Source organism: Suncus etruscus, chromosome 1 (genome assembly GCF_024139225.1).
Source record: "Suncus etruscus isolate mSunEtr1 chromosome 1, mSunEtr1.pri.cur, whole genome shotgun sequence".
NCBI classification, from domain to species: domain Eukaryota; kingdom Metazoa; phylum Chordata; class Mammalia; order Eulipotyphla; family Soricidae; genus Suncus; species Suncus etruscus.
The window spans coordinates 60,958,191-61,029,240 of NC_064848.1; the positions used below are offsets into that span (position 1 = coordinate 60,958,191).

Here is a 71,050-nt window from a genome sequence, read left to right on the forward strand (position 1 = left end):
CCTAGCACCTGAACAGACAGACAAAATACAGATCCGGAGCCAGTAATAAACCCTGAGCTCTTTTAGGTGTGGCCCAAAATTTAAATTAAAAAGTGATGAATAAAATTCAATGAAAATCAATGAGATACTAATGCATAGTTTTTATATTAGCTAGAAACAAAGCATATAAACTAACAGTACCCAGTACTGAAGAAGACTCCAAGCAATTAGGACACTCATACATTTGCTAATGCAAATAAAACATGATTCACTCATTTTGGAAAATCCTTCCAAAAGAAAACATCATGCCACCTAGCCATCAGACTCCTAGGCATGCATTCACATATATAAAATGAAAACTGAAGCTTCAAAAACACATATGGAAAGGCCTCTAGTGATTTATTCATGAGCACGCAAAACTAGTAACATCCCTAATGTCACGTAACTAACCTGTGGAAGCCTAAGGAAAAGGTAAGGAAGGTAGAGAAGCAGGGGCCACAGGAAACCACACAGCTAGGGAGAGTATAGCTGCAGCTTCTGTCACCCCCAGTGGCCAGCCTCAGTTTAAGAATGCTCTGGATGTGCTGATTCTTCCTTCCTTCCTTCCTTCCTTCCTTCCTTCCTTCCTTCCTTCCTTCCTTCCTTCCTTCCTTCCTTCCTTCTTCTTCCTTCCTTTCTTTCTTCCTTCCTTCCTTCTTTCTCTTTCTTTCTTTCTTTCTTTCTTTTTCTCTTTCTTTCTTTCTTTCTTTCTTTCTTTTTCTTTCTTTCTTTCTTTCTTTCCTTTTTTCTTTCTTTCTTTCTTTTTCTTTCTTTCTTTCCCTTTTTCTTTTCTTTCTTTCATTCTTTCTTTCTTTCTTTCTTTCTTTTTAAGATTGATAAACCTCTAGCAAGACTGACAAAGAAAAAGAGAGTCTTAATAAGCCATATCAAAAATGAAAGGGATAACATTACAACAGATACCACAGAAATCTAAAGGATCATCAGAGATCACTATGAAAATCTATATGCCATGAGATGAGAGAACCTGAAGAAATGTGTAAATTATTAGACTCCTATAGCTTCCTAAAGCTGAACCAAGAAGATATGGAGAACCAAAATAGACCTAATACAATTGAGTGGTAAAGTCTCCCCCAAAACTAAAGCCAGATGAATTCACTAGTGAGTTCTTTCAAACCTTTACAAAAGATTATTGCCAATCATTTTAAGGTTCTTTCAGAAAATCAAAGAAACAGAAACACTCCCAGTTTCTATGAAGCAAGCATTACCCTGATACTGAAAACAGAACATATGATCATATCAATTTTGGGGGATTGGGTTGGGTCACACCTGGCACTACTCAGGGGTTACTCCTGGCTCTGCTCTCAGAAATTGCCCCGGCAGGCTAAGGGGATCATATGGGATGCTGGGATTCGAACTACCGTTCACCCTGGACCAGCTGCATATAAGGCAAACACCCTACTACTGTGCTATCTCTCCAGTCCTGATCATTTGGTACAAAGAAAGCATTTGACAAGATCCAGCACCACTCACAATAAAAAAACAACTACATAAAGTGAAAATTTTAGGAACTTTCTTCAACATAGTCAAAACCATTTACCACAAGCCCACAGCAAACATTATAGTGAGTGAATGGGTAAAAACTAAAAGCCTTCCCCCTAAGATGAAGCACATGACAAGGCTGTGCACACTCACTAAATATATTTAATATAGTACTGGAAGTACTTGCCATAGCAATTAAGCAAGGAAAAGATATTAAGGGCACCCAGACAGAAAGAAAGAATTTAAGTTCTATTTGCAAATGACACGATATTATATTTAGAAAACCCTAAAGAGGGCCAGGGAATAGTACAGTGAATAAGGTATTCACCTTGCATATGGTCAACCCCAGGTTCAGGCAACCAGCATCACATATGGACTCCCTTACTACCAGGGTGTTTCCTAAGTACAATCCAAGAGTAATCCTGAGCACTAGTGGGCATATCCCTACCCCACCCCACCAAAAAAAAAACCACTAAATACTCTACAAAAAAAGTTCTTAGTAGAATAACAGGCTGCAAGGCCCAGAGAGATAGCACAGTGGCGTTTGCCTTGCAAGCAGCCGATCCAGGACCAAAGGTGGTTGGTTCGAATCCCGGTGTCCCATATGGTCCCCCGTGCCTGCCAGGAGCTATTTCTGAGCAGACAGCCAGGAGTAACCCCTAAGCACTGCCGTGTGTGGCCCAAAAAACAAAACAAAACAAAAAAAAAAAAGAATAACAGGCTGCAATATTAACACACGATTGTCCATGGATTTCTTAAGTACAAACAATGAAATAAAAGAGATTTTTAAAATCTCATTTACAATTGGGCCTCAGAAAATCAAATACCTAGGAATCAGTTTAACCAAAGAAGTGATAGACCTAAACAAAGAAAACTACAAAGCATCACTTGCAGGAATAAAAGAGGACACAAAGAAATGGAAACACATTCCCTGCTCATGGATTGGGAGTACTAACATCATCAAAATGACAATACTTCCCAAAGCATTATATGAGCTCAATGCAGTTTCTATAATATTTTTTCATATAAATAGATCGAACATTTCTGAAATTCATATGAAACAATAATCCCCCTTTCTCCTCCTAATGAAAGTCAAAGCAATCACTGGGAAAAAGAAGATGGAAGGCATCACTTTCTTCAGCTTCAAATTGTGCTACAAAGTGTTAGTAATTAAAATGTATAGCATTGGAATAAAGGCAGACTCAATTTTATAGAGATTATATAGATTTATTTATAACCATATATAGATCATTTTGATGACTATATGATCAGTTAATCTTTGATAAAGGAGCCATAAATATGAAGTAAAGTGAGAAAAGCCTTTTCAACTAATGGTGTTATGAAAACTGGTCAGTTACATACAAACATAAATTTAGACCTTTCCTGATGCCATACACAAAAGTCAAAACAAAATGGATTTAAGACTTAAATATAATATCTAAATAATAAAGTATTTAGAAGACAAACAGGAAGATCTCTCCATGACTTTATTATTTTTTTGTGTGTTTTTTTTGGGGGGGTCACACCCGGCAGTGCTCAGGGGTTATTTCTGGCTCCAGGCTCAGAAATTGCTCCTGGCAGGCACGGGGGACCATATGGGACGCCGGGATTCAAACCGATGACCTCCTGCATGAAAGGCAAACACCTTACCTCCATGCTATCTCTCCGGCCCCAAAACTTGGTTTTCAGTACTTTTTTTTTTTTTTTTTTTTGGTTTTTGGGCCACACCTGGCAGTGCTCAGGGGTTACTCCTGGCTGTCTGCTCAGAAATAGCTCCTGGCAGGCACGGGGGACCATATGGGACACCGGGATTCGAACCAACTACCTTTGGTTGGATCGGCTGCTTGCAAGGCAAATGCCGCTGTGCTATCTCTCCGGGACCTCTCCATGACTTTAAAACAAGAGGCATCTCAAAGAAAATGAAGACCAGAATACAGAGACATCCCATGCACAGACTAGGAGAAATTATTTTCTCATCACTCATTTGATAAAGAGTTAATATTCAAGGTATATAAAGTACTGGTAGCCTTTACAAGAGCCTTTCAATCCCATCAAATAGAGAAGAGATAAACAGAAACGTCTTCAAAAAATAAATGTTAAAATTTAAACATTAAATTTAAATTTTAAATTTTGTTATTAAATTATTAATTAAAATTAAAATTTTATTAAAATACTCTATATCACTAATCACCAGGGAAATGTAAGTCAAAATTATGAGATTACATTAAAGAGACTGGCACTATCACAAGGAACAAAATAACCAGTGTTGACATGTATGTATGGGGAAAAGGGACCCTCATTCACTGTTGGTGGGAATGTCAACTGGTTCAGCCTTTTCGTAAACAATATATATATATATATATTCCTCAAAAAAAAAACTAGAAATTTGGGGCCGGAGAGATAGTGTGGAGGTAAGGCATTTGCCTTTCATGCAGAAGGTCATCAGTTCGAATCCCGGCGTCCCATATGGTCCCCCGTGCCTGCCAAGAGTAATTTCTGAGCATGGAGCCAGGAGTATCCCCTGAGGACTGCTGGGTGTGACCCAAAAACCACAAAAAAAAAAAAACAAAAAAAAAACTAGAAATTGATGTCCATGTGACCCAAAAATTCTGCTCCCCAAAAATAAAACAGAAATTGAATGTTTATATAACCCAGAAATTCTGCTCCTATGAGTATACCAAACAGACTCAAAACATAATACAGAAAAGTCATCACTCCTATTTTATTGGAACACTATTCACAACAGCTAAAATCTGAAATAAATCAAGTGCCCAAGAACAGATGACTGGGTAAAGAAGCTATGGTATATCTATGCAATGGAATACTTTGCAGCTTTTAGGAAAAAATAAGACAATAAAATTTGCTGATAAGTGGATGGACATGGAGATTATCAAGCTGAGTGAAATAATTCAGAGAGAGAGAGACATAGAATGATCTTACTCATTTTTGAGATACAAAGAAACATTTTTATAAAAATAATAACCAAAGACAGTAGAAACAAAAGCCAAAAGAAATCATCCTTAGTTGAAAGCTTGCCATATGGGGTGAGGGCAGTTAGGATCATAAAAGGACCAGTGTGACAATAATAGTGGAACATGTTCACTCTGAACAAAAACTGGGTGCTAAAAAGAGGTAAAGTGATATATGTGATATTCTTTCAGTAACAGCATTGCAAACCACACAGTCTGAAAGGAAAATAGAAAAAAGAAAAGCTGTTTTAAAATTTCTTTTATTTAAAGAAAATACATCATATAGTTGACATAACTGAACATAATATATTTGTTTCAAGATAAGGGAAAGCAAAATTATTGAGAAAAATAGAAACAAAACATAAAAAATTAAAATGGAAGAGAAGAAAAAAGAAAGAGAAAGTTGAGTAGCAAGTATGTTTGTGGAAATTATTGCATCTCCAATGAAGTCATTAATACAATAGCAGAAGGTAGAAAAGCTTTTTTTTTTAATAGGGGCTTCTATCTTTTTCATAGAACTTTGGTACATGGATTACTTTGATTTATCTTATATTTCTGCATTTTTCTATAAAATTAAGAAGAAAGAATAAAAGAAAGGATGGGGGCCAAGGGCCAAGTGGTCTCAAGTGCATTGGTGGAGGAAAAACAAAAACAGAACTAAATATCCAAGCCAAAGTCAACAACAGTAGAATCAAGAGACCTAAATTTTAACTATCTAAACTTTAGGGGGCCAGTGAGGTGGCGCTAGAGGTAAGGTGTCTGCCTTGCAAGTGCTAGCCAAGGAAGGACCGCGGTTTGATCCCCTGGCGTCCCATATGGTCCCCCCAAGCCAGGGGCAATTTCTGAGCACTTAGCCAGGAGTAACTCCTGAGCATGAAATGGGTGTGGCCCGAAAAACCAAAAAAATAAAAAATAAAAAAGAGGTTAAACTTTAATGGGCCTGTTATACTGGCAGGCCAGGCAGCAAAGGGTGGTGGTATAGGATATACTCTGGGTTCATTGTTGGATGGAGGTTGACACTAGTGGTGGGAGTGGCCCTGATTCACTGTATATCTAAAATTCTCCTATGAAGGATTTTGTAGATAACAATGATTTCAATAAAATTAAAATTAAAAAAAGAAAAAAGAGGGGCCGGGCGGTGGCGCTGGAGGTAAGGTGCCTGCCTTGCCTGCGCTAGCCTTGGACGGACCGCGGTTCGATCCCCCGGTGTCCCATATGGTCCCCCAAGCCAGGAGCAACTTCTGAGCACATAGCCAGGAGTAACCCCTGAGCGTTACCGGGTGTGGCCCAAAAACCAAAAAAAAAAAAAAAAAAGAAAAAAGAAAAAAGAAAAGTGTTTGCCATAGAGGCAGGTGGGGAGGGGTATTAGTGCAGAAGGGAAACTGGGGACATTGATGGAGGGAAGCAGGCACTGGTGAAAAATGGATACTTAAATACTGTATGATTGAAATTGAATCATGAACAGCTTTCTAACTTTGTATCTCATGGTGATTCAATAAAAAACAATAAATTTAAAAAGAAAAGGAGAAGAATCAGAAAGAAAAAAGAAAGGAGAAAGAGGAGAGAAAGAAGAGAAGAGTAGGATAAGAGGAGAAGAAAAGAAGAAAGGAGAAGAGGAGGAAGTGAAGAAAGGAGGAAGAGGAGAGGAGAAGGAAGAGAGAAGAAGGGGAGAGGAGAAGAAGAAGAAGAAGAAGAAGAAGAAGAAGAAGAAGAAGAAGAAGAAGAAGAAGAAGAAGAAGAAGAAGAAGAAGAAGAAGAAGAAGAAGAAGAAGAAGAAGAAGAAGAAGAAGAAAGAAGAGAAGGAGGAGGAGGAGAAGTGGAAGAGGAAGAGGAGGAAGCAACAGCACTCTGTATTTTATTTTCCCCTTGTTCCTGTGCACTGGAGCTCCTCACAGCTCATTGGGGTCCAAGTGCTAGTTATTGCTCTATGGTGGCATTATAGGCATAAAACTTGACTGAGTCCCTTTCTCTGAAGGTCATTACCAGGATATGAAAAGTACTTGATTAAAAAAAAAAGTACTTGATTATGCTCATTGCCATTCTAATTCATTCCCTCCAAAATTCTAATAGTCCCACAAGTTTCTGTGTAAGATCCAAAAGAAATTACCTTCAGGAGCTGATGAGATAACACAGTGGTAGTGTTTGCCTAGAATGTAGCCAAGGCACCACTAGAAACAATAGCGAAGCGAAGAACCAGTCATAAACGCCACCAGGTGTGACCCAAAAACCAAAACCAAAAACTAGCAAATAAATAAATTACACTTTTTCTCCTGTTTACATTTTAAATTTTTGTTTAAACCACTGATGAAATATTATCTATATTCTCATTCATCCCTTCACGGGAAATACATTATTTTGAAATACTTGAGAATCAATCGCCCTATTCATCTCATCAAAAACTTGTAGGATGTTTCGGGGCCGGGCGGTGGCGCTGGAGGTAAGGTGCCTGCCTTACCTGCGCTAGCCTAGGAGACGGACCGCGGTTCGATCCCCCGGCGTCCCATATGGTCCCCCAAGCCAGGAGCGACTTCTGAGCGCATAGCCAGGAGTAACCCCTGAGCGTTACCGGGTGTGGCCAAAAACCAAAAAAAAAAAAAAAAAAAAAAAACTTGTAGGATGTTTCGTGGATGGCTTCCCTGGTTCAGGGGAGAATGGATTATGCCCTTTCTTCTGAGGTCTGTGCCAGGTCGTTATGTCAATGTTCAGGGTGTAAGGTCCCTCTGCACTACAAGATTTGTGTGTTCCAATCTCTATTAAATAGGATCTTATTTGTATGTATAGTATTTTCCCATTTTAATGTGCCTATGCAAATAAGAAGCAATGCCACGTGGTGTTATTGGCGCATATGGGGGCCATAAGAACAATTCCAATGATTCCCATGACATGGTTCAATCATAAAATCATTAAACTGGGGGACTCTTCCACCAAAATTCCTTGTTAAACAGCTCAAAAAGAGAAGATAAAAAGTGGTAAAAAGTGGTTAGAATCATCACTGTATAAGACAAAATTTAGTAAGAATTATAGCTGTCCGAAAAAAACCACAAAATATTCTAAAGAAATACGTGTCCATTTTATGTATCTTGAAAGAGTTTGGGGTTGTCACACACAATGCACAGCTTTGGACTGTGATTAGGATTGTACACTACTGAAGTTAAAAAGAGTAATGTAGGTTAGTGATGTTTGAGAGGGGGTTAGAGAGTTAAGGAGTAAAAAAGAGCTTTGTATGGGTGTGGGAAAGGGCAGAATACAAAATGAACATTCTGTATATGCAAAACATAACATAAGAATAAGGAATATTCTGAATACATGAAGTACATGAAGTACGCACAGGGGCATGAGCCCCCACGCGGTTCTGTAGTTTTTGGATGCCTAGGGAGGAATTTCTCACCCCCTCCCCCCAGGGCCCAATTAACCAGGCGTGGCCCTGAAGACCCACCAGGTTTGGGGGGACCTTGGTCCCCTGGACTAGGTGGTCAGCTCAGGGGGCCTGTGGCTAGCTGTCCTGCCCAGAGCCCCCAACATACCAGGCAAAGACACCCAGAAATCCTGGCATGCGGAGTGCTCTGAGCCCAGCCGAGCCTCTGTAGTTTTTGGAAGCCATTCACGAAACATCCAGGCTGGTCTATAACATCACCTGGAAGCAATCCTCTACCACGGAAGACCTACACTGCTCAGACTTTGACCTGCTCAAAAGAGACTTCCCTTAACACTGAGAAGACTTAACAACGACAACGACCTGCTTACAGGACAGGGCTCCCTGCATTGCCCTTTGATTGTGAGGTGAAAGGAGAGGATGCTCCACATCCTGACTTCAATGTAAGATATGCAGATTCCAGGATCTTTAATACAGAAACATGATACCAACAACAGAGACTGTGTGAAAAATAAAAGTGTGTTGGCACTACAGACAATGTATTGGATTGGACGATCTAGCTTGCCTGAAGCCTAGACTTGGTCTTGTGCCAGGAAACTTCAGGGGTCGGGTCTCTTTGTACTTAGGCCAAGGTTATTTCTTTCCATGTCCCTCATATTTTGGTGGGCCTATGCAAACAACAATTGCCACTCTAACACCATTTTTACTGTGCTCCTTTGACTCTAATCCTTAAAAAGAACTCACTTAAAATTTGAGGTTAATGTAAGCTAATATGCATGTATATGGAAATGTAAGAAAATACTATGCCTGTAATGTTTAAGGAGTTACGTAAGTTTTATGGCTTCAGATTGCTTTGTGTACTGTTAAGAAATATTATAATGTGTTACAATCTGGGGACTTGAGGGACAAAGTAATTGTACATGGATTCTGTCTTATTTATCTTAATGTTCTTTGGCTGAAATTTCAAAGTTAAGATATCAGCAAGGGGACTTCTGAGAATTATGTTATGGGTGATGGTCCTTCCACTGTAACTTTACCTTGTCCTCTTTCTTTGCACCCTTGTTCTCATAATTAAAAATAAAAAAAAAAGAAAATGCTAAAAAAAAAAAAAAAAACTTGTAGGAACACATTATCTACGCTATTACAACATCTTCGGCATTTAGAGTTTCACAATATAGTCTGCCCTTCCTATTTAACATGTGTTGAACAGATAACATTCTCTACTTTCTAGGCTCAAAAATGCATATGAAGGATCATATTTGCACATTTTCTTGACAAGAACTTTAGGTATTAAAGAATAAAATGTATAAATTCAGACATCTTCAGAATATTTCTGAAATAGGTTTGCCATAACTACTATTGGGGGAGGGGTTGTTCAAAACACAATATCGTACAAAGGTGATTCTAAGCAGTAAGGCTACTTTTGCAGCAATCTTTTCTGGTCAGAGTCCTACCTGCTCTTTGTTAATTCCTGCATTTTCCTTTACTATTTCTTGTGTCTTAAAAATTGGTTTGATTTGGTTTTGAGGACACACCTGGCACTGCTCAGGGCTTACTTTTGGCACTGTTGTCAGAGATCACTCTTGGTAGTACTATAGACAGTGCCAGGGATTGATCCTGGGTCAGCCTCAAGCACGGAAAGCACTTTACAAGCTATACTATCTCTCCAACCCTGACCTTGAAAATCTTGTCTGTGCCTTATTATTTGATTCTGTGTCCCCAACTTAAGAAGATAAAGAGAGTACTCTCAAAAAAAAAAAAACCTGTGTTTACTAACCTTTCAATATTTCTAACAATTATGTTAACACAGAGTAGGCCTGGCCCAGAAAAATAACATAATAATTTAGAACATCTGCCTTGCAAATGAATGGTCACAGGGTCCTAAGTCCAGTGTCCCATATGTACCGAGTGCTATTAGGGCAACTCTGATCCCAGTGCCCTCAAGTAATTTCCAGTTGCTCTAACAGCCAACAGTGTGTAAGCATTACAAAAAGGGGTTGTCATTATGGGGCTGGAGTGATAGTACAGCAAATAAAACACTTACCTTGCACAAGACAAACCATGGTTCAGTCCCTGGCACTCCATATGGTCCCTTAAGCACTGTCAGGAGTAATTCTTGAGTGCAGAGCCAGGAGTAACCCCCAAACATTGCTACAAAACAAACAAAATGGCAGGGTGCAACCATGTCAAATAATACTATTTAAAAATATATATGTACAAGTTCCATGACCAAGAAGGGTCATCATGGCAAGCATGTATGTAAGCATTGCAACAGCCTCCAGTGAACACCCTAGCCAAGCCTGTATGTAATCGTGTTCCCTGCCCCCACCTTTTACAACAATAGTATCGGCAACAACAATATAAAAGAAAGGGGGGGATTTTTTTTTTTAAGTTTGTCAGGGCCAGAGCAATATAGGCTGAGCATATGCTTTGTATGCAGGAGGCTAGGTTCAGGAGGCCCTCTGAGCAACTCCCAAGCACAGAGCCAGGAACAGCCCCTTAGTACTTCTGGTCACAATCTCCCAAATCAAAAAAGATGCGGTTTTTTTGAACACATAAAGAAGTTTGCATGGAATTAAAAAATATTTTGATCAACTTCATAGTAATTATACTGTACTATAAAAAGATAAATGCTAATTATGCCTAGTATTCCTTAACCCAATCTCCTTTATGAAATAATCTGTATCCTTAGAACTTCCATGACTTTTGTTCCTCTATTGAGCACCATTTGCTGTTTGTTTGTTTGTTTTGTTTTTTTTGTTTTGTTTTGGTTTGGTTTGGTTTTTGGGTTTTGGGCCACACCCGGCGGTGCTCAGGGGTTACTTCTGGCTGTCTGCTCAGAAATAGCTCCTGGCAGGCACGGGGGACCACATGGGACACCGGGATTCGAACCAACCACCTTTGGTCCTGAATCGGCTGCTTGCAAGGCAAACACCGCTGTGCTCTCTCCGGGCCCACCATTTGCTGTTGTTCAATGCTTAATTCCTCTCTGAGATTACAGCTCCTTGAGAGAAAGTATATTGAATCTTATTCTTAGTTGTCCTGGTTCCAGATCACGGAACAATGTTTGGTACAAAGAACTGCACAATACAAATTGTTTTGGGGGCCGGAGAAATAGCACAGCGGTAGCACATTTGCCTTGCAAGCGCTGACCCAGGACCAATGGTGGTTCGAATCCCGGCATCCCATATGGTCCCTGTGCCTGCCAGGAGTGATTTCTGAGCAGAGAGCCAGGAGTAACCCCTGAGCGTCGCTGGTGTGGCCCAAAAACCAAGAAAAACAAATTGTGTTGAAGAAAGGAATTAACCAACAGAGATTTCTATAGTAATAATATTACAACCTCCTCTGTGCAAGAGTCTAAAAATAACACTGAAAACAATTCAGAGCCCTAATTGTGAAGTTATTGGTGTGAATGAAACCCTAAAAGTTAACCCCCAGTTCTCCTAGACTAAATAGAAAGCTGTTTCTTTTAAATGTGTCTGAAGTAAGAATGGGATTATTACTGTTAGGCGCCAAGCAGGATAGAAGACAACAACAGACAGCAGGAGCCAGGAGTCCAGTAAACAGTTTCTCCAGCAATTCCTCAGCGACCATCCATCAGGAACAATCAGGCAGGAGGTAGTGGCAGAGTCTCCTAGACCCTAGCACTTTATCCCAGAGCTTCATATACCCCCTTCCTGGGCCAACTTCCATCCTGTGGCAGTTACAAGGAGTGGGCTTCTGGTAACTGAGGACTTCACCCTTAAAAGGGACAGTAACACTCTTATGGCTGAGTAGAGGGTCATAAGCTTCTCTGTTTCCTTATATGGGATAGTGGATCCAGCCTGAGAAACTGGGACTAAGTTGGGAACTGCCTCTGTTCAAGTTTAGCTTCTCCTATGGCAGTAGCAGTATAATAAGATGGTTAGGAATCCACGGTCAGAAGTCAGAATATCTAGATGTCAATTTCCATGAAATAGTGGTTATATAGTTCTTTCATCTGTGTGCGTAGTTTCATCACCACAGTCTCTCAAAGGGATAGTGCCAAAGTTAATATATTTAAGGTGTTTGGAACTGTAGCTTGGCCTTCATTTTATTTATTTTTGAGTTCGGAGGGATTACATCAGACGATGCTTAGAGTTTACTCCTTGTTCGGCACTCAGGAATCACTCCTGGGAGTGTTGGGGGTCATATGGGGTGCCAGGGATAGAACACCACTCAGCACTGTGTAAGTCAAATGCACTATTCTATTCCTATCCCTCCAGATTCTGGCACATGGTTTTTAAAACGTTAGCCAAATAAAAACCCTATTGTATCCTGTTTAGCCTAGTATAATTTACAAGTTGTTAAGGATAAAATGAGCTTTTGGTTTTTTTCAAGCCTAAGGGTCCCTCGCAGAGATTCTCTGGGAATCTGGTCAATGGTTCAATGTGAGCACAAACAGATGTGATAATAGCTGTACCTTGAGTGTGGGAGATTACCAGACCACCCTAGTGGTGCTAGGAAATTCCAGGACCACAGCCAGCAGTGCTCAGGGGACCATGCAGAGCTGGGGACCCAGCCTGGGTCTGCTGCATTCAAGAGAAATATCTTAACTCCTGTACTATCAACTCTGGTATTTTTAAAAATTACCTCCAGTTCCTAGCATTGTACAAAGCAAACAAACAAAAATCCCTAGACGCTCAAACATGATGCGAATGGCATTTGAGGTAACCGAAGTGGAATACACAAAATGAAGGTAGTTCAAAGTCTAAATGCAACTGCCTTAAATAAAAGGGTCTTGAAGACTTATTCTTTGCAAATCTTCCGGTGTTGTTTTTTTGTTGTTGTTGTTGTTTTTTGTTTTTTTTGTTTGTTTTTGTAGTGAGTTGCCAGGAGTTTTATAATTTCTTTTTTTTTTTTTTTCTCCTGCCCTCTTCTACTCATGTAGTTTGGTGTGATGCACCTTTTAGCCTTTAGAACCGCTGGCCTCTGGACAAGCGGCTGTGTGCATCGTCTGAGAGATGAGCTTGCTGCAGCAGAAAAAAAAAAAAGTGGGTGACATTACTGTATTGCTCTGCTCCAAGAGATGAATGGCCAATAATTGGAGAAAACAGCGCCCAAGGATGCTTGGGCCAGCCAAGCACTTTGTGAAGGACTCTTCTGGACATGCTCCAGCGGGTTACTCGCGAAGGTGAGTGGTGCTCAAACCCGGGGTGGGGCGCCCCAGGGACCCTATTTTAGGTGAGAGAGACCCCAGCCGGGGTCAGGCGGCTCGATGAGTCATTCTCACCTCCCGCAGGTGCGGCGGACCGCAGCATCCCTGCGGCGCCCCCTCCCGGGCCGCCGCCTCCGCGCGGGCTCTGACCTTGCTGCGGGCAAGCCAGACTGGCGCAGTCCCCGCGCCGCAGAGCCGGAGCCAGGCGCTGCCGGAGTGGCCTCCGTGACCACCGGGGCCCCCTGGGGCTCCAGCCGGCCGGCTGCGCGGAGACGCACCTGGGCGCGGGGCGGCCGCGGAGGCGCGAGGCGACGCGTGCGGGAGCGGCAAGCCCGGGGCGGGGCGTGCGGGGCGTGCGGGGCGCGCCCACCGGCCCGCGGAGGGCTGGCGCGGACGCACGCGCGGCGCGGGCCCGGGGGGCGGAGAGGGTGGGTGTGCTCGGGGCGCGCGCGCCGCCGCCTCTGCCCGCTGCTCCGCCCGCGCCGCCCGCTGCCGACGTCGGCCCCGGCACGCCACTTCCCCGGCGGCAGCATGGGTGGCGCGGAGTCCGCGCCGTAGCGGCCGCCAACCCCGGACCCGGGGTCCCGCGTCCTAACAGTCGGGTAAGCGGGGCGGGGGGTGGCGGGCATCCCAAGGGGCAGGTCCGCGGGCACCCCTTCCCCATCAGGTTTTTAGGTGCAGGTGGGCGCCGCCCCCCTCCCAGGAGGTCCCTGTGTCGGGGAGACTCCGGCCCCGGGGCGCGCGCGCTCTGCTTTGGCAACCCAGCGAGGTCTGGTGGAAGGGGGCACTGTCCCCTGAAAGCCCAGCGCTGTAACTCCTGGGGTGCAAGGGTGGTGAATGCAGTTGTCTGCAGAAGAGACCATTTGGGACGCAAGGAGCCCCTCGAGCTGGAGGTGGGGGTGGACCCCACTGAGGTCTCCGTATATAAGGGGGAGCTGTGACCGTATCTGGGATCTGCTATGGGGTCCAGCTAGGAACTTATCCTTTAGGATTCAGTGTGCCCTACTGTGTCTTTCCAGCGCTGTTGAGAGGTGAGGGCCCAGCCGGAGATAGTACCTTTGTGCATCCCCCCCTACACCCCATTAGGATCTTTATCCCCCCACCCATGCATCCATGGTTGCCCAGCTGACTGCAAGATGGATTTGTTGCTCGCAGGAACTTCAGGAAGCGCAGAGGGCTAAAGGAGGGGCCACCTAGGGGGCCTTTGAAGCAAAAGAAAAAGAAAAGATCTGAATCCCTGGGTTTGGCCATCAAGGAGAAAACTGTTTAAGACCAGGATGAAGGGTGTTTGGGGGGAAAGTATCCTGGGGAGGCAAAAACAAGAAAGTACGTTTTTGATTAAGTTGTATTTGGGTCACCAGCGATGGACTTTGCAGTAGTAGGTGCTCAGTAAACGTGATGATGAAAGAAGTGGGCGACGGCAGTTTCACTGGGAATGAGACTTTGCAGGAACTGGTTGCCACAGATGCTCTAGGTTTCAGGGTGTGGCTTCCTTTCCTGGCAGCCCCACTGTTGTGATGTCTTGGGGTAAAGAGCTTCTATCTAGGTTTATATGTGGGGTGGGGAGCTGGTGGAGAAAGGATGAGGACACAGTACTATAAGACCACCCTAGGACACACTATCCAGGGACCCTTTGACAGCTGCCACCAGCAGACTGGGGTTCCCCGATGGCCTGCCAGCATGCTTTTGCCCAACAGTACTGCGGGAGGAACAGATGCAGAGGTTTACTGGGGCTTAGGAGTGCTACACCTGCACTTTATCCTTAGTCTCTGGTGGCATTTTCACTTCACCTGAATCCCAAAGCAGAGAATTTCAGACCAACAAAAATCTCTGTTTTTTTTTAAAAGCCATGCTGGGGATCAAACCTAGGGTTCTTGCATACAAAGCATTCACTGAGCCAGACCATCTCCTTGACCCTCCATTCTGGTTTCTTATCCAAAATGGAATTATGGATGTTAATCTATGGAATTCACTACAGCCATTCTCGAGGAATTTTCCTGTTGCTCATTCTCACTTCTGCATAGTTGAAATGAAGGACATTCACCTTTAATAGTGTTTCTCCGGGCACTTGCAATTACATGTGGGAAGAGAAATCATATTTATGAGAGAGCAAAACAACCCAATTTTCCAGTGTTTGCTTCCCATCACCATCCTCAAATATCCAACCCAGGGCCTCACAAATGCATGGTAAATGCTCTTTCCTAAACCAGCCGCTGTTAGCTTTTATTTTAACTGATAGCTGTCTGTGTCTTGGGTGTGGCCCCAATCACTCAACTCCCAGCCTGTGAACTATTAAGTTTTATATTGGTTAAGCGTGTCCTTCTGAAAGAATTGTTTATAATTGCCATTTAGTACAAATTCCTGTCATTAAACACCCAAGCAGAAATGTTTGTATAGAAAAATCAGAGGGAACCAGCCTGCAAATAATGGTATTTACTATAATTCAGGAATTTGTCCTAAGGATGATTTTTGTCCTAAGGATGTCCTATTGGATGTTTTCCTAAACCTCTATTGGTGTCACACCCATTGTGACCCTGAAAAAATAGCTACCGGTAGTTCCCATTGCTGCTGAGATATCGGGTCTTTCTTGAATATCATCACCTTGATGTCTGTCAATGGGTAAACATTAAGATTACTCAATTTTTGTGCTGGAGATATGGCAAAGCAGTAGAGTGCTTGTCTTGCATGTGTGAGGCTCTGAGTTCGATTCTCTCATTACACACACACACACACACACACACACAAAATCCTAAGAATACTATCTAATCTTTTATAATCACAACATGAGTTTGCAAATTAAAGCATTTAAAATGAGCGTGAAGGATATTGCCATGTGGCTTTAATCTTTTTCTCTTTTAAATAAAATCTCCAGGGGAAAAATAAAGTGGCCCATTCTCAATTCACATACACAGACACAAATGTATCTGGATTTTTCTATCTTTGCCTTTCCATTTCTTCTGCAACTAAACTCTCATGGCTTCTACTTTCCCTCTTTGCCAAATCTGTTTGACAGGGATTTCTTGTCTTGGCCATGAATGGAAGGACCTTCCCAGACCCAATTCCTCCCTTCCTTGTATTTTTCTTCCAGCACACCTGGTCTGAAGTAGATACTATTTATGCAAATAGTTTGCTTTCTTTTTAGCCCAGAATCTATTCTCTTCTTGCCTCACCTGCTTTTCTTTAGCAGTACTCCATAGTTTTAGCTTTCTTCATTCCCAAATTGATTTATTCATTTCTAATGGGAATAGCATGATCTACTCCACCCTTCAATCTTAATGACCAAGTTCTGACAGGAAGTGCTTCCCAGCTTTGGACCAAGGCTTGGTTTAAGCCTTTCAATATTTCTCTAGAGACATGATCTTTTTTTTTTTTTTTCATTTTATATCCCTCTTATCCAGCAATTCCTCTCAGGGACCCACAGACATTTACTAGATGATACCACTTACCGGGCACTGTGAAAGATACCACAGTTCCTGACCCTTGAGGAACTTACATAGAGTCAGCCTCATTCCTCTAATAATTTACTATAAGCAGTAAGCGAGGGGTAAAGTACAGCTTTACAGAGTATCTGCAGGAATCAATAGAGTGTATGCCTTTTCTCAGGCATCATTGAAACACAACTTCTGTGTCTTCTCTGGCAGCTACATTCTTAGCCCCCCTTCCCTCTTCCTCCAGCAGCTATTGCTTTGCCAAAATTACTTTTCCCCCATATGCTTCGAGTGAGCCTGCAGACTCCCAACTTCATAGGAGAAGAATAACAGCATCTTATATATTGGGATAGCAGGTTCCAATTTACAGAATCTTTTACCTTCCTCATATCAGTTTGGTTTTGAGACATGTTTCAGCTGGGGTCTTTTTACTTAGCCAATAGGCTGGCTTGCTCTCTCTGCACCGCCCCCTGCAGCTTCTTTTGAGCCTCCTAATCAGACTTACAGGAACGCTCCAGTGATGCACTACAGTCATTATCAACAGAGAAGTTTACTGTTGGGTTCTCAGGCCAAACAATATACTCGCCAGTCAGCCCAGGGATTTATCAGCACTGTCCTTCTCCTTGGCCTCATGTTTCAAGTCTCTCTGTCTTTTTATCCTCCAAGTCCAGAGAACTCCTTTTCTTCTAAACCAACACCTTATGTATATGATCTCAAGCCAGTTTGGAGGAATGATTGTTAGAAGAAGGCAGATTTTCTTGCCTATTTCCATCTAGCACCCAGCTGGCTTTATACCATGTAAAAACCATGATGGAGTCCCCTTATAGCTCCATGTCTTGGCATGTGCTTTTACCTCTTCCTGGAATGCCTTATCTTCCCCCCTCCCTCCACTGGGGCAACTCCCACTCATATTTCAAAATTTAGCTCAAGCAACACCTTTTTTTTTTTTTTTTTAAATCCTACACTTATGCCCCCTACACACACACATACTCACTGCATCTTCACAGGCTGGGCAAGGCTCCATGTGTCCATTCTATCAACAGTTATTAAGTGCCTGATATGCACATAGTAGCTAGCCCTCAGTAAACATTTATAGAATCAACAAACAAGTGGTGAGGATGAAGGTGCATGAAGTGCCTTGCAGGCACTTAATCCTTGCTTCAGCACCCACCACCCCCGGCCCCCACCCCCAAGCAGGGAACAGGGAGTGCCTCTCTCCACTCTCCATCTTGCTGAAAAGCCCTGCTTGCTAAGTGCAGTCACACCAGCCAATCACCGATGGTCTAATGTTCCTTAACTGTTGCTCTGCTTCTGCGGGAAGTCAGCACTGGAGCTTTTCATGAAGATGCAGCAGCTCCCAAGAGCTCAGGATCTTGCCATCATTTTGTCCTTGTGTCTATTAGAGCTTGTGGGCTTTCAGCAAATATTAAGTAGCAGTGGGACCTCCCTCATGCCTCTTTCCCAGGAAGACAGTTTTACTCAGTTCTTATCCCTTCTGCTTAGAAAACCCAGGAGAACCCTTTGTACGTGGGGGTGATTACATCTTCTGGGCTGACTGAAGATAGTGTTGATGTTGTGGGTAAATGATAGGACAGGGATATGGGGAGCTACCTGGAAGAACCCTCAGGTTTTCTAGACATGAAAGCTAAAAGCAGTCTATAGACTGTTTCTACATGGTAGCATGGCTGACTAGAAAAATGCTCCAGTCTCCAGGAACCCAGTGAGGAAGTACAGGATTCCTAAAACACTGGAGTACAGGCAGACTCTTCAGGCTTCTATTTTCCCTAACCAGCATAAGGTAGGCGACTGACTATTTGATGATGGGTTTTAGGTTTATTTGGGGAGGAGGAATGTTGCTTGTTTGTTTTTGTTTTGGCTGGTGAAGGATTTGGGCTGCACCCAGTTATGATCGGGGCTTACTCCTGTCTCTGTGCTCAGGGATTACTCCTGGCAATACTTGGAAGATCAGATGGGGTGCCAGGGATTGAACCAGGGTCAACTGTATGCAAAACAGGGGCCTTAACCCCTGTGCTATCTCTCTGACCCCTTTAGTTAAAAATTCTGGGATTAATGTGGCAATGCACAGTGAATTTTTGATCCTGCTTCTGTTGCTCTTCCATCCCGTTATGTCCTCTTAACATTTCTGTGTTAAATGTATGGTTTTCCCTTATACTCTCAATCTTTCATGCCTGATAATATCCACAGAGACAAAGAACAAATGCAGGCAACCTTTGTGGTTGGGGAAAATAGCTAGATTCTAAAATTATGTACCTTTCCCTGTGTCAAAGAAATCACCTGTAAGTACTTGCTTTTCTTCTCATTCTGGTGATCCTGAATGAGAACCAGAGTCTATCTCTTATAAGCAATAAGCGAAGTAGATGTAATGAGACGAGCTAGTGATGGTGTATTTCTTGAAATGCGCTCTGAATATTTAGTCTGATTATTCTCTTGGACCAACTTTGAGGAGAAGAAAGCTTTCTGCCAACCATCCGCAGAATTTTTTTTTTGGTGGAATCAAACACAGAACCTCACACATGCAATGCATGAACTTTATGACTGATCCACATCCCTCGTAAATAAATGAATAAATAAATGAAAATGAAATAAAGTGGATTTTTGGTTTTTGGGTCACACCTGAAAGCATTCAGGGGTTACTCCTGGCTTTATGCTCAGAAATTGCTCCTGGCAGGCTCAGGGGACCATATATCATCGTCCTTCTGCATGCAAGGCAAATGCCCCACCTTCATGCATCTCTCTGGCCCTAAAGTTTCATTTTCTAGTCAGGTCAGCAACATTGATTCAAGTTATGGGTAAAACACACACATTGGTGAAAAGCAGTGAGAATTATCCGCATTTTTCTTTTTCTTTTCTTCTTTTTCTTTTCGGTAGTTGGGGTGAGGTGGGCAACACCTGGCAGTGTTCAATGTTTGCTTCTTGCTCTGCACTCAGAGATCATGCCTCATGGGGTTCAGGGAACAATATGTGGTACCAGGGATTGAAGCCAGGTCAGCCATGTGCAAGGCACTTACCCACTATACTCTATTGGCCTCCATCCACATTTTCTCCCTTTAATTTCAGTGAAATTTTCTAGGATTCTTCTTTTTACTGCTCCATTACTCTGGTTGTTTCCCAACTCCCACTCAGATCTTTTCTTTGCCACATTCCTGCCTTAAAACACACACACACACACACACACACACACACACACACACACACACACACACACACACACACACACACACACACACACACACTTCTAACCTCCAAGCAATCACTTTCAGTTGCTTCTGAGACTTTTGCAAACTGTTACCAGTCCCGTGTCAAGAAATATGTGGAAACACAGAACTGTTTTCCATTCAGATTTATCTTGCTGATCCTGGACACCTCTGCTTCTGCAGGCTGTTCCCAGGTGATCACTGCTGTAAATTTTCCTAAACTAACTGGGAGGAGAAGTTCCCTAGCTATCTTCGCCTTCTTTCTCTCTCCACCACTACTCCCTGCTGAGCAGCATCCCCTCCTCCTCCAACTCCCACTACTTTGCCCTTATAAATAATCCCACCATGTTGTAAGCATGTGCTCCACAGAGAATGGGTGTGTCTTTCGCACACAAATTCCAAGCTGCCCACATATGTCCTTCTGCCTGGCAAACACATCAAGACAGACTTTTTTTGATGGACAAAAGATTCTTCTTGTCATCTGTTTCCATTTCCCCCGGGTCATATGGTTAGGCAGGCCCTCTAATACCTTCTTGTCCCTCTGTTATGCATCATACCCTCTCATACCCCCTGAGGATTTTTCCATCTTCCCTGTATACTGCTAATGCAATGACAGTTGCTTCTTGGTGTTTTTTTTGGGGGGAGGGGGGTTTAGGGCGGGGCAGGGAAACCACACCTGGCAGGGCTCAGGCTCTAATCCTGGATCTGTACTCTCTGGATCACTTCTGGCAAGACACAGAGGCTGATATGGGGTGCCAGGGATCAAACACAGGTTAGTCAAGAGCAAGGCAAGTGCCCTATCTCTCCTGTCTCTCCATCTCCTAATAGTCACATTATTCTTGGCACAATTTTTTAAATCCCTCTTTCATCTTTGTTAGGGAAGCATAAAAACCCAATTCCAAGGGTTCAGAGAGATGCTACAGTATGGAAAAAGCTTGCCTTACTCCAATATGACCTCCAGCACCACATATAGTTCCCCAAGGAGTGATTCCTTGAGCGCCACCAAATGTTACCCCAAAACCAAAACTAAAACAAAAACCCCAATGAATTCCACCCACCATCCAAAGAAGTAATCATTAAATACAATCTCTGAGACTGTTTCAATTTTATTTCTCTTTTTTTTTTTTTTTTTTTTTTTTGGTTTTTGGGCCACACCTGTGGCTCAGGGGTTACTCCTGGCCATGCGCTCAGAGATCGCCCCTGGCTTGGGGGGACCATATGGGACGCCGGGGGATCGAACCGCGGTCCATCCTACGCTAGCGCTTGTAAGGTAGGCACCTTACCTCTAGCGCCACCTTCCCGGCCCCCTCAATTTTATTTCTTTTTAACTCCCTCTTATTCTTAAGGCTTCTTCCAGCTCAGGAGAGACCAGGTTCCTCTCATCAGGCCTTAGTTTTTACTGAGCACCAATCACTATCCCTTGTTTCTCTAGAAATTAGATTGCTTTTGTTAATTTTCCAAACAATCGAGGTGCATATTTTGTGTGTTTCAGCACACTTGCTTTCAATCAGGGTTTGCTTTATGTACAATTGGAGTCTCACCATTAAGCAATAAGGGTTTAACCTCACTCTTGAAATCTAATTCTGTTGTGTCCTCAGCTTACTCTCAAAATCAAAGCCATGTAGATTCAAAATGATTTGCAGTCTTGTTTTGGACTTTGGTAATTTCATTTGAATGGGTCTACTCTGTGCTTCTGCCCTTATGGACATAAAGTGGCCTAAGAAATCAACCCTCTACATAAAAAAGAATAGCACTAATACAAGAACTTGTGGTTACATCTGCAGGTGATTTTTTTTTATTCATTTGTATGCTTATTTTGCTCATGGATTTTATATCCTGTCTTCATTGAAATTTCCCTTAAGTATAAATTCCCATAATTATTTAATGGCACCATTAACAGCTGATCTTGTTACTCTGCACAGAATAATGGTTGTAGCAGGACTAGAGTGTGTCAGAAAATGCCTGTGGTGAGTTTGCTGATGCACTATTAATGAGTCAGTTTGCTCAGAAGAGACTTCCTAATTGCTGTCTTTTGTTCAGAACTCTTATTACATTATCTGAAAAAAGTCAATAAGCATTAAATACATACCACTACTTTCCTCCAATGAATCAATTTTGAAAATGTGAATTTCTGGGGCTAGAGAACTTGTACAGCAGGTAAGACTTGCCTTGTATGTGTCCTATCGAGGTCTGATTCCCAGCATCCCATATGGCCCCAATCCCTCCAAGAGTGATTTCAGAGTCCAGAGCCCAGGAGTAACTCCTAAAAATTTCTGGGTATAGCCCAAAATTAAATTTTTAAGGGCTAGAAAGATAAATATAATAGCTAAGGTGTTTGCCTTGTATATATACCTGACCAGGATTTGATCCTCAGCACCTTCTTTTGGCCCCAAGAGTGACCCCTGAGCACAGAGCCATAAATAAGTTCTGAGCACTGCTGACACTAGCTCCGAAACCAAAAAAAAATTATTTTCACAGACTTGTGTTAAAGATCAACCTCTCATAGAATATTCTTCAATTTGATCTACAGTAGTAGTTATCTATATTTCTTACACCTTTCGGTCATATAGACTCCTCTAACACAAGCTTGAGACTACTGTCTTTACCTCATTCCTGTCAAGCTGGAAATAGTTCCTTATACATTAGAATAACCACCTTAAAATCAAAAAGCTTAAAAAATAATACCTTTGTAATAAAAAGTAGTTTGGTTGGATTTTATTTTGTTGTTGTTGTTTTGGGGTTTTTTTTGTTTGTTGGTTGGTTTGGTTTTTGGTTTTTGGCTCACACTGAGCAGTGCTCAGAGATTACGTCTGTCTGCACTCAGAAATTGCTCCTGGCAGGCTCAGGGGATCATATGAGATGCCAGGAATCGAATCAGGGTCTGTCCTGTGTTGTCCGCATGCAAGGCAAATGCCTTGCCACTGTGCTATCACTCCAACTCCAAAAATACGTATCTTAAGGCTAGTTTTCAGATTACTGGTCCAGACATATTGAAAGGTCACAGGAGCTGTTAGAAGATCACTGCCTTGTAGGGACAAGTCAGAGAGGCTGGAAAATACCAGGAGCTTCATATACTTAAGTAGAATTGTTCCCCAAAACTTGAGATTCAGTTACAGATGTGTTAACTTGTGATTGTAACTGTGTATACAAGGTCAGAGTGGTAACTGCCTTTCTCACTAGAGCTCATGGTCAACATTTGAAGAGGCCAGACAGCTAGCTAGCTCATGGTAGAACGTATGTCTAATATATTTGAGGCCCTGAGCTTGAGTCATAGCAGTGCATTTCCCTCCCTGAGCACCTCTAAATGCAACCTCTATTAGAATATTTGGGGGCTTGGGTGAGGAGATAGGGGCTAAGGTTCTTGTACACAGCAGACTCAGATTTGACCTCAGGCCTTTCATTTAGTCCCCTGAGTACCTCCAAGAATGATCCCTGAGCACAGAGCCAGGAATAAATCCTGAACACCACCAGGCCCTAAAACCAAATAAATTCTGGGAAGAAATATTTTCATTATTTTTAATACTGTAACCTGTGCAATGATGATGATCATGATGCCGCACAGAGGTAGGTTGTATATCTGTTTCACATGCTCCCTCTTAGTGTGGTATGCCTGTGTCTCTCACTGTGCTAAGGATCTTGCTCTCCTGCCTACCCATGGAGTATAGCTGGGCTTATGCCGCATATGGGCAGTGTCTGGGACTATTGGTCCAGAGAACTAGAGTCCACAAGAGTAAGAGCTCTGACAGCACAGTTGCCTCTCAAACTGCTTGCCTCCATATTAAATAATTTCATCAGGGTTTCTGAAAGAATAGGAAAAGGCTGGCCAGAGAGATAGTACAGTGAATAAAGCATTTGCCTTGTATGGCTGACCCAGGTTTAATCTCTGGCATTCCATATGGTCCCTTTTGCCCACTAAGAGTGATTCCTGAGTGCAGAACCAGGAATAACCCCTGACCATCACCCGATGAGACCAAAATAACAACAACAACAACAACAACAACAACAACCAGGGTTCAGGGTTGGAGATAAAGTACATCAGATAAGGTACTTGCTCTACATACAGCCAACCTAGTTTGATCTCCAGCATCTTACATGGTTCTTTGAGTACCTCCAGGAATGATCTCTGGGCACAGAGCAAGCCATGAGCAACTCAAGGTATGCCCACTCCCTAAAAAAGATGAAGATTGCTCAGAGGGATAGAGCATATGTGAAGCTCCAAGTTCAATTCCTGCTACTACTGGATATAGACCTGGGAAGTTCAGCATCAATCACCCAAGCAGCATTACTTTGCCTTCACAAGCACTGAATCTTCAGGCCTGCACAGTTGCCCAAATATCACAAGGAGTGGCCTCAAGAACCCCTGAGCATTACTTGTGAAGTAATCTCAAAAACTAAATTAGGAAAAAGAGCACAAACATTCCCAGTGCTCAAGACTGTATACTCCAATAAGTTTAGTAACAGATAGAACTGATGTCCAAAGCATTAAAACAACGTGTACTAGGTCTCAGAACTAAAATAAGGCATAAGTTGTCCATCCTAAGGTTATCTTATTACATTACATAATTATTGTACAATGAAGGAAAAAAAGGAGATTGGTTCATAAAAAGATTAAAAATTACATATTCTTACAAAAAATAGATAAGGTACGCATTGCTGAAATTTTTTTTTTTTTGGTTTTTGGGCCACACCCTGTGACGCTCAGGGGTTACTCCTGGCTATGCGCTCAGAGGTTGCTCCTGGCTTCTTGGGGGACCATATGGGACGCCGGGGGATCGAACCGTGGTCCTAGGCTAGCGCAGGCAAGGCAGGCACCTTACCTCCAGTGCCACCGCCCGGCCCCACATTGCTGAAATTTTTTATTAGCATTGTTACTATATTTTGAACATCTTTCCAGAAGATATATACACTGATGTCTTTTTGTTATTCAGTCTTCCATTATAACATAATTTAACTGTCCCATTCTGTTCAATTATTTTTCAGTTGAGGAAAAGGGAATTTTTTATCCCAAATATTATCCACTGAGGCATGAACACCGTAAACAATTTCCTGAAAATGATCAACAAATCTTGCTTTAACAAATCGTCTGGCTACAGCCCTGTAATAAACACTACATAGTGAAAATTTATATTTCTTAGTAATATACCTTAATTTAGCAAGCAGGTTTTATAAAATATATTTTCCTTTTTAGTTTATAAATTTAAAACTAGGGGTTGGAGCAATAGTGTAGCAGGTAGGGCATTTACACTGCACACGGCGACCTGGGTTTGATCTCTGGTAGCACATAAGGTCTCCCAAATCCACCAAGAGGAATTCCTAAGTATAGAGTTAAGAGTAACCCCAGAGCACTACTGGGTGTGGCCTCCAAAAACTTTTAAATGATAATAAAAGTAATTCAAAACTAAGGGCTGGGAGCCCAGGGGATGTCACTTAGTGGTACAACCTCACATGTATGCCTGGAGTTTGATAATTGGTACCACCCCACATTAAGTATGATAGCAACACTGTTAACTGAGATCTCTAGTGCCACAAAAGTGGGATCCTCAGTGTACCACAACCAAGGGTTTGATCCCCAGACACAAGTGCCACTCTAAAACCACAGTAACTACAGCAAATATAAGTTTGTAAGAGTCAATGGCAAAATAAGTACCCAGGCTGGAAAGGAACTAACTCCACTTGTGTTATATGCAGGAAGTATTTTTGAAGAGAAAATGTGGCTGCTACATGTATTCAAGGTTTGTCAAAAATTAATCCAGAGTGGATGGAGTAATAGTACAGTAAGTAGGGTGCTTGCCTTGCTGACCCATATTTGATCCCCAGCACTCCATATGGTCCCCTGAGCCTGCCAGGAGTGATTTCTGGTATAAGCTAAAAGTACCACCTGGCAATGCTGGGTGTGATCCAAAAATAAATAAATAAATAAATCAAGGTTATTGAAGAGATAGTATAGGATTTAAGGCGCTTGCTTTACATGCAGCTGGCCCTGGTTTGATTCCCTGGCACCACATATGGTCCCCTGAGCACCAACTGGGAGGGATACCTAAGTACAGGGCCAGGAGTATGTCCTAAGCACAGCCATGCATGGTCCAAACCCTCCCACAAATAAAAAAGGCACAATTAGAATGTCTTATGTCTCTATTATCTACATATTACTAGCCAGCAGAGATAACTACTTAGGTAAAAAAAACATCTAATTTCATTGTTATCCAGTACAGATCAGATTATTGGCTCTATGAGTACATAGTGCAGAGCGAGGTTCTGTGAGCACTGTGACTGGACTGGGAGTCAGCAGTGACACCCAAGAGAAGCAGCGCTTAGGCTGAGTGCTGAACAATAGGCATTAAATAGGGGGAAGTTATGTTCAAAGCTTCCAAAATAGAAGGCAAGTAAAGACTGAAAGACCAGTGTGGCTGAAAAACACAAAGAAGGGAGGCCAGACTGACTAGGGCCTCACAGCACATAGGCAAGGAAGAGACTGATCTGAGGTATTTGATTGAGAAATTACAGAGGACAATATTGTACCTGAATGCCAGCAGCCTTTTTTGTTCGTTTTTAATTTAGGAAACATTCCCTAAGGCTACTCCTGGTTTGGTGTTAGGGGACCCTGAAGTGCCAGGAATTGAACCTGGGCCTCCTGTAGGTCAACACTTGGCTCAAGCCCTCTGATGTATCTCCCCGGCTCCCAGAGACTTTGTTTTTAAATATGCAAAATCCATTTTGTTGTCCCTTGTTCATATTTCTCATTTTGGTAAATGGTACAATATTCTAGCTAGTTTGTTTAAAACTACCTTCTAGGACCGCAGTATAGGGGTTAAGGCACTTGCTTGTGCATAACCTACACAGATCCAATCTCTCACCAGGAGTGACCCTAGCACAGCCAGGTGTGGATCTCGCCCCCCCCCCCCCACCCAAACAAGCAAAACTGCTTTGTTAGTATGTCATACAGAATGACTGAACAAATTTACCTGTATAATATAAGGTTTCACATATATGTGAGTCCAAGCAATGAAAATTCAGAGGAAATAAAGAGTGGATTGAGGCTTGCTGGGGGCTGTGAGGTAGGGGTGGGGTGAGGATCCATATGTAGCCCAGAGGGTACAAATGTTCACACCTAGGATGAGCTGGTTCTGGGGAGCTGCAGTGCTGCCTGGAGAGTGAAGTTAGCAAAACCAGTTTATGTCCTTGAAAGTTATTTTGATAAGAAAGAGTGTTAATGTTCTCACCTGAACAACAACAAAAGAATGATGATTATGTGAGGGAAGAGAGCCCTAGTTTACCTGATGATGGTAAGCATTTCACAAAGTTCACATTGATCAAGCTATCTCTATGTCTTGCAAATACTGCTCTGTATTTTATTTGTCAATTGGAGGCTATGGAAGCTCTGTGTTGAACAAGCCTTCTGTGCCATTTTTCACAACAGCATGGGTTCACTTTGTCTCTGGGTTACCTATTGATAAATTTCAAATATTTGAAATTTCAAGGTCTATTTATGTCTATTATGGAATCTGTGATAAATGAACCTTGATATTATTATAATTACTTGGAGTATCATGAGCTACAGTCTCTCCCTCTCCACGGGCTTTCTTACTTCTGGAGACACAGTATTGAAATTCTAACAGTGACAACCCACAGGCCTGAAGTGTTCCAATAAAAGGAAAAGTACTATTTCTCTCACTATAAGTCGAAAGTGAGGGGCTGGAGTGATATTACAATAGGAAAGGTGCTTACCTTGCTTTTGCCAACTTGCATCCCATATGGTAGGTTCCCTGAGCACCACCAGGAGTCATTTATGAGCACAGAGTCAGGAGCAACCCCTGAGCATTGCTGTGTGTGGCTCAGAAACAAGGGGGAAAAAAAGGCGAGAAATGATTAAGCTTCGTGAGGAAAGCATAATGAAAACTGGGATCGACTGAAAGCTATGTCTCAGCAAAAAGTTAGTCAAAACGTCAATGCAAAGGAAAAATTCTTGAAGGAAACTAGAAATGCCACTCCAGTGAACACAAGAAAGATAATAAAGTGAACAGCCTAATTGCTGATAGGGAGAAACTATAGTTTAAAATAGAAATTAAAGCCAGTCAAAATGTTCTCTTAGTCAAAGCCTGCTCCAGAACAGGGCACCAGCTTTCTACAGTGGTAGAGTCTATAGACCAAAAGGTGAAGCTGCAGAAAAGTAACTTGGAAGCTCCAGAGATTGGTTCATAAGATTTAAGGAAACTATCTATAGAACATCTGAATGCAAGTGAAGCAGCAAGTGGTGATAGAGAAGCTACTATAGGTTATACAGAAAATCTAGCTAAAGGTCAATGTAGAAGGCCACACCAAACAACAGAACCTATTGATATATTTCCTTCCTTCCTTCCTTTCTCTTAGTTGTTGTTTTGCTCTAGCTACTGGTCATACACAGACCTGAGTGGTACTCTGAAAGGCTACCTCCTTTAGTTGTCCTCCAAAGGGCTTGCATATGTGTTCCCTGGAAGTATCAGGCTTTCATTGTGCTATTTCTGAACATCCTGGTTCAGGACTTGCCTGGGGGCATGCAGCACCCACACATATGCTTGCGAGGGGTCACCATTCCTAGCCATGATACTCTCACATCTTTTTTATATACTCTATTAGTAGAACCACAAGAACACATGATTTTACTGTACATTTAAGGCCAGTGTTGAGATCTGGCTCAGGGGAGGATTATTTTTCTTAGAAAATATTACTGATCAGTGACAATGCACCTGTTTGCTTGAGGAACTCTGATGGAGATGTTCAAGAAGACGAGTATTGTGAATATTCTTTCCATGCCTGCTGATATGACATCCATTCACAGTCTGATGATCAAGGAAGAACTTTTCTTTCAAATCTTAGTAGTTAAGAAATATTCTTCCTAAGGCAATAGCTGCTGTCAGCAGTGATTCCTCTGACGGGTCTAGGTAGAGTCCCCTTGCGTACATGCAGTGGCACTCTAAAGACCATTAATAACATTGATGAGGGGTTGGAGGAGACAAAAAAAATAACATTCATTACTCATGGGAGGAGGTAAAAAGAAAACATTAGCAGTACCGGGAATTTGTAAATAGCTGATATACAAATGCTCTGGGATGTCTTTGACAGATTTGAGACTTCAGTGGAGATAATTGCAGGCATGGGGATAGCAAGAGAACTAGAATTAGAATAAAGTTAAGGGGCCAGAGAAATAGTACAGAAGGTGAGCAGCCTGCCTGGTTTGTATCTTTTTTTGGGGGGGGGGTTGGGGATCTCAGTGCAAGGACTAGAAATATGGTGCCACTCATGCTTTACAGTGCCAACACACCCCTACAGTGCTCAGTGACCTCCAAGGTTGCACCCAGGAATACACAGGGGATTATGAGGGGCCAAGGATTGAATCCAAGTCACATGTCCATTAGGCATGGGCCCTAACTCAGATGTCCATTAGGCCTGGGCCCTAACCACTGTACTATCTCCCCATCCTGGGAAGGTTTTTTTTTTTAAGCCACAACGCTATTATATACTTCCAGTCTTCTATATAGTATAGATATAACACATACAGTTACTGAAAAACCTGAAAGCTGAAAAATTATATGTGACTCACTTTTCTGGGATATTTGCCTCATGGTCTTGCTCTAGAACTGAGCCCATTGTATCTCTGAGGTGCCTAAAGACCTTACATTTACATAATGTCATATGTCATCTACAGTAAAATAAAGTTGGAAGCAAATAGTATAAAACTGCCCTCTTGGGGCCAGAGAGATAGCATAGAGAGAAAGAGAAAGGTGGTTCGAATCCTGGCATTCCATATGGTCCCCCAAGCCTGCCAGTAGTGATTTCTGAGCGGAGAGCCAGGAGTAACTTCTGAGAACTGCCGGGTGTGACCCAAAAACCAAAACCAAAACAAAACAAAAAAAAAAAAAAAAAAAAAACTGCCCTCTTTATCCTTGCTCCAATCACCTGTTTACTCTGAAATGTCTGTTCTACCCTGGTGTCAGAGAGAGACTACCATGTCTGCTGCCTCTTTTAACTTCCCTTGACCTGTTTTCTGTCACTATGCCCCTGAAAAATAAAAACTGGTAATAGAGCTGAAGAGATAGTGCAGTGGGTAGGATGCTTGCCTTGTATGCTGCTGACCCAGATTTGTTCTTCAGCCATCCCTATAGTGCCTTGAGTCCCACCAGAATTGACCCTGAGTATAGCTATGTGAAGCCCAAAACTCAAAGTACTAAAAACAAACAAAACAAACTGGGACTAACTTGTTACCTACTCTTCAAGGTCACTTTGACTCCAGAAATGTGATCTTGCCTTATTTCAGCTCTTTCTTGTCTTCCTCTTCTTTGAATTATTATATTAAGAAGCATGAGTGGTGAGACTCTTTTCACTTCTACTTCCTGTGATGAGCAGTTGGGGCCTTAGGGCCTCGTACACAATGCTGTTCAATAAGCCTTGATTATAATGGATTGAGAGCTAAAATGGACTCTGTTCCACTTTACTCCAAGCAAGCATCTCAGCTAATTCCACTAAGACCTTTTGGGCACAGAAGAATGGGCCTGCTCTGCATTATGCTGTATCATGCCCTCCCTTCCCAGGGCTGCACCCTCATACCATAGAGGAAGCAAAGGATTAATGTGGTGTTTTAACCCAAACAGGATCTAAATCTTTTAGAGCAGTTCAGGATAGCAAAACAGAGGATGTGGCCATGGCATCCATAAAGCTTTACAGATGCAAAACTTGCCTTAGAGTTTGCAACAGGCTAGCTTCTGTGACAAACACCCAGAAAGCATCATAGATATGAATGAAGCAAAGGGTGCCAATGGCTGTCACCTTGGCCTCATGGAGAGCAGGTAGTTCCTGGCTCCCAAATTCAGGAGGCTTCTAAGAACAGCGCATTCACTTGGGTGCAAAATGTATGTATTTGTTATGGATTATTCCTGGACAGACTATGCATAGTGCTTAATGGAGAACTGAAGTGTGTTACTGAAGGCTTGCTTCAAAACTTGGGTCATTCTATGGGACAGAGAAACTTGGGCTGTGCTCCATAGTGTCTGTCAGTCTCTGCCGGGACCCATGGCCTGCAGGTCAGGAAGATGATGCATTCATTTGCATGGCTGATTAACAACTGAGGAGCCAATGAGCACTCTCATAGATTAGGAAACCAAAGGCCAAGGGCTTTTGTGGAATTAATGGTGTTACAATGTTCTTGTCTTCCCGCTGGGAAGCTGGAGACAACACAAAGTAGCCAAATTCAGAAGAACTCTTATATAAGAGAAGAGAAAGATGGGAAACAGGGCAGGAAACCGTTTTTGGTTTTTTTTGTTTTGTTTTGTTTTGTTTTTGGGTCACACCCGGCAATGCTCAGGGTTACTCCTGGCTCCACACTCAGAAATCGCTCCTGGCAGGCTCCAGGGACCATAAGGGATGCCGGGATTCGAACCAATGACCTTCTCAAATGCCTTACCTCCATGCTATCTCTCCAGCCGGGGCAGGAAACCTTTTGTGTCATGGGGGGGGGGGGAGGGGCGTGTTCTCCTTAGCAGGACTCTGGAGAAAGGCAAAGACATTCTCCTTCTATACCTCAACTCAGAAAGTGAGTGAGCACTTTTTATTGAATTTAGAGTGTGCAAGATGGGAAGCAGAGAGATCGTCCTAGGGTTAAGGCTTACATCTTAATCCTGATTCTTTTTGATCCCCAGAACCTTCTTGTCACCTATACCCACCAGGAGTAAGCCCTGAGTACTTGGATATAGCATCAAATCCCCTTCTACCCCAAAATAAAATAAAGAGTTAATTAAGGATGGGTAAGACAAGGGCAGAGGAGAGCAGGATGATAATATGCCCTGCATCATTGAGATAATTATTAAGCCATCCTGGCCCTGCCTCAGTTTCCTCTACCCCTATCACATCCACCACTTAGCCAGAGACCATCCACCTCTGTGGGGCTTGCCACACTAGAATCAACATCCAACATCTGCTTTCTCATCCGCAGCTTGGACTGCATGTCAGAAGAGCCAGAGGGCCAGAGCGATTTCACAGCAGGTAGGGTGTTTGCCTTGTCTGGGACTGACCCAGGTTTGGTCCTCCGCATCCCATATGATCCTGGGGCCTGCCAGGACTAACTTCTGAGTGCCACAGAGTGTGGCCCCTCTCCCCACCCCAAATGTCCAGAAGAGCCAGATAGATGCATTTTAGCAGCTCTGGCTGCCTACATGGACCCTGGTGCTCGCTGGCCTGCTTTGCTGTGCCCCTGGCTTAGTCCACTCTCTCTCCACAGAGTCATGGGGGTGCTGATGTCCAAGCGGCAGACGGTGGAACAAGTCCAGAAAGTGAGCCTGGCTGTGTCTGCCTTCAAGGAAGGGCTGCGGGACAGACCTTCCATCCGACGCTCAGGCGAGCTCGCAGAGCCCCGACGAGGCACTGTTGAGGGTTCTGTGCAAGAGGTACAGGAAGATAAAGAAGCAGAGGCCAGAGCCCCAGTACTCCAAGATGAGAGCAACATCCGGCGGGGGGCCTGGGAGCGACTCCGAGATGGGCGTGGGGTAGAGCCCGAGGACTTGGACAGAATTAGCCGCTGCTTCACGCAGCCCGCCTTCATCCGGCCTACCCGCCAACTGGACGATGATAAGCCCCCTGACATCTGCTTAGAGCTCAGAGAGTCGGTGAGTGTCCTGGGGAAGGCATGACTGACCCCGAGTCTTAGATCATGTGAGGGTGAAGAGGGGCTTCATACGATGGGGAGACCTGTGGGGGACCAACGTGAAAGTCAAAAGCCTAAAAGGGAGGATGGAGTCTAGAAGCACTTTGGAGTCTCTTCCCATAGAAGATCAATGTTAGTCCCATCTCAGGGACAGACCCAAGGCAATGGGTGAGAGGAAGCTTGAGCTTCTGGAGGAAGCAGGTGGAGTTTTGAGAGGGGAGAGATCCAGAAGGTGTCAGTAACGAGAAGTTGCTGCTAGCATCTGTCCAGGCGATTCAGAGATGGTTAATATTCTGCCATTTTGCTCCACCTAAGAATTTTCTCCAAAATGTTCAGTGCAGGACCAGAGCAATATTATAGTGGTACGGCATTTGCCTTGCATGTGACCAACCTAGGTTCAATCTTTAGAATCCCACATGGGGGGCCGGAGAGATAGCATGGAGGTAAGGCATTTGCCTTGCATGTAGAGGTCAGTGGTTCAAATCCCAGCATCCCATATGGTCCCCCGAGCCTGCCAGGAGCGATTTCTGAGCATAGAGCCAGAAGTAACCCCTGAGCGCTGCTGGGTGTGACCCAAAAACAAAAACAAAATGCTGGAGCCAAATAAAGTAGATAAATTAGTCAGTACAGCAGATAAAGTACATGACTGACCCAGGTCTGAGCCCCAGCATCCCTTATGCTCCCTGAAGCACCACCAAGATTAATTCCATAGTGAAGAGCCAGGAGTAACCCCTGAGAAACATCTGTGGCTCAAAAACAAACCCACCCAAAGGGAATAAATGCTCGTAGCACTCTGTTCTTGAATTCTGGTTATAGAAGCCTGAACAGTTAGAAGGTCCTACTGGCCCATATCTTCCAGAGAGAAAATTTCATGACCCGAAAGCTGGTTTCAGGGAGCATCTCTGGGCCAAGGCTGCTGAAACTTTCCACTTGCAACCCTTTTGCCAACAAATATTTCTGAGATTCCAGAATATATGAAAGTATACAAACTAAACATTTACTGATAATAAATCAAAGTTTATTGCAAATTTTTTTTAATTTTTATTTTTTTGTGACCTCTACATTCAGTTTTTTGTCCCCAGTTTGAGAAAATAGACTAGTTTGGGAGCCAGAAAGAGAGAGGGCAACAGGAAAGGTGCTGGCATTGCACATAGCTGTCCAATCTCCAACACCCCATATGGTAACCTGATTCCTGAGCAGTGCTAGGTATATCCCAAAAACCAAAAACAAAAGGGAAAAGGAACTCTGTTCTAGGCTTCTCAGGAAGTTCCAGTCTTACTCTGCTGGGTCTGGCACACCCCAGTTCACTCCTGATCTCTTTCCTCAGATTGTCAATGATGAGATGTGTGACATCTGTGAAGTATGGACAGCCGAGAGCCTCTTCCCATGCAGGATCTGCTCCAGGGTTTTCCATGATGGCTGCCTGCGCCGCATGGGCTACATTCAACCAGACAGCAGTGCAGAAGTGACTGAAACGGCCCACACGGACACAGGCTGGAGTTGCCACTACTGTGTGAGCCTGGATGGGGGAATTTGAGTGACTGTACCCCAGGAACTTGGCACTTTCTTAGAGGCCTTGTCTCAGATCTCTGGGATCCAACAAGGATAAAGGTTTTCCCCACAGTAGACATTGGGTCCTGATTTCAGAACGAGAGAGACAAACATACACATACACACACACAGAGAATAGAGAAAAATATATGCTATTAATGTGTCTGGGAGAGCAAAGTCATCCACCCTATTGAGAATCATTTAGTTAGAGGATTTACCCAATAATCTAAGGTTTGACTTGACTACACAAATGTAACTCTGCTATGAGCAGTGCTTTCACTGAATTTGTAGTTGTCATCTATTGTATTCATCTGAAAACCCAACTGAGGTCCCAACCAGCTTGCTGCCAGTGGTGATAGATCCTCTAACAAGAATCATCTTTGGGGGCCGGAGAGATAGCATGGAGGTAAGGCATTTGCCTTTCATGCAGAAGGTCATCAGTTCAAATCCCGGCGTCCCATATGGTCCCCTGTGCCTGTCAGGAGCAATTTCTGAGCATGGAGCCAGGAATAACCCCTGAGCACTGCCGGGTGTGACCCAAAAACCATAAAAAAAAAAAAAGAATCATCTTTGGTTTGGAGTAATAGCACAGTGGGTAGAGTGTTTGCCTTGCACGTGGCTGACATAGGTTCAATCCCTGGCATCCCATTATGGTCCTCCAAACCTGGCAGGAATAATTTTTGAACATAGAGCCAGGAGCCAGGAGTAACTAATCTCTGAGTGTTGGGTGTGGTTTAAAAACCAAAAAGAAAAAAAAGAAGCCTCTTTGTTTGCAGGCCCTCATTCGCCCATGTGCTCTCTGATGTCAGAGCACTTGTTCTTCTACTCTGAAGTGATCATTAGGCGAATGAAGTAGCAAGTGTCTCATGATTTAGAACTTTTCACATTATGGGGCCACAGAGATAGTACAGAGGTTAGGGCATTTGCCTTGCACACAGCTGACCTGGGTTTGATTCCCTAAGCATCCCATGTGGTCCTCTATACATGCCAGGAGTGTTTCTAGAATCAGGAGTAACCCTTGAACACTGTGTCGATTCTCCCTTCAAAGAGCTTTGCACATTATATATAAATTTCTTGGTACCTTTTTTCTTTGGTTTGCAATGCCAGGAATAAATATAGGCACATATACAAGGTATGTTTTCTCCTACTGAGCCATAGCCCTGTGCCTTGCAACTTTTGATGAAAGAGAAAAATAGAAAAACATTCCTATCACTGCTACCATTCCTACCATCCAAATAGAGTTCATGGGTCTGTTGTTCAACATGCACTGATTTCAGAGAAGGGAGGATCAGCTGAGCCATTTTGTCTTACAGCCTAGACTGAAAATGTGCTACTTGCTCACAAATAACACTTTCTCTGTGGGTTGCTCATAAAAAGAAGTGCATTCCCAGCCAAGTACACACTTTTTCCCTAGCTATAAATTTACATCTGCTTTACAGATGATCTCTACTCTCTATTTCTCCAGTCCTTTTACATGTGTTTTCCTTTTCTTGGCCTGCAAAAGACTGAGGGGGAGTGGGGACATTTCTCATAATGTGCTTCCTTTTTGGTCACAGTTCTCATCTCCACTCTCCACTAATTTCTTTACTTTGGCTGTGGGCCATGTCCGATGGTGCTTAGGCCTTACTCCTGAGGATAGAACCCCAGTAGGCTGAATGCAAGACAAGAACCCTACCACTGTATTATCTATCTTGCACTCCACTGAACTTTTTATAAAGATTTCCTCTTGGCTCTTCCTTTTCTCCTCTTTTCCAGCACAATCAAGCTTCATGAGAGAACATTATCACCTCCTTGTGGCTCGGTCAACTCACAATCCACCTTCTGCGTTCATCCTTCTGTTGAGTTGACTCCTTCTATGGTCACCAGTGATTTCATTGTCCAGTTCATAGGCCTTCACTCAGATATCTTCATACTTGGCCTCTCCAGCATATTCAGCACTTTCTTGCTTTTGGGAGGCAGTAGAGCATATTTTATGAGCATTATTATACAAAGTATGAAAATTAGATCAAATAGAAAATCAAAAACTCTTGGGGCCAGAGAGGAGGCGCTAGAGGTAAGGTGTCTGCCTTGCAAGCGCTAGCCAAGGAAGGACCGTGGTTCGATCCCCCAGCGTCCCATATGGTCCCCCCAAGCCAGGGGCAATTTCTGAGCGCTTAGCCAAAAGTAACCTCTGAGCATCAAATGGGTGTGCCCCCCCCACAAAAAAAGAGAAAATCAAAAACTTCATCATCCTCATAGAACCACCCCTTCACATTATTTCCTACATGTGCAATTCTCTTTTCTTGGCTTCTAGGGCTGATTTTTATCTTGCCACCTTCTCTGACAATTCTTTCTAAGAACCTTTATTTAGTTTTCTGTCCCTCTTAAAAGCAGATGTGTCTGGGTTGGGAGAGAGCTCAAAGGGCTAGAGCACATACCTTGCATTCCAGAACCCCAGGCTCTGTGGTAACACATACTGTCTCCAGCACTGCCAGGAGTAACTTTAATCCACCCAGAAAACTGCTGGATATGGGCTTCCCACTCCCCAAGAGGTGGTTTTTTTTTTGTTTTTTGTTTTTTTTTCAAGATCCTGTTAGAACTCCTTTCTCACAGTATACACTCCGGATAACCCTGTCCAGTGGCCAAATCTATATATAAATACCAATGATACCTTACCTCTGTCTGCCCAGATCCACATTTTGTTTGTTTTATATTTTGGGACCAGATTCGGCAGTGCTCAGGGGTTAATCCTAATTCTGTAGTCAGGAATTATGCCCTGGTGATGCTTGCGAGACCACATGGGGTGCTGGGGATCTAACCCTGCTCAGTCACATATGAGGCAAATGCCCTGCCTGCTGTACTCTCTCTCCAGCCCCTGTCTAGATCCACTTTTACCCTGTGCCTTGAACTTAAACTATCTTGAAGTTGCCCAGGTACCTATCACTGAATAATGAATGAACCCATCTTTGTTTGAGTCTCTATTCTGTCTGTGAATACTTACATTACCAGTTACTACTCCCAACTCCTCATATCAGCATGTCAACATGTCTCATTAATTCTACATCCTAATAGGACTCAAATGTCTCCCATTTCTGCATTTTCATACCTTTGTTTAGTAATTTTTCTTACCTGTTGCAACAGACACCTAATCCCCTGATACCCCCTCCTCTCACGACTTCAGACTGTACTACCCGGATGCACTCTCCATATAGTAACAATAATTTGAGCTTGGTACTCTACAATTAGATCCCCAGGGACTCCCCTTCATTCGAAATAAAGGCTCAGTTCCAGGGGCTCAATAAATGCATTGAGACACTTCATTCAACCTCCCTCACTCCCTCATCTTTTAGCATTCTTACAGACACCTTTCTCTGTTTCTCTCTTTCTCTCCCTCCCACCCCTTCTCAGCTCCTGCCACACTGAACAATTCAGTGTTATAGGTCATTTGTCCAGCTTATACTTGGTATTATTGATTGTTAAGAAACGCACAAGTGGATCCTCACAAATTGCCTGCTCTTTTTCCAACTATGGGGGGTTGGAGGGGGTGGAGAATGGGAGTGGGGTGATAACCTTCTACTTTTAAAAGTCTTTTTTGGAGGGAGGTTTGGGGCCACACCCAGTGGCACTCAGGGATTACTCTTGGCTCTGCACTCAGAAATCTCTCCTGGTGTGCTATCACTCCGGTCCCTAAAGAGTCTTTTTTCCCCCCTTTATTGAGCCACACCTGCCAATGTGGTCAAGGTATACTCCTGACTCTGTACTCAGTGCTCACTCCTGGCCATTTCTGGGAACCATATCATGTGCTAGGGATAAAAACCAGGGTCAGCCACAATCAAGGCAAGCTCCTTACTTGCTGTACTATCACTCGAGTCCTGAAAGAAATAAGTATGAAGGACCAGGTCCTGGAGCAATAGTACAGTGGGTAGGACATCACTGAGAATAATTTTTAAAAACCATTATTTTAGGGGACAGAGTGATAGTAAAATGATATATGATCCCCATGTGAGTCCCATATGATCCCAAGCCTGCCAGGAGTGCAGAGCCAGGAGTAAATCCTGAACACCACTGTATGTGACACAGAAACAACAAAACCCCACTGTTTTAGTGAAAGGGTCTGTGGGCTGAAGGCAGGTATCTAGGTTCTGCCAAAGGTTTCTTCCCAGCCAGGGAAACTGAGCAAGTTATTTCTCCCTTCTGGCCCCTGTCTCCTAACCTGGCACAAGAGGCAGGGATTAGGTGATCCCAGCATGACCTTTCAGTTCATACATCATCGACCCTGACTTCTCAGCTGGCCTCAAGCACTGATGTGTGCTTCTTCCATTTCAGGACAATCTCAACCTGCTGCTTACCGAGGAGGAGATGTATAGCCTCACAGAGATCTTCCATCAATGTAAAGTCATCCCTGGTAAGGCTGCACAGTGCAGCTGAAGGGCTGTGACACACTCCTTTATATGTGCTAGGATGAGCCAAGAAGTGGTATGCAGGGGCCGGAGCAATAGTACAGTGAGTAGGGCACTTGCCTTGCATGTAGCCAAACCCAAATTCAATCCCCAGCACCCCAAATGGTCCCCTGTGTCTCACTGAAAGTGTTACCTGAGTGCAGAGCCAGGAGTAAGCCTGGAACACTGGGTATCATGAATTTGGGGGCAATTGAGTGAGTGGGTCCTGGTTCCTGAGTGGCCAGGCAGCAGAGCATTTTGCCTCCAGCCACAGCTCGAGTTATCCTGGTTGTGGGGGACTTTAGCGGGCAGCCTCAGAAAGGGTAGAGGAACCCCAGTGGCTATGGGCAGGAGCACATGGAGCACCTCCCCACAGATTGTTCCCTTACGCTGGAGGACTTCTTGCGCTACCGCCACCAAGTAGCAAAGCGAGGGGAGAGTAACAGGACCCTCAGCGAGGAGCAGGAAGAGCTAGTGGCCCAGCAGTTTGCAGCCTTGGACCCTGAGCACCGCGGCCATATAGAGTGGTCAGACTTCTTGTCCCACGAGTCCCTCCTGCTCCTGCAACAGTTGCGTCCCCAGGTGAGCTGGCTTGACTGTCCCTGTGAAAAAGAGTGACAGACCCAGCAGGCTTATGGTGGGGTAGGGGGGGAGCAGGGACTTGTATGAGAAAGGGGCTCCAGTTCTTGCCAGTAAGAAGAGGCCTGTGCTCATCTGGTAGAGATTGGGTTTTCAGACTCCATCCTAAAAAACTTCTGATGGCCAACAGCTCCGGGAGGTCACAAATAGGGGGAGGTGTTTTGGGCTTGTTGGTTTTTGAAGTCCCCTCGCCTCCGAGATCTTAACTGTGGCTGCTGCTTCTCCAGAATTCTCTGTTGAGGCTGCTGACAGTCAAGGAGCGCGAACGAGTGCGGGATGCGTTCATGGCACAGGGCGGCGGGGGCGCTATCAGCGAGGCTGAATGCCACCGCATGCAGCATGCCTGGTTCTGCAAACGCCCGGCAGAGGCTCCGTCCTGCAGCGTCAGGTTCTGCACCACACGCATGCACATGCCCCTTCCCACTCATACCTACTTTCCTTCCATGTCCCATGGCCCTGGGCTGAAAGGTGTCCCCACCATTCCTTTCTCCTATCCACAGCCAGGATAAGGGCCCTCTGTACACCAGGTGAGGAATAGTTTCCCTCATCCTGTTGGGCAATCTCAACCCCTCTCCCCAATTAGAAAAGTTTTAAGAGGGGCTGGAGCAATAGCACGATGGCTAGGGCACTTGCCTTGCATGTAGCCAACCTGCATTCAATCCCCAGCATCCCATACGGTTTCCTTGAGCCTGCCAGGAGCTAGGAGTAACTCCTGATTGCCACCGAATGTGGCCAAAAAAAAAAAAAAGGTTTTGAATGTCCATTAGACATCCAGTGTCCCTAGATTTTGGCTGGGGTGGGGTCAGGCCTCTCAAGGGCCTACTCCTAACACATGTCACTGCATCCCACAGTGTCAGCCATGTAGGTCCCATAGCTGACAGCAGTCCAGCCAGCAGCAGCAGCAGCAGCAAGAATCAGGACAAGCCCCTGCTGCCCACTGAACAGGAGACCAGGTGAGTGGGGCCCCTAACCCCATGGCTGCCCATCTTCTACCTCCAGGGCACTCACATCCAAGCAAGGAAAAATGGATATCTCTTGTGCCCCAAAACAGCAAGTGTCCAGTGCAGACTCCAAGAATTCAGTTTTGAGCTCTGATCCCTGTGATGAGCCAGCTGTCCTGTCAGCTTGGAAACACAGGCAGCCAGAACTCGATTGGCAGGCAGGAGCCAAGCCAAGACCCTTAGGGTTCTGCTGCCAGTGTCTCAGGTCTTTCTTTGCTTCCTTCCAGATCCGTGGATTGGCTGACCTTCCTGCAGAAGAATGTCATCTACATCCTGGCCTCTCGCCCCAACAGCGCAGCCATTCACTTAAAACCCCCAGGATAATGAGTAGAGAATCTCAGCCCGGGGCGAGGGGAGCGTGACCTTTTCTTCCCTACCCTTTCTCTCTCCCTTCACCCCACCAAAGTCTGACATGGAGACTCATGGGGATGGAGCACTGCCAGCATCTCTGTTTGTCACTAAGCTTCATGACATGGAAATCCCGTTCCCCTCATGCAAAATCAGTCTCATAGGCAGCCCTGCACTGCCCTGGGTAGCCCAGAGCTGAGGCTGCATCTGCCCCAGCCCCTCCACCACCTCTTAGACTGGACCTGCCACTCACACATGCAGGCTCACTGTCGCCATCTTCAGAGACCTGGTTCCTTTGAGTAGAAAAAGGACCAGAGTCCCTTTGTGAAGGCCCTGGAGGTTCTACTTCCTCTGCCTATTTATTAGCCAGTTGTGCTTTCTATTGCCCAAACATAGCAAGATGGAGGGAGCAGTAGGTTCCACATCCCCGGAGGTGCTACCAGCTCCTTCCTCCCTTTTGGCCAGCCTCTGTCTGGGAAGCTGTGTGTTTGGGGGTGGGAAGAGGATTGAAACCCATCCCTGCACTTCAGTCCATTGTTTCAATAATTCCAGTTCCTGGAATGTTAGATCCCTAGTCTGTGAAGTCCTAACCAGAAAAGGGAGGTGCCAATACCCCTCTGAAGGTCCCAGAGTGCTAGGGATTTACCAACTGGTCATCCAAGTGCAGAAAAGTAGTAAAATAATTCAAACAGCAGGTTTGAGTGAGCCATACTGGCCCCTACTTTTCAGATGGGGGCTCATGACCTACAAATACCAGGGGCCTGGCTAGAACAGTTGAGATGTCTCGCCAGCTTCTGTGTGAGAAGCTTCCCCCAAGCACAGACACCCAGAAGCCATGACTAGATGGAGAGAAGAGAAGGCTCGTGTACTTTTCCACCTTCTGGCTCAACTTGGCTGTAGACTAGCTGTTGAGTAATGGAGCCAGTCTCTCCTGCTGCCCAAGGAAAAGCACCACAGAAACCTGAGCAAGACTTCCCCTCACCACAAGAACAAAGAGCTGGTGCCAAGATGATTAGCATCTCGGTGCTCTTGAGCAGAAAAAGTTCTAAGCTCTCTAGAGGAGGAAGCACTCCCCCCCTACCCCTCGATGCTGCCTCTCTATGGGGCTCAGCAAGAAGGAGCAGAGAGCATGTGGGACAAGCATAGGTCCACAAGAATGCTGTGCCCAGCCTCCAAGCCCTGGCCCCCCCTCCTTCCTGAGTGCTCATCAAATTCACAAGTCAGCCAGCCAGGGTTTCTCTTTCCAGCCTAATAACAGGGTTTGCCTCATCAGAGGGCTAAGTGTTGCTGGAGAGCTGGCTCAGTACCACTGATGCTCACAGCCCCATGGCTTGCATATCCCTGAGAGCAGCCCTTAGGGCACTGACATGAGTGGCAGACACAGTGTTGAGGCTCAGAGGAAAAGGGCTGGGACTGCAAACCCATCAGAGCTCTGTGGGTGTCCGCCTTTGGAAACTGCCTGCTCCAGAAGCAGGCTAAGAAGCTTTTCATGACTGAACTGAGAGGAATGAATCTGGGTTCATGTGGATGAGCCCCGAAATATTTCAAAGCCCACAGTTTTCTGTAAATACTTCTCTGCCATACTCCCAAGGATGGCCGTTATCCAAGCTAACCAAAACAAACGAAACCAAGCAAGCACATTACTCTTGGGCCCAAGAACTGCATCTCAAGCAGCTCAGCGTGGGGTTTTTGCACTGAGATGATTAAAGCACATTAAGCCCAGGAGCTCTTGCTTACTTTCCTGGCAAATGACCTTCTGTCCCAGTACCTTGGGCTCCTTGATGTCCCAGGCAGAGCACTGGGAGTTGAAATGAGCTCTGGGCTTTGAGAACTAGACAGTTGGTGTTCTCCTGCCTCCTCATCAGTCACTGGAACTGCCAAATCCCTCTGGTTCCCCTTTCTGGCCCAGGTCAAGGTGACACTGCCCCTGTCTGAAGCAACAGCTACATGACCATGGCTACTACACCCCAAGCGTGGCCAGGCAGGGTCTGCCCATTGGGATTTTCTCTTTCTTTGCTGGAGCATGAGTCTCTTTAATTGAAGGTAAGACAAAGGGACTGCGGAGCACAGCCACCAGAAATAGAGCTTCTAATCCACAAGAGATGCAGGAAGCTGGAGAGCAATTTGGAGCCTCTTCCACAGATATGTCACATTCTACCAAAGAGGGTCCCATTGCTTCCCTAGAATAGATCTGCAGAAGCTGCACCTCAACCCTCTCTTTGTAGTGTGCTAATCTGTGAAGCCCTTTTCATTGTGTATGGAGACGTGCAAACATCACCCTAGTGAAGCCCCTTCTTTCCTTCTCAAGCACCCCCTCATCACTGTGACTGAAATTCCCAGTATGAAAATGCCTAAGGGTAAGAAGATGTCTCTCACATTAACTTTGGCTGCCCCAAATTTTCCGAGCAACCCCTCTTCCAACCAAGAGAGAATGGGGGGTAATCCAACCTTGAAGACAGTTTGCTCTCAACCTGTTTTTCATCCAGCAGTCTTCCCAAGGATCATTTAATGGGACAGCCGGATGTCTGGGAGTGGGTGGGTGTGGAGGGGAGGGGTTTCGGTTGCTGCAGACATGTGGGTCATGGCTGTGGCCACATAACCTCTGGGGCTGTTCTTCTGAGACTAGCCTTCCCCCCCACAGTTGCAGGCTCTGTGCTTTTTAAGTGAGATGGCTTTGAAGCCCAGAGGTGCCTTTGGGGCCCAGGAAGGACTCACTCCTGGGTTCTGACCCACTTGCAAATGCCCTGCCTTGGAGGCTGGTCACAGCTGAAGCCATGACACATGGCCCAACCCTTTTCAGCCCAGGTGCCAAGCTGCAGAGTAGACACTGGCCTTTCTGATGCTGATGCTACATTGGAGGACATCACTTTTGCCTTGTCTGAGTGGCCAAATCTGGGGTTCCCCCATTCCTCCCACCAGTCCAGGAAAAACAGAATCAATGAAAAAGAGGGTACCTCACATGGGCCGAGCCCAGGATTGTGCTGAGACCTCAGTCCAAAGACAAACTTGCTGTGGCAGTTCTCGTGGCTTTAGGAAGTGAACTCAGGAAGCCTGGGAAGCCAAGAAGGTATCTGGCAGGACCCTAAGCTATCCAAGAGTCAAGGGTAATCTCAGGACTGAGAATGGGTGGAAGCCATGCCCCCCTCAAACCAGCAGAGCAAAGTCAAGGAGAGACTCAGCACTGAAAGGAAAATCACCTTGAAGCCAGAACTTCAGGACCCCTTGACAGCCGGAACTATGTCCCCTCATTACCTGCCTATTTAAAGAGAAAGAACTGTCTTTGTGCCACTTTGCTGCAATTTGTCCAGGGACCCTCTCTGGAGTTCCAAGCTGTAGTCCAAACATCCTTACATTGGAGTCATTAATGCTTGGCCCTGGTGTGAGAGTGGGTCTGAGCACTTTTCCTGCTATTGCTTTCCTGCTGTCACTGCTGTAGGCAAACGTGAAAGAAATCAGCAAGGTTATAGAGTTTTCTCCAGGCTAAAGTAGTGAAAATGACAAGTTTCCCTCCAGGCCATATGCCTCTCAATTTGGATTGTGAGGGTATCTGGTTGTGTCTGGACCAGTAACTGAGAAACACTCCAGACTGGAGAGCGATGTTGGTGTGGCCAAGGATGTAAAATACCAATGCACAAGCAGCAAGGCAGACCCATATCTTTAAGGAAACAAAGGCCTGTAAGATTAGCCTCCTTAAGAGAGCAAGCTTAGTATCTGTGTCCTAGCCACACAGAGACTGGTAATGGGCCAGGACCACTGAGCTCCAGATCCCAGTCTCTCTGGTCCCTCATTCTATCTTGCTCTTGTCTGTAAATATAATTCAGCAGTAAGTGAAGAGGAACAGCACATCCACCCCAAAGCCTTGTCTTCACTCCAGTTGCATGTTCCTCCCAGTGGCTTAGCCTCTCCCTCCAGAAGGAGCCAATGCTCCCAGAGGCTGGCACGGTAGAAATCATAATAAAGATTGTAATGCTATTTTGACTTCCTGTTTCCTGTTTGGGAGCATGGGGTAAATTTTTGTGTGGTTTCATAGGTTAATCCCTGAGTATAAGATAGGAAGAACTCTAATGTCCAAAGAACACAATAAGTCCCTGGCTCTCTCTTCTCTCTCTCTCTCTTTTCTTTCTCCTCTCTCCTCTCTCTCTTCTCTCTTCTCTCTTCTCTCTCCTCTCTCATCTCTCTTCTCTCTTCTCTCTTCTCTCTCCTCTCTCATCTCTCTCTCTTCTCTCTCCTTTCTCCTCTCCTCTCTCTGTCTCTCTCTCTCTCTTTCTCTCTCCAACTTTTCCAAGAATCAAATGGGAATGAGAGGGAGCAGAGCTCTACCTAAAAATGGGAAAGAGGGCACTTAAGAGAGGAATTTTATTTTTGGAAGGCAGCTATGCTAACCACTATACCACCAACACGCCGATGGAATTTTATTTTTGTTGGCTTTGGTTTGAGGGCCACTTGAACATGCTTTGGGGTTAGTCCTGACTATTCAGGACTCACTCCTGGCAGTTCTTAGAGGACCTTATGGGATACTGAGGATTTAACTTATCAGCCATGTGCAAGGCAAGCACCTTAGTCCTAAGAAGTTGATTTTTGAAGAAATTAGTGAAGCCTCTGAGTGTCTGCACTGTATGCCTCATCAGCAACCAGTTTTTTTTAACAAATTATTTTATTTAAAGATGTGTTACATAGTTGCTCATAATACATTTGTTTCCCAATAATATTAAATACCAATCCCTTCCACTATTGGCCCTCTGATACCCACCATTCCAAAGCCTGGCAAGAGCAGAGTAATATATTTTATATTGCTTGTGTATAGCCAAAACCATACACCACAAAAACCACAATATCAGCCACAGAGTTTGTAATTCCTAGACCAAGTGGCCACCACACAACAACTTCAAATTTTTCAATATTGTCATCCTAGTAAGAACCAACCACCAGGGGTAAAAAGTACTTGCTTTGCATGCAGATGACCCTGGTTCAGTCTTCAGCACCACACATGATACCCCATGATCCCTGAGCACAACTAGATGTGTCCAAAGCCAACAATGTAATCTGTATTCCCAAAATGTGAAGATCAGAGGGGTTGAGCTATTTCCAGCATACAAGGTCACCAGTTCAGGAAGCAGGAGAGCTGGGTGGTCTGATTCCAGTACACACACATTCAATCATAGTCAAATGTAAAGTAACCTGTCAAAGTAACATCAAAGGACCTACTGCTGTGTGAGGTAATTCCTCGCCTTTCTACCCTTGTGAATAGACATATTCAGGTAGCCAGGCTTCATTCAGCCAAGCCACTCATGACCACGTGCTGCCACTCCTGTGTCATCAACTCAAACCCATGCCTCTTCTTCTTCCTATTATCCCATGGAGAGCCACTAAACTCAAAAAGAGCTTGGTGACAGGAAGAAAATAGTCTCCTATTTAGACAAGTCAGGCATTCTCACGGAATGAGGCATATAAGCCACACATGTGTGGGTGTCAGTGACTAGTGAGAATTCCCAGTCTCAGTCCTGACTGAAACTTTCCAACTTATTAGCATTGCTGCTCTTACCAAGTGCCACTCATTCAGGGCAGGCTAATGTCTTGGTTCTGCACACATTTCCACCCAACTCATGCTGCTCTGGCTCCATTGCTCTTCTATTGACTTCTAGAGAGTCACTTTCTCTAAAGGAAATTGGGAGCTTTGCCCTTCGTGATGACTCTCCCACCCCACCTTAAAGTGTTTATTGGAATTTGATCTTGCTGAATCTGCTTTCTCATCTATAAAATTTGGGGAAACAGGAATCAGATAAATAGTTTAGGGTTTTAGACTCCTGCCTTAAGCAGGGCTGACTCCAGTTCAATCCTAGTACCTGTATAGTCCCCTGAGCTCTTCAGAAGTAAATCCTGAGCACAGAGCCACGAGTAAGTCCTGAGCACAGTTAAATGTGGCCTAAACCCCTTCCTCCAAACAAAAACAAAAGTTAAATTAAAAAATAACAATCCCTATCCTGTCTGCACTCTGGGCATACAGCTATGTGAATACCAAATAACTTATTATTTTATTTTATTTTTGTTTATTGGGTTATGCCCAGTAGTGCCCTGAGGACCACATGGATGCAGGATATTGAAATCAAGTTAGTCATGTGCAAGGCAAGCACCCTATTCTCTGTAATATCTCTCTGGCCCTGAGTACCAAATAATTTGGTGGGAAGAAAGAGCATTCTTCATCTGCACTGAGTGAGCAGGGAGGACTGGCCCCAGCTGAAGGCTGTATTTTCCCTCCCACAGAACCCAGCCTAGCTCACTGTGTCCTCTGTCCACAGTGCTGAAGTTACAGCCAACTCAGCCTGGAACAGTGTCTAGTTGCCCTAGAACTCAGAATGTTTCTTTTTTCTTTTCTTTTTTTTTTTTTTTTCTTTTTTCTTTTTTGGTTTTTGGGCCACACCCGGCGGTGCTCAGGGGTTACTCCTGGCTGTCTGCTCAGAAATAGCTCCTGGCAGGCACGGGGGACCATATGGGACACCGGGATTCGAACCAACCACCTTTGGTCTTGGATCGGCTGCTTGCAAGGCAAACGCCACTGTGCTATCTCTCCGGGCCCTCTTCTTTTTTTTAAGTATCCTTTTTTTAAATAAAAGTTTTATTTGGGAATGGAGCGATAGTACAGTGGGTAAAGCATTTGCCTTGCACACAGCTAACTGGGTTCGATCTCTGGCATCCCATATGGCCCCCCAAGCCAGTCAGGAGTGATTCATGAGTGTACAACCAGGAATAACCCCTGAGCGCCAACAGGTGTGGCCCAAAAACCAAAAAAAAAAGGAAAAGAAAAGAAAAGAAAAAAGAAAAAATCTGAGGTTTCAATATAAACTGGTGTGGGTGCTGGAAAGCTTACTTCTAGAACTAGAAGTAGATGAGCGCCCTCTGCTGGTCATCTATAACATTTGTCCTTTCACCCCATCACAAGATATAACCACTAATGCCTGTCCTTTAGATTCTGAACACAAGACATACATGGAAATGCCAGGCAAGTGCAGAGGGGCCTGTCCATGTTTAGAAAATGTACAGGATTAGAACTCAATTTGCTTATGAGTTCATCTATCTGTATCTAATTTAGGAATCACCCTAATTGTAGCTGAGTTTGGGTTTAGTCTGGCCAGGACCAAGATCTTAGGGCTAAAGCCACAGATGGGAGACCAAAGACTGAGCTTAAGGGCCAGCAGGAAGTTGGAATCCAAGCGAGATGCTAAAAGAAAAGAATCAGTCAAATTTCAGCATCAGTACAGCATTCTTGCTCCAGGTGAAAGCTCAGGGAATAAGCACCAGACACTAGAGAACTCAAGGGTGGGTGGACATGCATGCAGCAGAAGGCATGGTCTTCAACCGCAGGTCCATGAAGCGGTGCCAGCCCACAGGTATGAGAAGGTTGAAAACCGCAGGTCTATCATCTTGTTTGTCACTGCTGTCTGTGGATTGGTGCATAGGACAGGTGCTGGACCATGGGTGTAAGAAGGCTGAAGAATAGTGGCATAAAGGATAGAATGAGTTAATTAGTAATTTTGAAGGTGTCACAATCATAAAGATAGTCATGGATGGGCTACACACACACACACACACACACACACACACACACACACACTCCTCTAAAGGGAATCTCAATAGCTCAATTTCACCATTTGCCTGTCCTGGTGCTGCCCATATAAATCACAGACACAATCTGAGGTCAGGAGAGGCCCAAGGACAGTCCTGTCACAGCAGAGGGCTGGCAGCTGTGGAGGTAGTCTTCCTTCCCCCCAGGATTCTCTGTTTCTACTGGCAACAGGGCCTGGCAGCCTCCCACACCCAGATCTTAGCAACAGTGAGAGCCCTAGCAACTGCTACCATGGAGACAAGACTAAGAACTGAGAGCAGGCTGGGGTGGCAGGGGGACTGACTCTGAAGCCTTCAGAATCTGTGCAAGATAAGGGTCTACCCCTCCTCTCCAGTGGGGGGGGGACTTGTGTTCCTATCTAAACACCTCCTCATGCACACACACCCACTCCTGCCCCCAGGTTCCGGTTCCCTCGGGGTGAGGAAATGAGGGACACCTAGGGTTATGACGTCTCCATGGGAAGGGAGGGTGAGTGGGGGTGTTTGGAACTGACATGATCACAGACGCGTGCATACACCAGAAGACAGTGTCCATGTGTCAATAGCCACAAAGCTACCTATCATCCAGTCTTGTCAGAAAGGCCTACTCAGTCACTGGATCACACATGTGTACTAACATATGACCACATACCTAAAGCAACTAGTGGATTCAGGCATACCACCGTACAAAAATAACTACACAAATTCAATCACACTCATAAATCATGCTACAGATACAACAGCGCAAATAATTCCCTGACTTTATACATTTATAGATGTAATCACACACCCAGTTACGTGTGAACAGAGTAACACAGCTAACTTTGTTGAACACGAACTACATGCCAAACTCCAAAATAGGTACAGTACACAGTTACCTTAATTAACCTTCACACAAGTGTCAAAGGGCCTCTGTTGCCTATCTCCATCTTACAGAAGAAAATGGGTACAGACTCGGAAAACCCCCTCACCGCACAACGAGGTGACTCCAGAGACCACACTTTAAGCATCCAAGCTGTGCTGCATCCTGCCCAGTTACTCACACACTCCACAGGTGCCCCAGACAATGGGAGTCAGGGCAGCTCTAGCCAGCCTGGAGACAATGGCATCCATGCTCCTCACCCCAGAATGAGGTCCAGCCCCCTGAAGTCCTCAGTATGAGCATCAGCATTTGGGGGCCCAGGTAAAGGCCAGTGACTAAACTCTCTGCCTCCGTTCTGGCACAGGCACGGCTGGAGGAGGCAAAATAGAACTGGAATAGGAAGAAGCAGAGCCACCCACACCTCAGGCCCCCATTAGACCGGAGATGGGGGTTTGAGGGGCCCCAGATTTGAGGAGCCAGCACCCCAAATCTGAGGGTGTGGGGGGAGGCCTGATCCCATCTTACCTCTATCTCTGTGTCACACTTTCCTGGTCCCTTCTCACACCTTCTTTCTCCCCTTCCTCATTTCTTCTCACTCACCTCAGTCATGTTCTTTTTTTTTTTTTTTTTTTTTGGCTTTTGGCTTTTGGCTTTTGGGTCACACCCGGCGGTGCTCAGAGGTTACTCCTGGCTGTCTGCTCAGAAATAGCTCCTGGCAGGCACGGGGGACCATATGGGACACCGGGATTCGAAACAAACACCTTTGGTCCATGCTTGCAAGGCAAATGCCACTGTGCTATCTCTCCGGGCCCAGTCATGTTCTTGTCCCTTCTATTTGTCCCCACCTTTCCTTTCCATGTCATGCCTTCTTTACTTACCAGACTATTTCCCCTCCCAATTCCTCACATATACTTCCCCCCTTTCCCATTGCTTCACCCCATCTCCCTTTCCCCATCTTCCCACCCTCTTTACTCATCCCTCTAACCTCACCTCCTTCCATGACTCCCCTTCACAACTCAGAACCTTTACACATTGACTCTTCACAACTTCCTTCACACCTCACAATCTTTATTCTTCAAATACCTGGGGAGAACTGCAAAGTCAGCAGGTGGTGGAGAACTTTCAGACCTGACCTCAGGACCCAGGTCTTTTCTCTCCCCCAAGTGCTGCTCTAGAGCCAAGCTACTGAAGCTCGCTTGTGCCTTAGTTTCCAGCTCCCTACTGTTTATATGACCTCAAAGTAAGTAACCAAACTCTGTTGCTGAGAAACAGCAAAAAAGCGAAGGAAGTCAGAATTTTGCACTGGCCCTTCCTTTGTCCTTAAACCCTCCATATACTCCCTACCTCCCCTTCACCCCCGGATTACCCCCTACCCACCCCCGTTCCCTGGAGCACAGATGGGCCTGGGAGACAGTGACGTGGGCGCGCCAGGCACCGTGTCTGCTCAAGCGTCGGCTTCCGCTGGCTACCGCCTCCGCAGCCCTGCCTGATCTGAACAGCGGGGACACTGGGGCTGAGATTTAATGGGGGTGGGGACCTGAAAAGGGAAATTCTGAGGGTGTCTAAGAGAGAGCATAAGGAGCTTATGAAGGGTTAAAGCGGGGCTCTAGAATAGATTGTTTAGGGGTTAGGGGGAAGGATTGATTGAATTGGAGGATCAAGGGGGAACGGACAGATCATACCAGGCCAAGAAAAGGAGGAAGCAGGGGCTAGAGTGAGGGAGCACAAAGGAGGAGGATAAACTCGTAGAGGGAGGGAGAACATTCCTAGGGACTGCGGAGGTGCTGAGATAGATAGAGAAGGGTTGAGGGACCACACAGAGGTATGAACAGGACCCTGAAAGGAAGTTGCTAAATCTGAGAACCACTAGCTGAGAGAGAGAGAGGAGAGAGAGAGAGAGAGAGAGAGAGAGAGAGAGAGAGAGAGAGAGAGAGAGAGAGAGAGAGAGAGAGAGAGAGAGAGAGAGAGAGAGAGAGAGGAGAGAGAGAGAGAGAGAGAGAGAGAGAGAGAGAGAGAGAGAGAGAGAGAGAGAGAGACTGTATTAACTCTGCTTGGTTACTGGACTTTGTTTTGACATTCAGTTATCCGGTCAACTCCAGGTCAAGGTGAGGCAAAGCTAAATAAGGTCAGGTAGAGGTGAGTTCTCGGATTTGGCGACGAGTGCGAAAATCGGGTGACTTTTTCACCCGGGTTTAGGAACTACACCTCCCAGAGTGCACTATCCTCTGCCCTACCTTTTCAAAATGGGAAAGGAAAAAAAAATAATAAAAGGAAATAATGCCAAAGTCACGACCAACTGGTGAGCGTCCTTTTCCTTTAAGGCCGCCTTTGACGTTGCACAGGTTCCAGAAGTTTCTCCCGGGGATTCAAACGGTGGCCAGCAGGTCCCTCCTTCTCAAACCGATTGGACGAAGAAATGGTCCTCCCCACCCCCGGGCTCGGGTCTGAACCCGCCAACCAACCAATAAAATCAAAGGGCGCGTGGAATTTCCACCCTCTGTCCCTTTCGCCAATGGCACGACGAGCTGGCGAAGAGGTGTGGTTGATGGGCCGCGGGGCGCACCAATCCGACGCACGCCCAGCGCGGCCCGGCCTCGGGGCGCGCGTGGCCGGTGACAGGGGCGGAGCGGGGGCGTCCACCCGTCGCCAGCCGCCCAATGGCCGGAGAGGCGAGGCTGAGTGACGGCCGGGCTGCGCAATGGGCTGCGCGGGGGCGGAGCCGCGGGGCGGGTTCCCGGGCCCGCTGTCTGCGGCCGGCGGGCAGGCGGCTCCTGTCCCGAGTGGAGGCGGCGGAGCCGGAGCCGGGGGAGGGGGCAGCGGCTGTCGGAAGGACCGCGGCGTCGCCCGCAGCTCCCCATCGGTGAGGGGGCCGGGCCAGGACGCGGGGGGCCGGGGGATCGCGGAGCCAGGGGGTCCCGATCGGGGGTGGGGAAGGGAGTGTGGGGCGCGCAGGGCCCAGCCGCTCCGCCGCCGCCGTGGGGTGCGGGGACGTGGTGTCTGCAGGGTGCTCGGGCGCCCGGTGCCCGCTCCCCTCTTCCAACTTCGGGGGCGGCCCCAGCGCGCAGCGGGGTCGGGTGGGACCGAGCGGGGGTGGGCGCTGCGGGACGGAGGCGTTTGGGATCGAGCCCAGCCAGCCGCCAGCCAGGGTGACATCACCGACCACCTCCCCCGCCCGAGCCCCCGTCCCCACTCCCCGCTGCCTCTCCTCGCCGCGCCTTTTGTCCCCGTGGAGCGCGGCTCGGCCCCGCCCCTCTGCGAGGGAGGAGACTCCCCGCCAGTGACTTCATTGAGTAGGTTTCTGGGGGATCGGGGTCGGGTCCTCCCTCCCCGGAGACAGGGAGAGAGAGGCAGAGGCGAGCGGAGAGCTCACAGCCTCTCGGGCCTCCCGGACCATCACACCTGTCACAGCACGCACGCACGCTGTCACCCGCCAGCACCCGCCTTACCCGGCCGGCCACCCGTTCGCCGCCGCCGGCCCGCCTGCACCTGGACGCAGGTGGCCGCTCGACTCGGCCCCTTCCATCTGGACACCTTGGCTTGGCATCAGGTCCCCAGATCCCGCTGCACCGCACCGCACCGCACCGCGCCGCGCCGCGCCGCCCAGGCCTGGCTGGGCCGAGGGCCGCTGAGATCCCCACCCCTACCCACCCCAGGAGGAGGTGGCTTCCAGAGCGACTGGAGCTCCGGTGGAGCTAACCGAGGTGAGGGGCTGGGCCGGGCATGTTTAAGCGCCCCGCGCTCTCCTGCCCATCCCCAGCAGCACCCCCACTGCAGGCCCGAGGCGCTTTCCGGAGCTTCCCACACTTCTGGGGAGAAGACTTCTTAGCCAGCTTGATGTTTAAAATTCAGCTGGAGCCTTTAAAACTTCGAGCGTGGACGCTGAATGGGTTTGTAAAGTTTCGGTAAGTCCCTCCCAAGAAGGGCGCTCATACCCACGACCGCGACTCATCCTCTCCATCCGCCAGTCACATCACACCTTTCCATCACCTTCCTGGCCACCCCGACCCTCCCCACCTCCTCCCTGACGTGTGAGATCTGTGAGAGCCCACCTCAATTGCACCCCTCCTTATGCATCCCCTTTTTCCATATCCACTCCATTTCATACCTGTTTCCACCACTTCCCCATCCATTGTGTCTCCCATTCTTTTTTTTTTGTTTGTTTTGTTTTGTTTGCTTTTTGTTTTTTGGGTCACACCCGGCAGTGCTCAGGGGGTTACTCCTGGCTTTAAGCTCAGAAATCGCTCCTGGCACACTGGAGGACTATGTGGAATGCCAGGATTTGAAGCACCATCCTTCTGCATGCAAGGCAAACGCCCTACCTCCATGATATCTCTCTGGCCCCGTGTCTCTAATTCTTGAATCTTTCTTTCAACCCAAAGAAAACCCTTTTTTTGTTTCTTTAAGGGTTACACCTGGTGATACTCAGGGCTTATTCCTGGCTCTGTGCTCAGGGGTCATTCCTAGCCGTGCCAGGGATCAAATCCAGGTTGGCTGTGTTCAAGATAAGCACCTTAATTAACCCCTGTGCTATCTCTGTTGTGGCCCCTAGGCACCCTTGTTCTGCCCCAGCCATTCCCATCTGGCATTTGTCGCGCCCACCACGACTTCATTTTTCATCTCCTATCTCATTCCTTATAACTCAGGCACCCTGGCCATCCCTCCCCTCCCTATTTTTCCTTCCTGCCTCCACACTTCCATCCTTTTCATTCTTTTTCATCAAAGGCAGTGCCATGCCATGGGGCTCCTTTGTCATTTGAACACATGGCTTGTGGGGAAGGGGAAGAGCGTGAGGTGGGAGTTGGAAGCCCACATTCCTGGGAGGACCCTGTGGATGTGGAGGCAGGAAGATTGCAGGTCTAGAGCCAAAGGCCAGGCAAGTCTGGTACCCGTAGGAAGGGAGCTGGGTGAGGAGGTAATGCGGGGACAAGGAAAGGAGGCTGGGAGTCCTGGGGAGCCTTTTCACTGGCCCCTTTGCCTAGCAACTGCTCTGGTTCCATTGGGGTCCCCTCTTGGTGGGCTAGGATGTGGGCCAAGGCTGCGATGGCAGACCACCCCCAGCTCCCACTCAGACGGCTTTTACTGCTGCTTCCGAAAATGGCTGCCCTCCCCCAGATGCTCTTTCTTCTCTGCCTCCTCCCACCCTAGCCTCCCCCATCAGGCATGACACGCTGGTAAGGGGAGAAGGGGGAGGACCCGCCTTTATGGAGCCTTCTCCTCGTCAGAATGAGGTGACTCCCAGCGCCATGAGTCAACCCCACCACCTGCAGCCAGCCCTGTGGGGGCCAGTGCCAGGGTCAATGTCCCTTCCCATCCCTGCCAGCCTGGGGGCCATGCTCCTGCCAGAGAGCCTCGGATGCTGCTGAAGCTGTCAGAAACCGAAAAACAGCCTCAGCTGTGGCTGCTAGCCCAGGACATTGCTAGAAAGACTCTGGTCCTCCCAGCTTTTGGCAGGGGTTGGCCAAGCCTCCTAAGGCCTTCGGGGTGGCTTCTGGCCATTCCCCCAAATAGCTCTAGTGACAGAAAAGTACCTTCCATTTCTAGCCACCCCCAGAGTCATTGGTAGAATGAGAGCAGAGTGGAAGAATGAGCATGCTGTGCTCCTTTCTTTCCAGGTTCAGGGCAAAGGTACCACCAGAATGGGGTTGAAGGAATTGGCAAGAGGCCAGTTCCTAAAGCAGGGGCAGATAAAGGGGAAACGGGCAGGACAGGTTTCAGTGTGTGTATATTCAATTGTCTCCTAATGCTTGGGGTTTAAAGGCCCTGCCCCCAGGATGCATCTGCTCACCAGTGCAAGGATGGGTGTTCATACACAACTGGGTGGGAAGACATGGGAAAGTGAGTAAAAGAATTGGACTGGCTGCCCCAAGCTGAGGAAAGACCTCTCTCTCTTTCTCTTTCTTTCTTTCTCTTTCTCTCTCACTCTCTCTCTCTCCTCTCTCTTACACACACACACACACACACACACACACACACAAACACACACACACAAATACCAGGTAGTGAGGAATTGGGAGCAGCATTTCTGAAGGCTGCCAGTCACCTGTGTCACATGTGATACTTTCAAGAGCCTGGGGCCAAGGCAAGGAATCCAGGGGACTCTAGCAGGAGAACTTCTGGTACCCACAGCCTGACTCAGCTGGGCTGCCTGGGACAGCTGGCTGAAGACAGGCCCTTCTCCAGGCAAGCCACTGCCCCAGCTGCCCTTAGCTGGGCACCATGCCTAAGGCATGGCGTAGGAGACCACGAAGCTCAGGTGACCTCACCCAGCACACTCATCTCTGCCAGTCTCCGTGCACAGCTGTGCCAGTCCATGGTGCCACCTCACTCAGCAGGGACGCTGTAGGGGTCCTCCTTCTGACCCCAGGACCTGGGACTGGAGCCTAATCCAGAAGGAGGCCATAGCTCCCCATTTCCTGCTAAGAAAAGCCCGAAGCTAAGGCAGGAATCACGGAGCTCTAGATTATCTTATTGGACGAGGTCATCTAGTTCAAACTGTCCCCTTTACTGATGGGGAGACAGATGCACACGCTGGGCTGACCTGCTGAGAGTGAGTGGCTGAGGAGCTGCAGGGTTGGCAGGAACAGGGCCCAGGTGGAAGGGAATAAAGTGGCCTCAAGGATTGGCCCTGGATTTCTTTCAGAAACAAGGAGACCAGCACCGGTCCAGTGGCTGTAATGGGAAAAGATTATTACAAGATCCTGGGAATCCCATCGGGGGCCAATGAGGATGAGATCAAGAAAGCCTACCGGAAGATGGCCCTCAAGTACCACCCAGACAAGAACAAAGAGCCCAATGCTGAGGAGAAGTTCAAAGAGATTGCAGAGGCCTATGATGTGCTGAGTGACCCCAAGAAGCGGGGCCTCTATGACCAGTATGGGGAGGAAGGTAAGAGAGCAGTGTTCCAGTGGGGAATTCAACCCACTCTTTGGGGTCCTGGGTGACCCAGTTCTTATAGCACGGACCTACAGCCTGGGGTGAGGGTGGGGGTGAGTGCAGCCAGTGTGCCTAGCTAGTATCTGCTCCCAGAACTGAGGAGAAACACCTATAACAAACCGGTCTCTGCTCACTGGCAAACTCCCTGTGTCTCCCTTCTTCCTCCTAAAGTGGAATCTTTGGAGAAGGCTGAAGTGACAGCTAAAAGCTCCCCCTTCTTGTCTTCCTTCCTGGCCTTATTAGTCCTGCCTGAAGTCCCTGCACTTCATTGGATACTGGGAGTCAGGGAAAGGGGGTGTGTAGAGAACAGAACATCTCCCTTCATCAGCAGAAAAGTTTGGCCTTTCAGCAGCCTGGGAATTAATCGCTCCACACTCTGAGCTCGAGAGATGCCTATTCCCTTCTCTGTCTCTTCCCTGCCCACTCCAGACTAGCAGAGCAGAGAAGGAGCATTGCCTTCCACAGGAAGTGGCAGGTTGCCAACGGTGGAAGCAAGATTGCTGTTGGCATCTCACCCCTCCCTGGTGAGGACGTGGTGGCCACGCACAGGGCGGCAGGAAAGGCCCAAATAAAGTCTCTGAGAGGGTGGCCCCTCCCCACACATCCCACGGGCATGATGTAGCTGCTAATTCTGGGCCTGCCCCTCAGGGCCGCCTGCCACCCGCCAGCCACAGGCACCTGTCAGGCTATATTAAGAGACATTGTCACAGCTGAGGACTCTCCTTACCGGGAAGAACTGTCCTTCCTGCCCAGCAGCATACATCTTCCTTCTTCATCCTCTGCCTTACTTGCCTGTGCCAGCCTCTAAAGTAGATCTGGTCCCCTGTATTGCACCTAGAGCAAAGTAGGTACTCAAAGAAGGTTCTTTTCCTTCTGTCCTCCTTGCTCTGTGGACTCATTTCTAACTTCCTCCTCTTATTCTCCCATGCCATGGGCTCTTTCTGACTTCTCTTTTTTCACCTACTAGACCTGCAGTAGGCAGTAGGCAGTATTCACCAGGCAGTAGGCAGAGTCCTGTATTCTCTCAGCTGAAGGGGACAGAGGGGACAGAGACAGGGAAAGAGTACAGGCATCAGTCATCATGGGAACCCCCTAGAGATGGTGCTCCTCCCTCCTGAGGAGCTTTCCGAAAGGCAGAGGTGACAGCCAGGAAGAAGGTGGGAGCTAGGAGAAAGTGTCTGGGAACTTCCCCCCTGACATTGCTCTAAACTGAAGTGGAAAGCAAAGCTCAGGTTGCCAGGCCCAGGTGAGACTTGAATACAAAGCTCTGGCTTGCCTGGCCCGGTAGGGACTCTGAGGCTGTGCTAACCTGACAGCAGTCTCCAGGGCTGGGAAAGGAGCAGTACCTTTGAAATGGAACTGTATTTCTGTTGGCCCAGCCTCTTCCCAGCAGCCAGCAGGATAGTTGTGTTCATGGACTGTGTTGTCCTGGCTAGGAACATGTTGTTCCCTACTAGTAAGGGGGAAGGGATACCATGTGCAGAAAAATCCCCCTCCTTTGTCACCGCCATCCCCCGCCCCAGCTCTACCTAGCCCTTTTCACTCACCTGACCCAAGACCCTCCAGAGAGGCAGGGGAGAGAACTGAACCTTAGGGAAGGATGAACTGTGTGCCACTTGGCCTCCCCAAGTGAAACTGAAACCTGCAGCCCCGGGAAATAAAAAGCTAATTTAGGCTCCGGCCTTCCACAGCCAGTGGAAATTCTAGAGAAAAGTCTTCACTGGGAAGAATCCTTTCCAGTGCCTGCGCCCCATCTCCGATTCCACCTGTTCTCCCTGTGAACCTCTCCTGCCCTTGTCACCAGCACGACCACTCTCACCCTTACAATCCCAAGGCTGCCTTCAAGAAACTGAGCCTGTGGGGAATTGCCTCCAGCGAGAGCAGCTCAGGTCACCACCCGAAATGTGCCAGCTCATTCATGTGTTTTGGTTGCCCTGACGCCAGGAGTGGGCTGTGGGGCTCGGTGTTGTATAACTTAGAAGAGCCTCACTCCCCGCTGAGTGCCTCTCTCACGTGTAAGTGCCTGGCCTGGTGCCACACTGCCATCCCTGAACGTGCGAACAGAGAGCAGTTGAAAACTTTTTTAAGAGAAACAGCTCAGCTCCAAGCTAATGAGATTTTCCTGCTCAAGGGAAAACCTCCTGATCTCCCCTCCAGGCAGGAGACAGGCAGAACAGGAACCCTGTTAGAAGCAGAGGGAAAGACCAGCAGGTGGCCCCAGGCTGTCCCCCATAGCTCTACCTCACCCCTCACTCTAGCCTCCTTGCCTTGTCAGAGTTTTGGAAAGAAGCAAAGATTTGAGAGCAGCTATCTTCTGGCCAGCCACTTAATGCTTTGTGAGTCACAGGACCACAAAAGAGAGAACAAGACAGGGTGTCACATCTTCCTAGTCTTTTAGTATTTTCCACTTATGAAGAAACTTGGCTCCTCAGACAGGCTTCTTTATTAGACATAATTAGGGAAAGAAATTAATACTGCCAGATGCTAACGGGTGGGAGGGAACAATGGCTTCTCTCTGCAGGCTTGGAACTGGAAGTGAGAGTGCGGGGAGGAAACTGGGGAGTGGGGAGCTGCTACACTGCCCCTAACTTCTCCCCACTCCAGGCCTGAAGACCGGCGGCAGCTCATCAGGCGGCTCCAGTGGCTCCTTTCACTACACCTTCCACGGGGACCCCCATGCCACCTTTGCTTCCTTCTTTGGTGGCTCCAACCCCTTCGATATCTTCTTTGCCAGCAGCCGCTCTACTCGCCCCTTCAGTGGCTTTGACCCTGATGACATGGATGTGGATGAAGACGAGGACCCCTTTAGTGCCTTCGGCCGCTTCGGCTTCAATGGGCTGAGCAGGGGTTCCAGGCGAGCCCCGGAACCGCTGTACCCTCGGCGCAAAGTGCAGGACCCTCCCGTGGTCCATGAGCTGCGGGTGTCCCTGGAGGAGATCTACCATGGCTCCACCAAGCGCATGAAGATCACAAGGCGGCGCCTCAACCCTGATGGACGAACTGTGCGCACCGAGGACAAGATCCTGCATATTGTCATCAAGCGGGGCTGGAAGGAGGGCACCAAGATCACATTCCCCAAGGAGGGCGACGCCACCCCAGACAACATCCCCGCTGACATCGTTTTTGTTCTTAAAGACAAGCCCCACGCACACTTTCGCCGAGATGGCACCAATGTGCTCTACAGTGCCCTGATCAGCCTCAAGGAGGTAGGACCTGGTCTTGCGTGTGTGTGTGTGTGTGTGTGTGTGTGTGTGTGTGTGTGTGTGTGTGTGTGTTGGAGTGTGACAGGATGTGGACACAACTTCACCCTCTTTCTCCCCATCACTTGACCCCACCCTTTCCTCATGGTTCTCACCATTTCCACCAGGCGCTGTGTGGCTGCACGGTGAACATTCCCACCATCGATGGCCGAGTGATTCCTCTGCCCTGCAATGACGTCATCAAGCCAGGCACAGTGAAGAGACTCCGTGGGGAGGGCCTGCCCTTCCCCAAGGTGCCCACCCAGCGGGGAGACCTCATTGTCGAGTTCAAAGTTCGCTTCCCAGACAGATTGACACCACAGACCCGACAGATCCTTAAGCAGCACCTACCCTGTTCCTAGGCTCTGCCCCAGCCAGCCCAGAGTCGACCACAGCAATACCCCCCATTTTCACCCTGCCCAACATGCACCTGGCTCGGTGTCCACTGGACACTGGCAACTTTTTCTAAAATGCAAAAAAAGAAAAAAAGAAAAAAAAAAAAAAGGTTTTCAGGACAATGTTCCTGTCCCTGACCCTTGTCAGAGCTGGGCTGTCTTAGGGGAGTGGGAGGGAAGCGGGAAGAGCTAGCCTGGGGCAGGGGTCAATTTTTGTGTCACTTGCTTTGAATTCAGTTCCCACTCCAGTGGCTGGAGAGAGACCTGAGTGCTACTTGAAGATCCAGAGTTTCCTTACCCACACCTGTAAATAGCATGTCCTCTTCCCCTCCCAGCTTCGCAACTAATCTGTCCTCCATCCCTGCCCCGCTTCTTCCCGGGGAAGAGAGTAGAAAGGGCACTCACTGCTTTGCCAATCCTGCCACCACCCCAGGGCACACACGCTCACACACATAAAGCTCTCGCCTCGAGCTGTCCATGCCTCTCAGGGCTGAGAGAGGAAGGGCAGGTCCAGAAACCCCCGAGTTGGGCCATTGAGCACGAGACACTTTTCATTTGGGGCAGTGAGGTGAAGGAGGCTTTCACAGGCTTCCTGTCAGCTCTCCTGCCTCGACCCCACAGAACTGGAAGTTTAGTCCTCAAGAACCTCTAAGGAGGAGGGAAAAGAGGAGCCTGCTGGGCACAAAAGTGGGGGACAGGGAGCAGAGGCCATGTCCCAACCTTACTCAATAAGAGATAGGGCTTTGGGGTCAGGTGACAGCTATACCCCACCAAGAGATTCAGGGTCACAGGTTTCTCCCCACACCTCTGAACTCAGGGCCTAGCCACCCCCAAACTTCCAAATCCCATTTTTGTGCTACATAAAGTGATTCTGACCCTTTGTGGAAGCTGCCAAGGGGAGCTCCCATCCCTCTGACCCCTGCGTGAGCCAGCCCACTCCCATGGCTGCAGGAAGGTCAAACAGTAGGGGAGCTGGAGAGATGTCTCTAACCAGGTTTTAGGGTGGGGTCTTTAGGTTTTCTCACTTTGACAAGCCCCTGAATGTTTTTATAGTAGTTTTTTTGTATTTTTTTGTAATGACAGTATTATGGAAAAAATATAATAAAGTATTTTAAAAATATGGCATTTGAGAGACACACTGAACCTGGGTGGGGGCAAGTGTAAAGGGCCCCTTCCAAGATCCCCCTCCTCACCCCCTCCCCCTCTCCCTAGCCACCATCAATGTAAGAGGAAGCTGGTTCTTTCCTGAAAGCCCAGATACCTAGGATTTCCAAAGCATACCTCAGCATAGCAAATACAGAAGATACCACTCGGTGGCTAGAAGAGTTTTGTGCCAGATAGTATAGCAGGTAGATCACTTGCCTTGCATGCAGTCAATCCTAGTTTGATTCCCTGGCACTCCTGATCATCTCCCACTACCATAAGTGAGCCCTGAGCACCATTGTTGTGGCCTTAATACAAAAAGAAAAATAGTCTTGGTATTAGAAATAGGCCATCCACTTTGAAGGACATGCTAATGAAGAAACTAACTGATTTTTCTCTGCATGGACTAGAATTCTTCCCTTCAGAAAAAATGTAATCCTGAGAGGGAAAAGAAGAGGTTTTTCCATAGCCTAGAAGAGACAGACACATCCTCAAAGACCATGCCTGGGGCAGAGGAGAAGGCAGCCAGGACTAGGGAAGCAAGATCCCTGCTACACACCAACTCTGTCGCTGATCTTTAAGTCACAGTTTTCTGGGGATGGCTGTCCTGATCTTATTTTTACTTATTCTTACCTTTGGGGCCACTCCCAATAGATTTGAGAACTACTCTCAATAGATTTGAGAACTATGCTGTGCTGGGGATGAATGTGGGGCTCCCGCATGCGCTCCAGCCCTCTCTGCACTTGTCACTTTGCTTGGATCTGAGTAGGCAGGCTCAGCGTGGATGTGGACTTTTCAGTGTTTACTTCCTTTTTTCCATCCAGAGTCCTATATTCCTCTACTAGATTAGGCCCATGAGTGTCTGCATCCCAGGCATCAGAGAGAGACATCTCTGCTTTCACTAGGCCAGGCTCTATACATATACTTGGTATGACCCCCCACTGTACTCCAGGGCTTTAGGGATGGGGCTATGAGACTTTTAATATCTGTATCATTGAGGTGAAAGAGAGGGAGAGACAAAAATTACAGGTTCACCAAACAGGTTGTTTTTATTGGATTTTCTCACTTTAAGAAGACCCTGATCTTATTTAAATAGGTGTATCTGTCCTTTGTATGACAGTATTTGTTCATTTGTTCCTCTGTGTAACAGTGAGAAGCTCTTTAAGTACTCACCTCCCTGAATCTTGGGCAACCAGCATTCTTGATGGTAGGAGGCACTTAATATTGTCCACTCAGCCATTGAGTATCTGAGCACCTGATACTAAATCCTCAGAACATCTTCCAGTTCTAGCTGAGAAGCTTCCATTTTCTTGACTTCACAGTGCCCCTAGATTCTGGAGCCTGTGAGGAGTGCTACTTTCATCTTTCGTGTCCTTCTAAACATTTTTCCAAAAGATGCTACTCACTAGAGGTACCCCTTTGCCCCTTTCCTGTTCCTCGACCTCTGGGCTTTATCTCTCCACCATTATTGTGTGTTGGAGCATACTTCCCCTCTCATCCCCCTTGGGTTTTGTACTGCCATTGTTGGGCCTGACATGGCCCTGAACTGCCCCTCCTGTTTCCTGCTAGAGTCCCACTCTGCCACTGGATCCATTGGGGTGCATGTGAGATATTTCCAAGGCTTGTCTGTTCTTCTTGTGCTGTGGGCCCTGAGCAAACTGTGACCAACCTCTCAGGGCAGATTGCTCCCAGTTAAGGAGTCAGGTGGGAAGTACAGCTGGGAACAAATTTGGATTTTAAAATGACTATTTTTTACTTGGAGGCCATACCTAGCATTATTATGAATATTTGACTTGGGGTCACTCCAGTGTTAGTTTAGAGACTACGCAGTGCTGGAGATCAGACCTGGCTGATCTTTTTCTGGCTTGGGGGCCAGAAATATAGTACAGTAGATAAACTGCTTGCCTCACATGTGGTTGTCCCAGGCTCAATTCCCAGCACCCCATATGGTCCCACACACACTACCAGGATTGATCCCTATGTGAAAAACCAGAAGTTAGCCTTGAGCACTGCTGAATGTAAATTAAAAAAAAAAAACTCATAAAAAAAAAAAAAAAAAAGAACTCTTACATGCAAAGCATATGGTCCAGCCTTTAAACCATCTCTCCAGCCAAAATTTTTGTTTCTGTTTTTTGGGTCTGGGGTCCATACTCACTAGCATTCAGGGATTCCTCTCATTCCTGTATTCAGGGCTCACTTGAGCTTGCAGTGCTCAGGAGACCATGAGGTGCTAGAAATAAAACCAGGCTTGACAACATACATAGGCAAGTGTCTTAGCCCTATATTTTCTCTCTGACTTTTATATTTGTTGTTGTTGTTGTTTGCTTGTTTGTTTTTGGGTCATACCCAGCAGCACTCAGGGGTTACTCATGGCTCTATGCTCAGAAATCACTCCTGGCAGGCTTGGGGGACCAAATGGGATGCCGGGATTCCAACCACCGTCCTTCTGCATGCAAGGCATAGGCTTTACCTCCATGCTATCTCTCCAACCTTGACCCTTTTATATTTTTCCTTTGTAGTACAAAAATCAGACCCAGGCTTTATATATGTAAGGCATTATGACTCTATAGAGTCATAATCAAAGCCCAATTTTTTATTTTAATTTATTTTTAATATTATTTACACAATAATGTTAATGTATCTACCCCATGTCCTCCTTGTCCCCATTTACCCCCATCAGTAGTCTCAGCTCTGTTAACAGAGTCTGAGTTTAGTTTTTATTGGCCATTGTCTACATTCCCTTACTGTGTTTCTAATATATATCACTGAGGAGTGAGATTATCCAGTATTTGTTCTTCCTTTGATTGATTTCACTTAGTATAACACCTTCTAACTCTAATTTACTGTTTTTTTACTTTTTTTACACTGTGTTAGGCATTGAACCTCCTTTTCATGCACTCATAGCATATACTGTGCGCTGTACTTTTAAGCCACTTCCCCAGTGTTGGAACTGAGTTCTCTTCTGACTTACTACGGATTTTTTTCCCAAAAGAGCTAAGAAACCTTGGCTTAGTCACCCCTTGAGAAAGAGAGGCAAGAAAGAAAGATGGACTGGGGAAGGGCCATGAATGAGTAACTATTAACAATTTTATAAATTCAAGAACTAGAAAGAAAAGTTTTTATCTCTGTTATACCCAATACTATATCATCTGGGCTTCCTAGTGTCTGTCTCATGCCTTCTCCAAGAAAGTAAAGCTTCTGGGGCCAGAATGATAGCACAGAGGGTAGGATGTTTGCCTTGCAGGCAACTGACCTGGGTTCGATCACTGCCATCCCATATGGTTCCCTGAGCATGTCAGTAATGTCTGAGTGCAAAGCCAGGAATAACTTCTGAACATCATTGGGTGTGGCCAAAACTTAATTTAATTTAAAATGTAATAAAAAATAGTAAAACTTCTAAGAAGTATCTACTACCTTCTAGTAGTAATAATTGTTTCATTGAGACAAACATTTCCAACTTGCAGATGATTATTGGAAGTGATAATAGGTAGTAATTCCTGGTGCCCAGGAGGGGATGATATATTGTTGGCAGCATGCTATGAACAATAAAGATCTCTAGGGATTCTTCTGACAGATCTTACCCATAGTTTTTTGATGTATTTTTTTTTACTTTTAATTTGTTTATTAGTTTGTTTAGGGGCCATATTCAGGGTCTACTCCCAGTTCTATGCTGGTGGGGAAGCTTCCTGGTGGTGCTTTAGGGGACCACATGATGTTAGGAACTAAACTGGGCCTCCTGCATATAAAACTGAGACAATAAGAAACAGTTGGGATACAGTCCTAAAGGGGTCCTGTGACAGGCTTCCTTACATAGCATCAAGTCCCAGGAAGTAAGCATAAGGTACAGAGTTTCTCTCAACTAGAGAGATTCCAGAGCAGGAACATGCACCTAAGACAAGAATGGCATAGGAGGCCCGTGTGAATTGGGTACTTCCCTTGCATGTGGCGGATCTGGGTTCAATCTCTGGCATCTCATATGGTGCCCTGAGTCTTCCAGGAGTAATTCCTGAATGCATAGCCAGGAGTAACCTTGAGCACTGCTGGGTGTGGGCAAAAAAAAAAAAAATGTCATAGGGACAAGACCAGGTCATGAAACATTGGAGGCAACAGACATAGGGAGACAGGATAAGAGAAATTGTACATGAGGAACCCAAACCCATCTTTTTGAACTGTATAATAAACTGTAACTTCTTAAACATTCAAATATTTGTATACAAATCTTTCCTAGAATTCTCAAGATACCATGAATACAGGGGAAAAAATCCACTTTTGCACTAATAATGTAAAAAAAAAAATTTAATGAAAATGAAAAGAAGTAGGTAAGCAACTGAGAACTAAAACAAGACATAATATAAAAATAAAATGAAATGGAAGATAGAATGATGGTAGAGGGGGTAAGGTGTTTAACTTTTACTCAGCCAACCCCAATTCTATCCCCAGCATCACATACACATTCCCCAAACACTGCCCAGAATAAACACTGAGTATAGTTGGGTATGGCCCCAAAACCAAAATAAGTAAACTAATTGGTAAATGTAAATATTATTTTATCAGCAATTACATTATAAATGGATTAAACTCCAATCAAAAGATAGAGATTGAGAGATTAGAGAGATTGTACAGAGGGCAAGGTGCTTGCCTTGCATGCATCCAACGTGGGTTCAGTCTCCAGCACTCCACATGATCCTAAGCACCACCAAGAGTGTTCACTAAGTGCAGAGCCAGAAGAAAGTTCTGAGCACTATTGGAAAAGGGTCCCCCAAATTAACAAAGTATAAACACATAAAAGATAAAGACTGGATGGGCCGGAGCAGTGGCACAAGCAGCACATGCTGACTTAGGAAGGATCACAGTTCTATCCCCTCTCCCCCGGTATCCCATGTGGGTCCCCCAAGCCAGGAGCGGTTTCTGAGCGCATAGACAGAAGTAACTGGGTGTGTCCCAAAAACAAACAAACAAAAAAAAAGATAAAGACTGGAATTTTATTTTAAAATATATGTCCTGGGGCCGGAGAGATAGCACAACGGTAGGGCATTTGCCTTGCACAGGACCCAAGACAGACTGTGGTTCGATTCCAGGCATCCCATATGGTCCTCCAAGCCTGCCAGGGGCAATTTCTGAGTGCAGAGCTAGGAATAACTCCTGAGCACCACTAGTGTGACCCAAAAACCAAAACTAAAATAAAAATATATGTCCTGTCTATGTATTGTTTATTAGAGACATTATTTTCTGGGGGTGGCTTCACACCTAGAAGTGTTCAGGGGTTACTCCTGGCTCTGCACTCAGGATTCACTTATGGCAGAGATGGGGGACCATATGGGATGTCAAAGATTCAACCTGGGCAGGCAGTGTGCAAGGAAAACACCCCTACCCCCACTGTACTATTGCTCTAGCCACTATAAGGATACTTTTTGGATTCATAGATATAAATTGTTTCAAGGTAAAATTTGGAATCTGATACTGTAGCAAATAGTAACCAAAAGAAAGTTCTAGGGTAGGGCAGGAGAGATAGCACAGTTGCAGGGCGTTTGCTTGCACAAGGCAGGCCCAGGAAGAGCCAGATTTGATTCCCAGCATCCCACATGGTCCTCCAAGTCTGCCAGGAGCGATTTCTGAGTGCAGAGCCAGGAGTAAGGCCTAAGTAACGTCAGGTATGTACCAAAAACAAAACAAAACAAAACCGGCCCGGAGAGATGGCACAGCGGTGTTTGCCTTGCAAGCAGCCGATCCAGGACCAAAGGTGGTTGGTTCGAATCCCGGTGTCCCATATGGTCCCCCGTGCCTGCCAGGAGCTATTTCTGAGCAGACAGCCAAGAGTGACCCCTGAGCACCGCCGGGTGTGGCCCAAAAAAAAAAAAAAAAAAAAAAAAAAAAAGGTCCACACCACAGCTCCTGAAGCATTTGATTGTCCTCTACTAAATTAAGAAGGGTTAAATAAAAACAAAAAGAAGGGTTAAATATATATAACAATCAATCATAACAAATGGACTCTTATTGATTTATTTTTCTGATAATTCTATTTGCTATTCACTTACATTTTATTGGATCAAGATAATATGCAATAAACTTGTTATATGTCTGACAAAGGGGCAATCTGAAGAGCAGGAGGGAACATGGGGACACTGGCAGAGGGAAGAGGACATTGATGGTAGGGACTAGTGTTAGGACAATGTATGCCTGAAGCAACTCTATTATGAACAAGTTTGTGGTTGTTTACCAATGGTGCTCAAAAATATATCAACAAAATATATAATCTAGAAAAAGGAACAAGTTTCTTGAAGCACACCATGATGCTTCATTTAATGTTCAACATAAATAAGTTATAGGAATACCAGCTATTTGTTTGGTTTAAAAAAATGTTATTAAATGAGAGGCCAGAGAGATAGCATGAAGATAGGGCATTTGCCTTGCATGCAGAAGGACAGTGGTTCGAATCCCGGCATTCCATATGGTCCCACAAACTTCAAGGAGCGATTTCTGAGTGTAGAGCCAGGAGTAACCCCTGAGCACTGCCGGTGTGACCCCCCAGAAAAAGTTATTAAATGTACCCACATCCAAAGATTTATGACTAATCTCGAAAAAGATGCAAGCCAAATCACAAAAACTTATGCATGCTCCTGTCTTCCAATTTAAATCTCTGGGACAATCTCAGGAGGGAAGTGGGCCAAGGCCCTGATCTTCCAAAGCCCAAGTAGCTAACTTTACAAACAACCACACTCATGCCCTTCAGAGACACCAAACTAACAAAAATTTCAGGTACATTGGTTGTTGGACTGAAAACTTTGGGGTCTTGTTGGAGTGAAAGTAGGCAGTCTCCCCAGATCCTCTGTACTTCCGGAAGCTCTAGCAACCATACAGACATCCGAGAGCTGCTGCCATGTAAACTTATAGACCCAGTTTTACAAATCCTGGAGTCCTGGAGCACTCTATTACAAATGCATCTGATTGACACTTGCAAATTCCACAATACAAAGCATCCAACAGGAGCACAGCAAATTAGATGGGAAAGTGGCACAGAAATCAACTAATCTCAATAAACAAAAACATAGAATGCTCAACTAGTAACAAACAGCTTAGTAAATTCTCAGTGACTTAAAGTGAGATATATAGCATTTTTCATAAATTTTCTTTAATTGAAGTCTTTTTCATTTTGTTGTAACAAGAAATATAAAATAAATTATTTTGTGTATGTTTGGGGTCGATAGAAAACTGGATACAATGGTGAAAGGAATGCTGCATTGGTGGTGTTATTAGTGTTGAAACATTGAGTGCCAGAAACAACTGTATTATGAACAACTTTGTAAGCTACAGTTTAAATAAAATGAAAAAGAAAATTTATTAAATGTATTTCTATGAGGTTGATTTTTAGATGAGATTAATATTTTTTGTGTGTGGTTTTTGGGTCACACCCGGCAGTGCTCAGGGGTTATTCCTGGCTCCAGGCTCAGAAATTGCTCCTGGCAGGCACAGGGGACCAATATGGGACACCGGGATTTGAACCGATGACCTCCTGCATGAAAGGCAAACGCCTTACCTCCATGCTATCTCTCCAGCCCTGAGATTAATATTTAAATCAATATTTTGATTGGGGTGGGAATATAATTCAAAAGGCTGAATACACTTACACAAGGTCTAGCACTACACAGCTCCCCTGAACACTGCTGGGAGGCAACTCCCATCTTTCCCCACCCAAACCAGTCCTGTGAATAAAATGAATCTATCTTCCTGCAACAAATAAAATAGAGGTATCTCCCTGCCTCATCTATTCATGAAGGTCAGCTATAAAACAAACAGGTTAACTCTCTTTCAAGTTAGAAGTAAGTCTTCCTATATAACAGCCTTCAAACTGGAATATTGACTTTTCCCTTCCATGTAGATTCAAACTAAAACATCAACTATGCTGGAATATCAAAGATATCAAACTTCAGACTTGAAGTATGCCTTTAGCCTTCCTAAGTCTGAGGCTTTTGGATTCAAGCTGAAACTAAATCATCAATCACCCTGAGTTTCCAGCTACCCAACTCCTCATCCATATAGATCATGTAATTTGTCACCCTCCCTCATTGTGTGGAACCAATGCCTTATAATAATGAATCTCTCTATTCATTGGTTTACACACACACACATACACACATTTGTTATTTTTCTCTGTAGATGCCTGGATAGTACACACAAAATACCTTAACTTAAAGACAAAGAGAAAACTTCATTAGACCAATAAAAGACTGAATCAGTAATTGAAAACTTTTTCACACATTCCTGAACCTGATGTCTTCATCAGTACCAAACATTAAAAGAAAACCTGATGTTAATCATTACAAAATTTTCCCTGCAAAAAAACTAAAGTGAAAACTTTATTCTAAAATTAATTCTAAATAAGTAATAACTTTTTAAAAAATAAAATTAGGGGGCTGGAGAGATAGCATGGAGGTAAGGCGTTTGCCTTTCATGCAGGAGGTCATCGGTTCGAATCCCGGCGTCCCATATGGTCCCCCGTGCCTGCCAGGAGCAATTTCTGAGCCTGGAGCCAGGAATAACCCCTGAGCACTGCTGGGTGTGACCCAAAAACCAAAAAAATAAAAAAATAAAATAAAAATAAAATAAAATTAGAGGGTCCAGAGATATAGTAAAGTACGTAGTATAATTAGATTTTCAGGCTCCAAAACTAGGATCTGGTGAAACATGGGTCTAGAAGCAAATGTTGATGCAGGAAATAATTCACATAGTGAAAAGGTATAAGAACGGGCTCAGGAAATCCAGCTCTCAAGCAAGGAATCCCACCACACAAGCCTTCTGCTCCTAAGAAGGAAAGCAGTTTAGTGGAAGACCAAAGAATGAGCACCTGCCTCCCTCAGACCCCTGCTTTTATTGATAAGAACCAGGGCATATTCTAGGGTGGAAGAGTCCAATAATTCCATCACCAGATCACACCGTAAGGTGGAGTTTGAATATTGATTATGGTGGGACCGGTAATCCAACAAGTAGGAAGCTTGCTTCCATGTACCAGACCTAGATTTTATCCTAGAACCACATATGTCCCCCAAGTTCACCAGGAATTATGCCTAAATGTAGAGCTGGTACTAAACCCTAAGTATCATCTGGTGTGGCCCAAAATAAAAGACCAAACTCTGAATACTACTTGTATGTTCCCAAAACAAAAATTACAAAAGAAAAATGCAGCCTCAAATCTTTTATGACTATAAATATAAAAATTCTCAATAAATAACAAATTGAACTCAAAAATACATTCAGTTGTGGTGCTCAGAGCTTACTACTGGCTCTGTGCTGAGGAATCAGTCCTGATTGTGCTCAGGAGATCATATATAGTACAGGATAGTAAGCCCTTTTCTGCTACTCACAAAGCAGGTGCCCAACCCACTATACACATTTAAAAGATTATTAACAGGGGCCAGAAAGATAGCATAGCGGTAGGGCATTTGCCTTGCATGCAGCCAACCCAGGACAGATGGTAGTTCGAATCCTGGCATCCCATATGGTCCCCCGAATCTGCAGGAGTGATTTCTGAGAGCAGAGTCAGGAGTAACCCCTAAGCCACCGGGTATGACCCCCCAAAACAAACAAACAAGCAAAAAGATTAACAGTAGCTACATGGAATTTAATACAGAAGTGTATGAATAGTTTAGCATAAGAAAATTAATCTGGATCAGAGAGATAGTGCAGGAATCGAGATACTTGCCTTGCACTTAGAGACCTTAGTTCAAATCTCTCTCTCTCTCTTTCTCTCTCTCTCTCTCTCTCACACACACACACACACACACACACACACACACACACTACACACACACACACACACACACACACCATCTGGTCTCCAAGCACTGCCAGAGTCACTTCTCAGCAGAGTCAGAAAGTCCTTGAGTATCACAGAGTGTGGCACCAGACTCTACCACCCCTTAAAAATTTATTTTGTTTTGGGCCACAGCCAGCTGTACTCAGGACTCAATCCTGATACTCTGGAATAACTCCAGTGCTCAAGGATCACTCCTAGCAGTGCTCAAGGCACCATGTGGGATGCTGAGGACTGAACCTGTGTTGGTCACCTGCAGGCAAATGCCCTGCCTGCTGTACTATTGGTATGGCCCCTGAAAATTTTTAACCAGGTGTCGAGTTTATTTTCCATGTGGCTATGCCTGCCAGCCCTGCAAAGCCACCACTATCACTGAACTCAAAAGAGAATAATAATTTTGTAGTGGGGGACTACTGATGTGCAATCAAATAAAAGCAGACCAAAAAGCTCATTCCTTAGTTCATCTATGTGAGCCACCTGCCTCCAGTGCTTTAAGAAACACAGCTCTTAGAGTACTTACTACTCTCTTTCTGGCACTGATACAAGACTTGGACTACTCAGAAATATAAAGACTGTGAATAGGCAAAGCAATACCTTTGTGGAACTTGAATCTGAAGCAAACTAGTTACTAGAACAACAAACAACTTACTATTTTGGTAAAAGACTATTGCAATGCCATTTTTTTTTTTGGTTTTGGGGCCACACCCGGCATTGCTCAGGGGTTACTCCTGGCTGTCTGCTCAGAAATAGCTCCTGGCAGGCACA

General features: G+C 45.9%; 2 protein-coding genes across 4 annotated transcripts; both read left to right on the top strand.

The window, feature by feature from the left end:
• The first annotated feature begins 13,507 nt into the window (after positions 1-13,507).
• PHF24 (PHD finger protein 24) lies at positions 13,508-44,278 on the top strand. 2 transcript variants are annotated; one of them, XM_049773592.1, is made up of 9 exons: positions 13,508-13,638; positions 31,642-31,691; positions 31,927-32,311; positions 33,677-33,862; positions 38,206-38,284; positions 38,695-38,900; positions 39,185-39,345; positions 39,809-39,910; positions 40,186-44,278. In XM_049773592.1, the coding sequence occupies exons 3-9, from the start codon at positions 31,931-31,933 to the stop codon at positions 40,280-40,282; spliced, it is 1,212 nt and encodes a 403-aa protein (XP_049629549.1). In that variant the 5' UTR covers positions 13,508-13,638; positions 31,642-31,691; positions 31,927-31,930; the 3' UTR covers positions 40,283-44,278. The 2 variants fall into 2 exon arrangements, with proteins under 2 accessions (XP_049629549.1, XP_049629559.1); XM_049773602.1 differs by lacking the exon at positions 31,642-31,691.
• A 7,250-nt stretch (positions 44,279-51,528) lies between these two features.
• DNAJB5 (DnaJ heat shock protein family (Hsp40) member B5) lies at positions 51,529-60,454 on the top strand. Of its 2 annotated transcripts, XM_049773542.1 has the most exons (5): positions 51,529-51,627; positions 52,528-52,669; positions 55,408-55,652; positions 58,305-58,906; positions 59,068-60,454. In XM_049773542.1, exons 2-5 carry the CDS (start codon positions 52,602-52,604, stop codon positions 59,299-59,301), a joined length of 1,149 nt encoding a protein of 382 aa, XP_049629499.1. In that variant the 5' UTR covers positions 51,529-51,627; positions 52,528-52,601; the 3' UTR covers positions 59,302-60,454. The 2 variants fall into 2 exon arrangements, with proteins under 2 accessions (XP_049629499.1, XP_049629496.1); XM_049773539.1 differs by lacking the exon at positions 51,529-51,627 and having other exon boundaries at positions 52,463-52,669.
• The last annotated feature ends 10,596 nt before the right edge of the window (positions 60,455-71,050 follow it).

Excerpts from the sequence above, each read along its gene's own strand:
- PHF24 (XM_049773592.1), top strand. The coding sequence starts at position 31,931 with ATGGGGGTGCTGATGTCCAAGCGGCAGACGGTGGAACAAGTCCAGAAA. Across the intron at positions 33,863-38,205 it reads GCTGGAGTTGCCACTACTGT|GACAATCTCAACCTGCTGCT; the intron begins GTGAGCCTGGAT and ends CTTCCATTTCAG. Across the intron at positions 39,911-40,185 it reads CCCACTGAACAGGAGACCAG|ATCCGTGGATTGGCTGACCT; the intron begins GTGAGTGGGGCC and ends GCTTCCTTCCAG.
- DNAJB5 (XM_049773539.1), top strand. The coding sequence starts at position 52,488 with ATGTTTAAGCGCCCCGCGCTCTCCTGCCCATCCCCAGCAGCACCCCCA. Across the intron at positions 52,670-55,407 it reads AATGGGTTTGTAAAGTTTCG|AAACAAGGAGACCAGCACCG; the intron begins GTAAGTCCCTCC and ends GATTTCTTTCAG. Across the intron at positions 58,907-59,067 it reads CCCTGATCAGCCTCAAGGAG|GCGCTGTGTGGCTGCACGGT; the intron begins GTAGGACCTGGT and ends CATTTCCACCAG.